Here is a 72,089-nt window from a genome sequence, read left to right on the forward strand (position 1 = left end):
GAACAAAAAATGTCCCTCAATGTTCAGCATCGAAAGAGAGAGAAACCGAGTTAGTGGACGTAATTTTATGGAACTCCTGTAGCCAGCATCAAAATCCAGCCAATATTTCAGAACCTTGATGAAAGGTCACTAACCTGAAACATTGGGCACGATTTAATGGCCACATTGCGCTTGAGCGAGAGCACGACGCGGCTGTTAGATCGCGGGACAGGCCAAAATCGGGAATTGCTCCGGACGCAGATCAGTTGTGATTTAACCGTCCCATCCACGAGAAGCGAATCCCGCCACGGAGTGTGAGACACCAATTAAAACCAATCTCCATACTATTAATAGGAACGACCCCCTATCTAACGGCCTCCCGTGATCTAACCGCCTCCCCAGCAGGTGCCAATTAGTACACCTTTTTAAAAACGTGAAGCTGGAGGAAGGGCTGCTGTGGGGATCCGAGGACATGAGTAGCCATCTTTAATTCCGAGCAGTGAGCCCGGGAGCACCAGGGGCACTGGGGTTACTGCCCCAGCGCTTCGGGGGCGGGGGTTGGTGGACCACCCTGGTGGGTGGGGCTGCCATTGATGGGGGATGGGTGCCCCTGGGCTGGGGGGATGGGTGCCAGTGCCCACAGGTCTGCCATGCCACCCCCTGGATCGTGTGTACCCATAATGGGGCAACTCCAGCTCCTACCTATCTGTCCCACTGACTACCGATAACTCCCATTGACTGAGGCAGCCTCTGGTCACAGGGCTCCATGATATTGCTGATAGGAAATTGGCAATTATGTCCGCATTTCAGAAGGCCAGAGCCTTCACTGGTGCACCGTGTTTTAGCACCCGATGGTGCCACAGTCCCCACCCCCACCCCAGCGCCTCAGACATGCTGCCGAGGCCCTCAGCCATGGCCGCCACTGACTGAGCGATGCCTTGGACACTTCCACTCATACTGCCGATATCGTGCACCAGGCTCGCCACTGCGATCGCCACCGGAGGAGCGTTGGTATTGGTGCCAACTCGGGCCCGATGATGGTTGATGATCTTCTCTGGCACTGGGTGCCCGTCTCCCTGGTGGCACTCCCTGAGCTGATGGCCGCTGCAACTTCCTCCCAGGCATCACTGGCTGCCCTGTGGCTGACTCTGGGGGAACAGGTCATCCCGTCTGGACTCGACCGCGTCCAACATTCTGGCCAGTTCGGCATCCTTGAATCGTGGAGCTGGTCTGCGCTGTGGCATGGCTGACTGCCGTCTGGGGTTTAATCTGCAGGATCGGTTTAAGTGCTGCTCCCCCTCGTTAGCTGGGAGTTGTGGGAGTGGTCACGGTGAATTAGCCAACGGGACAATCATTTGTGGCATGAAGCCCGCGGCGACTCGTCAAGTGAACCAATTAACATTTGTTACCGGTGACGGCCTCATCAGTTTGACCATTGGGAAGCTCACGGCAGTACCCAGGGCGAGCGATAAGGGAACACCCAAGGTGAATTAAAATTAAGTAATCATGCTTAGAAACCTTCTGTTAAATCATACAATCATCGAATTTACAGTGTAGAAGGAGGCCATTTGGCCCATCGAGTCTGCACTCTGGAAAGAGCACACTACACAAGCCCATACCTTCACCCCATCCCAGTAACCCCACCCCACCTTTCTGGACACTAAGGGCAATTTAGCATGGCCAACCCGCTTAACCTGCAAAACTTTGGACTGTGGGAGGAAACCGGAGCAGACACGGGGAGAACGTGCAAACTCTGCGCAGCTAGTGACCCAAGCCTGGAACCGACCCTGGAGCTGTGAAGCAACTGCACTAACCACTGTGCCACTGTGTTGCCCATTAGCTCTGTTTTTCTCTCTCTCTCTGCCGATGCTGCCTGACCTGCTGAATATTTTCAGCATTTCTGTTTTTATTGAAAAGGTCCTCATTTCTTGCTTATCTCATGCTGTGATGAAAGAGGCCATTCAGCCCTCTGTCTCTACCAGCTCTTTAAAAGAGCCATTCAATTAGTCCCGCCGCAATACTCACTTCCCAGAGCCTTGTAGATTTTCCCTTTGCAAATATTTATCCAATTTCCTTTTGAAAATGATAACTGAATTTGCTTCAGCCCATTTTTAGGGCATGAATTCCTGTTTATAACAACTAGCTTGACAAAGAATCTCTGCTCCTCTCCCCTCCCTACTCCCTGATTCTTTCACGAATCACCACTGGCCGATGGCTATGATAGTTAAAGAAGACCATCAGTTTTGAAATTACACAAATGCGACACCCTCACTTGTAGAAGGGTGTTCCTTTTACCCCACAACAGGCTGGAATTGGGTGTCACAGATAGCTGTGGGTGTCTCTCCGCTGCAGGCTTTGAAATCAAAGACCCGGAAGTATCACACTGGGACCGCTTCGCAAGAGAGAGTGAGCAAGGCTCACCGTTTATACCTGACCGGTGACCCTGTCCTTATGCCACACCAGCTATCCTGACCGCCATCTACACCTGTGTGACTCTCTCTCTTGTCGGTGGCAAAAACTACCACCCTGTAAGTGCCTCGCTAGGGCTGCTTCACAAGAGAGAGAAGGAGGAATCCCTGTTTATCCCTAACTAGCTGGTTCCTCCTGGGTGAGCGTTTCGAGGCACCCAGACCCCCTCAAAGATCCTCGACTGCGGAATTATGTCCTGGCACTTGAGTGTGACTTGGCCAGGGCGAGCGATAAGGGAACACCCAAGGTGAATTAAAATTAAGTAATTTATTCAAGAAAAGGGAAGTCCAGTTTATGAAATCCACAGCCCAAATTGAAATCTACATACACACACTTGCAATTATGTCTATGAGAAGTAGGACTAATGGCACAGCGGAAAATCCTTACTTTAAACAGTTTTAGCAATGTTTTACAAGAGGTTATATACCATTCCTTACCACCCTTCCTCAACAAGCCTAGCCTAATTGGGGGTTTCTGTAAGCTGACAAAATATACTCACCACTTCCTAGCTGAATGGATCTGTTTAAAAACACACAAAATCTTCAGGCTCCCCTCTGGCTTCTTGGGTCCTAGTTCGTTACGGTCTGCCTCTGCACCTGGTTCGTGAAGACTTGCTTCTCCTGTTGGGCCAGTAGTTCTACCTTGTGGTGGTCCCTTCATAGGTTTTAGTGTTTTGTCTTCTTAGTTCTCAAATCTCCTCCAGCCCAAACTTCTGTGCAAAACTCCTCAATCGGAACTTCTGAGTAAAATCTACCCAAGATCACCCTCTCACTTGTCTGTGTCCTGTAACTTTAAACGCACATGTTTCAATGGAGCCAGCTGGCTCCTCCCACTAATCGATTTAAAAGACAGAAGGCGTGCTAATCACTCTCAGGAAGGTTAACCTGATCAGTTTCTTCACAATAGCTGATGACGTCTCCGGAGCTTGCCTGATTGCTCGCAAATGGCTCCGAGGAGATACTGGGACAGTTTGAATTAGTTTGCCATTAGTGGAATAGGTTTCTGTCTGGTTTGGGCAGAAACTCATTTCCATAGTCATTATCTTCCTCAGTTCACTCTGAGCCATCCACATACCTGGCATAATTTTTCAGTTGGTCCTGCCCTGGCCCATTGTCCCCTTTGTTCTTCTCTGGGATGATCTTGTGATGTGTATTTCTCTGTCTGGTTGCTTCCAGCCATTTCGTTGCAGGCTTTTTGCAGGAAAGCTTTCTTATTTTAAAATGTCTGTAGGTCCATTTCTGTAGCAATGTTGCCCGAACTGTAAGTCTTGCCATTTCTGTAGCAATGTTGCCCTAACTGGCACAGATGGAGAGTTGCCATAACTTACCCACTTAATGGGGTTTCTTGAATTTATCCTTCCCATCATCTTAGTGGAGGCACAAATACATTTAGCAGACAGGGCAATCTTTACGCAAAATGTTTGTGCGCCACTATCCCATATCTTACCACGGGTGTGTGTATTGATTTTCATTGGATCATTTCTGTAATAAAAGCTGCTCTGCTCAATCAATGTAGACTCAGGCAGCAAGTGGAAAATCAACCCCCAGGGTGTGTCTGGCTACGTTCTCGTAAACACAACGGTGGCTTCAGAAGACGTGAAAATGGAAGTTAATTGAGATTTCAGACCTTTATTTGCTTTTGAAAGCTCTTAAGTTGAGGCAATTCTGATCAGCCTTTCACATTTGAATTCCATCGTACATGATACCTGAGGTCCATCATGAGAATTCAATGGCAGGACAAAACCACAAACAACGAGATCCTCCATCAAGCTGGGCTTAACAGCACGGAGACCACCCTCCGGAATATTCAACTGAGATGGGCAGGACACCTCTCCCACAAGGAGGACCCCAGAATCCCCAAGCCGATCTTCTGAGGGGACCTGTCTCATGATAAATCTCATCAAGGTAGTCAGCACAAGCGATACAATTGAAAAACCCAAAAAGAAAGAGCAGTACAAACTTTGGCATTGCAGACCATCTCTCTTGGGAGAGCACCACAGCAACCGGCCAACATGGAGGCAAGCACTGAAATTTGGTTCAACATCCTTTAAGGACCGTCTACACCAAACTTGTCTCATCTAATATGCCCAGAGGAAGGTCAGAGGTGGCTCAATTGCAGAACTTCTTCCAAGCATCAACGGCAACATGAGGTGTCAGTTCTGTGGAAGCCTGTTCTGACCTTGCATTGGACTCTTCAGTCATGAGGGGAGCTTACAGCTTGGACTCACTTGAATAATGAGGCATCTACCACAACCAACTCGTGAATGCCTTAGAATGGTTCTTCATCCTGTTGTTTACGATAGGTCAACCCATTCAACTCATTACAAATGACAAGAATGATGCATACACAGTAACAATCAAGAATTAGATTAATGCACCAATGAATTGAGTGCATTGTATGCCTTTTACTGAATATCATAAACTGGTCTTCACATGCAATTTCCACAGGGGGCCTTTTATCATCATCAACTGTATTACAAGACATAACATACAATAAGCATTCATTAGCTCATTAGATATTGGATGGAATTACTGCCGCCAAAAGTGCTTTCATTGTTCTGATAGACTTGTTTGATTTGGGGTTACATTCTGCAGGCACCCAGAATTCCTTCAGCCAACCTAAGTATCAATTTTATATTTGGATCATAGAATTTACAATGCAGAAAGAGGCCCTGCACCAGCCCTTGGAAAGAGCACACTACTTCAGCCTACACCTCCACCCTCTCCCCATTACCCCACCTAACCTTTTTGGACACTAAGGACAATTTATCATGGCCAATCCACCTAACCTGCACATCTTTGGACTGAGGGAGGATACCTGAGAGCCCAGAGGAAACCCATGCAGAACGGGGAGAAGGTGCAGACTCTGCACAGAGAGTGTCCCAAGCTAGGAATTGAACCTGGATGGAGGTTGTAAGAGCCATGGGGTCATGCAACCAGGGCTATTCCTGACCTCAGCTGCCAGATCACACCCACGTGTTGTGGGCTCCTGCTATCAGAATGAACAGTCTCGGGAGTGGGACCCTTGACTGGTTTGTTTTGTACTCCTCCTCCCACCCAGCCTTCCCACCAAGGCATGTAACTCAACCTGTGATCAGGGGCGGGATTCTCCGCAATCGGCGCGATGTCTGCCGGCAGGCGCCAGAAACGGCGCGAATCAGTCCGGCATCACACCGCCTCAAAGGTGCGGAAGTCTCCGCATCTTGGGGGGGCCGAGCCCTCACCTTGAGGGGCTAGGCCCGTGCCAGACTGATTTCCGCCCCGCCAGCTGGCGGGAAAGGCCTTTGGTGCCCCACCAGCTGGCGCAGAAATGACTTTGCCGGGCGGCGCATGCGTGGGAGCGTCAGCGGCCGCTCACGGCATCCCTGCACATGCGCAGTGGAGGGGGTCTCTTCCGCCTCCGCCATAGTGGAGACCATGGCGAAGGCGAAAGGAAAAGTGTGCCCCCATGGCACAGGCCCGCCCACGGATCGGTGGGCCCCGATCGCGGGCCAGGCCACCGTGGGGGCACCCCCCGGGGCCAGATCGGACCGTGCCCCCCCCAGGACCCCAGAGCCCGCCCGCGCCACCTTGTCCCGCCGGTAAGAGAGGTGGTTTGATTCTCGCCGGCGGGACAGGCATTCCAGCAGCGGGACTTCGGCCCATCGCGGGCTGGAGAATCGCCGGGGGGGGGGGCCCACCAACCGGCGCAGCACGATTCCCACCCCCGCCAAATATCCGGTGCCAGAGAATTCGGCAACCGGCGGGGGCGAGATTCACACCAGCCCCCGGCGATTCTCCGACCCGGCGGGGGGTCGGAGAATCCCGCCCCTGGGAAGTCAAGAAAAGTCAGGAGACAAAACCAACCTTCCTGACCTCAGCATCTTACAAGGCAATGCATTTATTCAGCCAATGCGGGACAATCATTCTCTTCCATTTTAAACAGAACTCATAACCAATAAAAGAAAGAACTATAAAATGGGGAAATAAAACAGAAGTGATATTTCACAGTACGCTGTCAACTGCAAATTTAAATCTTCCAGTTATTTTTAAGCCACAGTATCAAACTCCTTAAATTGAAATGTGTGACAGTAGCAATGCTGCAAATTCAGTCTGATAGATTAACAGAATGCCATTCAACCACTCCTCACATTGGGAGCTCTTTAGTAAATGGTACTTTTGGTGAGATGGCCAACATCAGAATAGGGGTTGGTGGGTAGTGCGAATCCTTCGACTGATGATGACACAAGGAGCCATTAAAAAAATAACTATCTTTGACTGAAGTGGGTCTGCCAATACACGTGTTTCCAACTAGCCACATATCTGTCACTTCTGCCGTCTCCAACATAAGAATGTTTAAGCAGCGGGGCTTATTTTTAGATCTGCTTTCCAAATTTTTACCAAGTCATGGAGAGTCCACACCAAGTTGCATCAAAGAAATTTAGGATTATTTAGAAGGCTATAATACACAGCTCCTGATAGTTCCCAACCGGGTCTTAACAGGTCGGTGCTGAATTGGCCAACCTTAACAGGGTCCGAAAGGAACACGGAAAGACAATCATTCGCAACCTGGAAGTCCCGCGCAGATTTTGTCACAAATCATCATTAATAAATGTCCCAACTGAAAGATTTACTTGCTGGATATCTGAACAGTTATGGATCATGATGCAACACTGAATATCAACATACTTGTGTCGCAATTGGAAGTGGTCAGTTATATATTTCCCAGATGAGGAAAGGCCAAGAAATAACAGGAAAACGGTGAAATCGTTTATTTGAAGATCAGAGAAGTCGTTTTGCACTGTGCCAAAGATTAAAATTTCAAAAAATAAATCACAAAGTTGAAATGAATGTTACTCAGTTGTGTATGATATTACACAGACATCAATGTCCAACTCATAAAAATACACAGATTTAGCATGATTGGGGTTTGATGGAACCTATTGTTTGGGTTGAATGTTTTAGGTGATTGGTGTTTATTTGGGTAAATGGATAGATATAGCTGACATTACAGGCACTGAGGTTGGTTTATATGTCTTTCAATAAATGAAGGGAGTTTCATGCTGAACACTCCAGAGAGCATTTAACCCATTCATTGTTGCTCTGCATTTCAACTTGCTTGGGTATAAAACCTATCCTTAGGTTAGGATTTTGATGCCACATCAATCGACAATGTACAAATCCTTGTGTGAAAGTGCCTTTATCTTCCATTTTTCCATATTTCTAAGGAGGAAATATTTAATAGAGGGGAGGAAACCCTTGTAATGTAAAGACATGTACTCCGGTCTTTGGGTGACGTTTAGTTGTGAATTGACAACATTGTAAATATTGAAAAGAAATATTTGGCAAGCATTCTGTTAACGAATCATCATTGTTTGTTTAAGATGAAACATTACTGATGATTCCCCAGAATTTGCTCATTAAAATCTATCCCTGGGTGGGGGTGGGGACAGGAATGTTTAAATCTGTTATTTGTAATTAATTGTTCTCAGCTCAATGAATGTGTTTTTAGATTTTTACTCAGTACAGGTAACTGCTTTGAACAAACCGAAAAAATAAAAGACAGTAATGAGATGAATGAAGTTACCATTAGGTAAAGGCTAAATGTGACATTGTTGGCTGGTCAGAATTGCCCAGAAAGCAAAGAAAGCAAGAGCTTGCATTTTTTTAACCCTACCTTTCACAATCTCAGTGTGTCTCAAAAAACTTCACAGTCAATTAATTGTATTTGATGTGCAGTTACTGTACAATATAGAAAGCACATCACCCAAATCCTGCACACCAAGGGCCCACAACAGCAGTGGACTAAGTGATCAAGTAAATTGTTTATAGTGGTGATGCAGTGTTGCCTAGTACACCCTGTCAACTCCACTGCTCTTCTTCCATCAAAGAGTGCCTTGGGATCTTTTAGCCTGCCTGGATTATGTGCTCAAGTCCCTGAAATGGATTATGAACTCAGAGCCTTTTTGAGTTTAAGATGATATTGCTGACTCTGAGCCATGGATGACATATGAGCAACATAGACATATATTAAGATAGGCCAAATTCTTAAGGTAAAATTAAATGATTGTCACCCCAATCAGCTACAGTGGTGGGTCAGGATGCAATTGCTTTGGTTTCAGTAGACTGATGGAACATCCAATTTTCATATGTAAAGTTTGCTTTTTTAAGCTACAGTGCTGGTTTCCTGGGATGATAGGTAAACACTTGAGGAAAAAAAAATGGTTTAGCATTTAATAAGGTTCAGGTAAGTTATATTGGGGTAATCAGGTGATATTGCCATGTGAATAGGTCATGTGAAACAAAACTATTGATGTCCAGTTTCGAAAATTGAATTAAACTTTAGAAGACTATACATATGGAGACAGTTTGGTTTTAGTGTTGGTGACTTTGATGTCCACTCATGGTTCAGTTGGACACCGTGAGGGTCTGATGTGAATTATGTGGACAGTTTCATTCCATGAGCAAAGTTACTAAAGATAGAAATGATCAATGGGGCAATTTGTCACTAGCTATGGGGACAGTTTGTCTTAGCTTCAAGGATAGTGTGAATCTATCAGAGCAGCTTCACACCAATTGTGGGATCAGTTTTATCAACTACAACTTAGCAGCTCAGTTGCAGTTGGTTGAGACAACCGGACCAGTGTGATGAAAGGGCTCATTCATAACATTTATGGAGTAAACTAGTTTTGCCCTATACCCCCAAGTACCCGTTTTGGAGAATTACCTTCAAGCTCAAGATAACAGTGAACTGAATGTGCTATCAGCCTGCTCCTGATGTTCCTCTTCCAACATAATTGCAGTAGGCAGCAAATTTGGGCTGATGAGACCAGGATGTCTTTATCCTTGAGTGCTGGTGGCAGCCAGAGCTGATAACAAGATGCACACCACAAAGCAAAACCCTTATCCCAATGGCGATACCATTCACAGCATTCCCAGCGGGACTGGTGAAGAATCTCAGTTGCGTCAGTGAATTATTTCTGTATTTCGTCAGCTGGGATGCAATTCCTCAGCAGGGTTACCACAAGTGGCTGGAAGGATTAACACTTTGTGGACAGACCATTTGCAGAGAGGAGGAACTGTTATTTCCCTGTCAACGACATGCCACATGTAAGCCACACCTTTAACAACATAAAATGTCCAAAGGTGTTTCAAAAGAGTGGCATCAGACATAAAATTGACGCCAAGCTAAAGATGGAGGATCATCTTTGGAGGTTTAAGATGGAGGATCAAGATGGAGATATTAGGATTGATCATTAAAAACATGGCCTGGGATTTATGGAGAATCAGACAAAGAAGGAAAGGCAGAGAGGTTTAGGGAGGATATCCTGGGGCTTACAGTCTTAGGTGGTTAAAGGTACAGATGCTGATAGTGCGGCAAATAGAATGGAGGTGCGCAGGAGACCTAAGTTTGACGCATGAAGATGCATTAGAACCTTGTGAGATAGGGACGAGTGAGGACATAAGATGGATTTGAACATCAGGATAACAGATTTAAAAGTCAGGCAGTTGTGGATTGGGAACCAATGTAGGCCAACAAAGACATGAGTGGTAGGCGAGTAGAACCGGATGTGAATTAGAATATTGGCATCAGCGAGCTCAACCTTACAGAGGGTAGAAGATGATCAGTTGGCCAGGAGAACATTAGAATATTCAGGCCTTGAGGTGACGAAACCATGGATGTAATGCAGCACCAGAAAAGTTGTGAAAATAATGAAGCTTGCACCATATGGAGCAATGGTTTATTAATTTACTTATTTTAGCAGTCGTCCATTTTTTAAAACCCTCTAATTATTTTTACAGCACTGCAAGGTAAGCGGCCAATAGTACAGCATGGGTTTATTTAGTGGTGGAAGTGATGTGGGATTTTATGACGAATGGCTATGTTTTAATTATCTGCAGTACATACTTACAGATTGCAATGCTGTATCTCATTATTTTTGTCATTCAATCCTTCCACTGGTAAAACATATCAACAGCTCTCCAAATGCAGTAACGAGCTCCTTTGCGTTACCCTGAGCATTCAACACTCTGGGCTTTATTTCCCAGTTTCACTGATCTGGACCTATATACACAAAATGATGTACGCACGTCAAACAAACGTTTCACAGGTCCCAGAATGAAAAAAAGTGCAAACCACCAGAGGCAATTCCTACATTTTTCTCTCAAAGTTCTTACGATAAGAATCTATTAATAAAACACGAAGCACCTTAGCTCAGCCATGAAATGTATGTGGCCACGATGAATGCAGTTTCATTTGTTCTCTTTCCATATCTGCTGTATGTTAAAATGATTTATTTATTATTTCTAAGTGTACAGTTCTGAGCTGATCTACATACAATCAAGTCTATACATTCCAAAGGGAAATTATTTCAGACATACTGGTTTGCCGCTAAGCACTTGATTTATTTTGTATTTCTATAGTATAAAATTGCAAACATTATTTCTATAAAAGGCAATTAGAGTAGAACATTTTAAACCACAGTCTGTATTTACATTTGTGGCACATGGTTTCCATTTGAAAGACTTCAATTCAACACCAGCTACACATTCTTCCTTAATTAGATTCTCCTAATTGTTTTTTTTTTAATACTTGCCCCTTGTCCATTTTGCCCAACTCCTCTCATGAGCAATATACAGGGACGCACTGGAAATATCGGCCCAGATGTTCAAGCTGCCCTGAATGCAGAGTGTGCAGGGGACATGACAGCATATGTATATATGTATATATATACCTGTCCATGTGGTCACAGGGAATGATTCAGCACCATTAACGTGACTCGGGGTGCATCCAGTGCTTCCTGAACCCTTCATCAGTTGTGATAGAGGATGGGAAGTTGGGCTGATGGATACCATTTAAAGGTGACCAGTACATCTTGAAGGGGTACAATACAATACTTCTTGTAACTTTGCTACGGGCAACCAAGGAATTTCGGAAGGCCTCCGTCTTGATTCCAGAGAGTCGCATCAATCCCGGACACTGTTCTCACAACAAGCTGTAAGAGTGCCGAGGTGCAGAACCAGCCAAGTGGCCTTCGTTCCTTGGGGATAGATAGCTGCTGTCCTCGTCAGGCTGACAGCATGGCCATTTCCCTCAACAACCATTCCATCAGTACCCATACTAGCCAGCAAGCTGGACTCTAACCAGTCAACATTGAGATGCTGCAAGTCAACAGCCAGATTCTCAACACCTAGAAGTCACCCACCGTGGTCATTTGAATTTCCCCCAATTGAAGCTCAAAAACATTCCACCTGGCAAGCTGTAATCATTGAGATGCACTTTGATATATCAATAAGATACGTGAGTGAACAAAGACAAGAGGCACTATAGATTGAATAAGTATAATTCTTAAGGATCTTATTATTGTGGAGGGACTCAAAGCCCCCAAGTGTTGAGACCTGGGTTAGTGACATGGCTGGGTTTCTCAGTCTCGAGAAAATAAAGTTCTCCTTAAGAGGGTCAATGCTGGGGTTTACCCGGAGGTGGCAGCCGTTCGTCGACTTTCGCGGGGAAAATTAAAATGTCAGCAGAAGCAGAACTCCAAAGGGCTGGGGGATGGGAGAGCGCCGGACTGTTGTTTTATGATTGGGGTGTGTGAAGATTGTGATGGGGGTGGAAATGGTTATTGTACCATGTTTATGTCGCTGTTATTGTTATTATTATAAAAACTTGCAAATACCCGAATAAAAACATTTTTAAAAAAAATAAGTTAAAAATAAGTTGTAAAAGTAAACAAATAGGTTATACAAATCATCCAGAGGTTAACCACCAGCTTTAATGGGCAAACAAGTATCTGTCCTATATGTAGTGGATGTGCACTTTAAATAGCACTGCTACAGGGCCCTTGTACAAAACCTTCAAAGGGCCTTCCTCGTTTCCTCTTTCAAAAGCCCTTTTCAGGTTAACAAGTAACTTATAAAGCTCCTTATTCTGTTTGCGGGATTTTTTCGGAATTTGATGTGCAGCAAAGATCATGGCCGGAATTCTCCGGCCGTTCACTGACAGTGGGATTCTCTGGTCCCGTCGGCGGCACAAACCCGGATTTCCTGGAGCCGCGGGTCGGTCTCAATGGGAAATCCCATTGACAGCAGCGGGAGAAGAGAATCTCGCTGCCAGTAAATAGCGTGCTGTCTCCCGCTGCTGAAACAATGTGGCTGGGAGGCCTGAGAATCCTGTCCTATGTCGACGATTCCTCATGCTGCAGAGGGACATACTGTGATTCTGGGCACGCAACTCAATGAGGCGAGAAACAAGCCAATTAAGAAAAATCCTGGCAAGAAATTTCCCTGCTGTTGAAATAAGTAATACTCCACGATGATTGTCACCAATGGACCTGCTCTCCTTCTGTTTGTAGAGAATAGTTATGGAGGCATCTTTGTAGTCGTGGGGCACTGTGCCCTGGTTCAACGTTATGCAGATGAGAATAGTGAGTTTCTTAACCATGCAAGTCCCTCTGTACCAGGTGGGATGGAATCAGCTACCAGTGACTTGCCCATAGCTGCTTAATGGCCTTCACGATTTCCACTTGAGAAGGATTGTGAACAAGCTCTTCCAGAATGTGATGCTGTGCAAGTGACTCAGTGGTACCATTGTACACTATGGATTGTTTGTTTAGGAGATTGCTGAAGTGCTCACCCAATATGAGAGAATCTTGTGCCTATTTGTTCAGCTATGGACTGATTGCAGACCTTTGTGTAGAGCCATCAGGTTGTTTTCTTTCAATAGCTTCTTGAAGCTCACCAGCCTTGTTCTTCATCTTGTTTAATTTAGCCTGCAGCATGTATTTCACGCACTGGCGTTTCCTGCTAGTGATCAGTCAGGTGTGTAAGAAATGTGAGCGGCATGTACTTTGCCTGGAAGTTTGCCTATGTCTTAGTCATCATTGTTGAACCAATCTTGATGCTTCCATTTAACGAATCCTAGGAGCTCAGATGCTGTGCTATAAGCAACATCATTTAACTTTCACCAAGAATCTTCAATGTCAGTATTGTCCTTCAGGATAGCAACAGTTCCAATGGCTTATTTGTATTCCAGTCTTGTCTCTGGTGTATCATGGAAGCTTCCTTTACGACATGATTCTGTGCTGAAGTGCCTTAGATTTTATGTTCAAAAACACAAAACCGTTGTCAGACCAGCTTTCTGCACCTTTTAGGGAGTAGATAAAGTGCATGTTCTTGAGATCTCCCTGAATCAGTGTTTAGACCTGAGGTGCATCCATGCTGTTTTTAGTTTGTGTTTATGATGATTACATTAAACTTGCTGCACTCAGAGAGGAGGAGCTGGTCATGGGAGTCTGCTGTGCTAATACCATGGTGTCCTAATGCTCCTCTCCATGTATCACAGTCTGTGCGCACTCAGGCATTGAAATCATCAAGAATAATGAGATTGTCCTGCTGAGGTACTCCTCTAATAATCTTTCTAAAGTCATCAGAGAATGTCTCTTCATCTCATCAGTATGTGTTGGAGCATGGACACTAATGAGTGTTGCATGCTGGTTAGTGGCAAGAATTAAGCAAAGAACCATGAGTCGATCACTGACTCCTGTAGGGAATGAGTCAAGCTTGAGTGCCTGTCCAAATCAAATAGAAAAGCCCACGCCCAATCTTCAAGGCTGGTCCTTCGACTTGCCAATCCAGTATAATGTGGATGCATCAACGTCCTCAAGTTGAGACTCCTCAGTGAATCTTGTTTCACCAAGGGCGGCAATGTCGATTTTGTTCCTGCCAAATATTCTGACTGTGATGGCTGTTCTGCGCTCTGGTCTTGTATCGCTGGCTAGACATCGTCTGAGATTTCATGATCCGAGCTTCATATGATGGCTAATAGTCTTGTTCTTTACATTTTGACATCAGTGACGGGGTAACCAGCCAGAAGCAGTAACCTAGCATGTGCAGGAAAAGCAGTCTGTATTTCGGGTTCCCTTTCTTTCCCTTCCCCAGAGTGGGGAGAGCAGCGCTCTACCTGCGAAGGCCTGGTCTGTCACCTTGGGAGGATATAAACTCCACATCTGCCCCAATTTTTGGAGAGCGACCTTAACTCTTAGGCCCCATGTCTGCAGGATATGACTGAAGACAGCTAACAGCACCCTCAAACTGTCCTCGTTGTCACTTCCCCCTCATTATAGTATTTGATATTTCTGGTGTTTTGGTTGATGATGACTTCATGTTGACCCGCATGTTGAATCTCTTTAAATGAGTGCTGTTTGCACAGAGCGTCTCCGACTTCCTGTCCAAGGCAGCTAATAGCACACTGATGCAATGTGTGTCACAAACATAGCAGCTGAAAGAATGCAGGTTTAATTTTGGAGTTGTCCTTCCAGATGGGCTGCTGAGCAGGCTGAAGAGCTTGATTTACCCTTGACATTGTCATCCAGTCCACTGGCACTAATTGTGGTCTTCCACACTGTCAGCTGGCATCTACCTTTCTAGTTAATGCACAGCTAGGGGTTTTGAAATCAGATTTACTTTCTCCTGGGTAGACAACCAATCAAGGCTGACAAGCCCTACTGACCTGGAGCTGTCTGCTTTATGGAAGTGCCAGACATTCAGCCTCACACCTCTGCCCACAGTTCCAAATAGAGATTGGAAGCCGGGCAGTAGGAATTTGATTAGGAGATACTGTTTGAGTCACTAACAATATGGGACTTTTTGTGGATGAAGAGCATCTTGACTCTCTTCACTTCCCTAACCCTTTGACACCCATCTTTCCAAATTAAGTTGCTAAGTTAGTGAAGGAAAATTAAGGCAATGCAAGAAATTTGTGGCTGAGTTGTGAAGTCCATTTATTCTTGAAATGGAGCACATTGCCCTGAGAGAGTTAGTACTTGCTATCCTCCCCATGTACAAGTTCAATACAGAAGACAACCACATTACTATAATGTGCTTCCATTCGCTTTGGTCATAAGTGCTTTAGAAAACCTCCAAGTAAATACTATAGCAAATATTTTTACAACTAACATTTAGTGTCCACATGTCCACATTGACTCTGAACAATTTTTACAGATGAACCATAGAAATCATCCTACCTGGCTGCATCACAGCCTGGTATGGCAACTGCTTGGCCCAAGACCGTAAGAAACTACAGAGAGTCGCGAACACAGTCCAGTCCACCACGCCAACCTGCCACCCATCCATTGACTCTGCCTATAACTCCGACTGCCTTGGGAAAGTGGGCAGCATTTTCAAACTCCCCTGCCATTGGGGTATTCCCTCTTGCAACTCTTGCTTCAGCATTTTGATCCAGCGACAGTGAAGGATCGGAGCTTCATTTCCAAATTCAGCATTAGATGAGTCAGTCTTGACTTACAGCCAAACAATTGTAATTTGGTCAGTGAGTAAGAATTTAATTGTTGCTGAATCAAGATCCTGGAATGTCCTCCCTATCAGCATTGTGGGTATACATACAGCATAAAGACTGCAGACATTTAAGTAAGCAGCTCACCACCACCTCCTCAAAGACAATTAGGGTTGGGCAACAAATATTGACAAGGCATTTCCACATCCCATGAATGAATAAAAAATAAGATCAGTGAAACTTGCATTTTGGACTGGGCCCTGCCGGAGATCAATATCTGAGCAATGGCAGATTTAGAAACACAGAAACATAGAAAATAGGAGCAGAAGGCGGAAATTTGGCCCTTTGAATCTGTTCCGCCATTCATTATGATGATGGCTGATCATCCAATTCAATAGCCTAATCCCGCTTTCCCCCCGCACATATCTTTTGATCCCCTTTGACCTAATTGCAATATCTAACTGCGTCTTGAAAACATATGTTTGCCCTCAACTACTTCCTGTGGTAATGAATTCCACAGGCTCACAACTCTCTGGGTGAAGACATTTCTCCTCATCTATGTCCTAAATGGTCTACCCCGTATCCTCAGACTCCCCCCAAATTTTCTCCCCAAAAATACACGAGTCATCTTAGGAACTCGACTGCACGAAGCAGCCACCTCGAAACTTTTACAAGCACTGGGACATATGCAACTGGCTGAGGATAACAGGTTTCCTTTCATGATCTCAGAATTTTTAAAACTGAACTTAAGATCACAGTTGAAATTGAACTCACATTTTTTGAATTAGTGGAAACAGGTTGCTGCTTTATTAGTATAGTAACATAATCACACCACCATTTTACTAGGTTATTAGGGAAGACGCCTTCTGGCACACAGAAGGAAGGGTCATGCAGCTCCAATGTAAATTCATGAGTTTCCCAATTGGCGAGCTGAAGCATTCATGATTTTTCCCGCAAACAAAAAGGGATCAAAAAAAATGAAAATAATTGCCACTTTATTAGCAATATTTTCTGAGGTGTTAGTGTGGCAAGTGATAAAAGTCCATATTGTTGCTTTAAGATGCAGTTCTGAAATTGATGTAGCAGTATGTTGGAGGGACATTATCAGGGAGGGGAGAGGCTTGATCCTGCTTTTTTGAAATTGGAATTAGGCCAGGTTATCGCTGGTGCTGTGTGTCGGAGGTGGGAAGGCATCACACTCCCTGGCTGAAATCCCTCACCTCCAATGAGCATCAAAAATCATAAATTGAAAAGAAAACTCAGCATATTTATAATTATATCTTCATAGATGAACTCCATTGCACAAAAGCTCCTTTGTGATTAATTAACTATATGAGGGTTGCACATGCTTTGGAGTGTTCAACATACAGGTTAGTTCTGTTTCATTTAGAGTGATGAATATAACATAGCAATGGAAAACATTCAGTTCTCCTTTGCTCACTCTGGTTATGGACTAACCTGAACTCTTCTTGTGTGGAATGGGCAGAGATTTAGTGCTGCAATCTTCAGAAGGTTGAACAATTTAATTTCCTAAGCTAACATCAAATTACTGAGCAGAAATCAGAGCAGCTAGTTAATGCTGGGAATTAGTATGCAATAGAAAGACAATTTCTGCACACAGCAAAGGAAACATTTTAATAAAGTTAATAGTCCCCTTTGTGTATCTCCGAGCAGATGCTGTTTGCATATTATTCTACGGAGCATAAACCTTGCAGGAGACGGAATGTAAAGAAGGTTAAACTGGTAATGGAGAGCGGCACGTTATTTCACAATTGAATGTTGAGAAATCAGTTATAAAGCAGAACTGAATTCGGACGTCGGATTGTCAAAGACAAATTAATAAGCAGGGGGTGCAGTGAGAGCATTGAAACATCTGACCTGGCTCTGTGCCAATCGTCACTTCGAAATGACTACACATTCTGGGGGCTATCCCAATGTTGCCTCAAACGCAATCTTCCAATGCCAACCGTTCTCTATGTTTTTTTTCCCAAATGAATTTAAAGTGCGGTTGCTTCCTAATGGTAACACATGGCTAGGTTATGATAATTTGTCTAATTATGGGGACCAGCAACTGCCCAATTAGGAATCCAAAAACACACAAGAAATGCTATTTCTTTAGGGTTTTTAATGCTGGCATAATCCTCCCCTCTAGTGGCTGCAAGCTGAAAGCTCCAAGCCAGCAAACACACCGGTCTGGGCACAAAGAGCTGTGCTGAAGTGATTTGCGATGTTATTTATTGGGATAAGACTGCCACTGGGTGAGAGAAATGAAGAACAATTCTCTTAACAGAGCTAACTCAACGTTGAGCTTGTTTTCTTTGCAACAAAGTTTCTGCTGTTCCTGCCAGAGATTAATTTGGCCCAAAAGCTGGCGCAAAGGGAGAAGGTGAATACGCACTTGAGCTACACGGGATCAGTTAGGGTTTGCAACCAACCCAAAGCCATTCGAAAATGTCAATATTTTGAACTGAATCTGGGAGAAAAAATGTAACAAATAATTTTGTAGGAACAACCACCTGATCACTTATGGCAATAATATGAGCAGAATTATGGACTCTTTCACAAAGATTAACCCAATTTTGTTCTGCGCAAGGGTCTTTTGGGTGTGTGGGGGGTGGGGTCAGATGCAAAGAATGGTGCCCTTTGCAAACCAGGGTATGGAGATTTACTGTTCAGATATTAGTGGACGGACACATAACATACTCAGTTCAAATTCCTCTATTTGTCACATAAACAAACGGCGTTTTATTTTTAATGCTTCTGTTCTAATCGTGACCAGGGGTTTGCACGTTCAACTGGCAGCAATGGCAAACCTAAATTATTCAGTACCAGTATATATTGGATTTGTAACTGTTATGGGCGAGGCATTTTCAGAACCCCAAAATGTATCATGGAGTTCAACCAACCTCTCCCTTTAATGGATTTGTTGCTTTTCCAAGCACGCGGCTTTTTCCCTAGGTGTGGAATTAGAATTATGGACATATGGGTTTTTAAACACAAAACACTGTTTATTCCATGAACTCAACTTAACATCTTAAATAAACATTGGATCTCTTAACACCCCTTACTTCAAAGATAACTCAGAAAATATTGCAACAGTAAATACTTCCTTAAAATGTTCCTTCAAACTTCCAAGAGACTTAACACCTTTAAACAGTGTCACATCAGGTTAAAGGATAAATATATTTTCTGTAGAATGACAGAGACTGTCGCAAACTGGCTTTCTACTTTTAAACTGCTCTCAGCAAAACCAGCCAGGCACTTTTTAGCTGCTCTCAGCAAAACCAAACTCCAAAACTTGCAGCTCTCTGGAAACACAGACACTGCTTTTAAAATTGAAACTAAAAACCTGCAAAACACAGACTGCAAAATAGCTGAACTGAGCTGAGCTCCACCCACTCTATGACATCACCGTTTTCTTAAAGGTACATTGTTTAAACATCCAGTTCTTAAAGGCACTCTCGCATGATACCTCCCCCCAAGAAAAAAAAAAAAAACCATCAACTTCAAGATGGTTTCATTTTTCACTTTTGCACCATCCACTAAAAAATGTACCCAGTAAATATACTTTTTCATTTAAAAAAAAAACAACACATGCAAACAGGTATAATAATATAGTCCATTTTTCTTTGTTCTTCTTCCTCCAACCGAAATCCTTCTCGATTGACAGTCTTTTTGAACAAAGTCTCTGCACGATCCATCCATTCCTCTACTCCTTGGCATTTCTCTTTAGAATCAGATACTTTAGTTCAATCTGACCACAGAGTCCCTTGCAATTCTCCAATACAGGGGCATTGGTTACCACAGCTTTCAGGCAGTCAAATGCCTGTTGAAAGTCCGCTGTCCATTGATATTTTTTAGGTTTCTTTAGCAAGTCCATCAGTGAAGTAATCACGCCACAAAACTTTTGCACAACTATTCGATCAAATTCATTCATGTTAAGAGATCGCATTGCCTACCTTCGTCTTGAGGGTATCGGAAACTCCTCAAGGAAAGTGATTCAGGCTTCTCCAAATTTACTTTCAGCTAGGTTCATCACCAAACCCACCGCCTGAAGTCGATCGAAGAACTCCATACGATGTTTTAAATGTTCTTTCCATGTCTGGAAGTTGTAAATAAAAGCAGATTGTCCTAATTTCTCAATGCAATCCTCCAAACGTGGGATAGGAAAGGAGTCCGTTCTTGTAACTGCATCCACCTTTCTATAGTCCACGCACAACCATTGGGTACCATCTGGTTTAGGTACCATCACTATGAGTGAGCTCCATTGGCTGCGACCCACTTCAATTATGCCATTTTTCAGCATACTCTCAATCTCTCTGTTAACCTGTGACCTTGCAACCTTGTTACTACACAATCCGGAAAAATCCCAGGATATTCGTCCTTCAACACTTCAGTTGACTGATTTTCCACTGGCTTATCAACCACAGTAGGCATCACTCCCACCTGCGATCCAGCTATATCATTACCCAAGATAAACTGTATTCCTGGACAAGATAGTTTATCTATTACTCCTAGTACCACTTCACCACTCTTCACTGGACTTTCCAAACTTACCTTATATAATGGAATGCTACTCCTCTCACCCTGAATTCCACATATCACCACTTTTTCTGGCAACATTCTTCCCAAACTACATAATTCCTCATCTCTTACCATTAAAGATTGACTAGCCCCTGTATCTCTTAAAATTGTGACTTGTTTACCTGCTCCTCCTGATACACATGAGTAAACTTTACCCACACAAGTAAATTCTTTAAAGACATCTGGCACCTTCTTAACAATTACTTCTTGAACAGGCTGTACAATCATTTGCACCTCCATCGCTTCTTTTGGGCTTTACTTCACCACTTTAACAAACCCCACTGTCTTATCCTGTTTTACCACATCAGCCTTCCCAGTGCTTTTCCTCAACCACCTGTGACTTTACATGACCTAGTTTATTACAGTGAAAACATCTGAAACTTTTTATTTCTTTTCCACCCTCCTGGATTTCTTTTTTAATCTGAAGTACACTCTCTTTATTGTCTCCCATCAGATCACCTTTACCTTTACCACTTGAGTATTTCGTGCAGACTCCACACAGACAGTGACCCAAGCCGGGAATCGAACCTGGGACCCAGGAGCTGTAAAGCAACCATGCTGCCCACGAAATGCTCTTGTTATTTTCACTTCTTATTCATTGACATCAGTTGAAATTTAAAAGAACCCTTTCCTTAATATGACCACTTCAAATGTCAACTACAATCACACTTTTCACTTATCATGACTTAATGACACACCCAAAATGAAATTTTGCTGCCATGTCTCTTCCTGCTCCTGGCACCACCTCTCTAAGAAGGAACGTTTCCCCCGGGCATTATTCTTAATGAAATCATGAACAAACTGATAAAGAGTAGGCTTACAATGTCATTGTACGTTGGCACAGAGAGGAATCTCGTCAACTGACCAGAGTTACCTCTGTGCAGTTCCTGAAAATGCAGCTCTTTCCAAATCTCTCCAGCACTTTAACTGAAATTACTCATGCTTGGAGTGCTGCCCGAAACATTCAGTTTTTCCTGTTACCATCAATGTATTATCTCCACATTTACAGAAAGACTCCACGATCTCTGTTCACATTACACCAATGCCTGCAATTCATCTGTACATAATTGGCTGTGAAGCACTTTGGGACATCCTAGGGTCATACAAGGTGTTATATTAATCCATTTTGTTTCCATGGTTGGCTTCAGCCGTGTGACTAAGTTTTACATAATTGAATCCTTGTGACTAATTTTGGGTCAGAATGTGAAACACATTTATGAGACACAAATGTGCATTATTAAAATATTAGAACACAGAATTGTTGGGCGAAATTCTTAATTTGGGAGACTAAGGGCAACAAAACTAAATGGCAACAAAGTCCCATAGAGGACATGTTTACTGCGTGTTTCCTGGCGCCTTGGCAGTGCCAATCCGGTACCCTGCCAGATGGCAGTGCCACCTGGGCAGCTTGGCAGTGTCAGACTGGCACTCAGTTGACAGGGTGCCCAGGTGGCACCAGCAGTGCAAGGGTACCACCCTGCAAAGAGGGCATGTACCTAGGTGCCTCCAATACCCTGGGAGATCCAACACTTGCCGTTCTGTCTGGTCCCCTTTTGTGGAGACCATTTCTGAACCACACTCGCCCTATGTCTCCGAGATAAAGGGGATAGCCTCGGGAAACTGCATATTAAAGTTAGACGAACTGTTACACTTTCATATGCAGATTTTCCAAAAATTGATCCTGTCACAATGGGTGGGATTCACATTGCAATATCGCGCGAGACCGTGTTAGATCTCGCGAAACTTTGCGAGCCAGGTAGACCCCGGGAGTGGGGTCTCCTGGCTTCTATTGGCCACGTTACACCGCGTGCTCTGCCTTTCAGGCACAATTTGGCAGTTCGATCGCACCCTCAGTGTTGACACCAGGACTGAATTGCGTGCAGTTCGCGTTCCCGCTGGGGGTGCTATTTGTGGAGCAACTCAGGATATGCTTATAGGCCAGCATTCTGCTGTTCCAACTACTGGGGCCAGAGTTAACGCCAAAGAGCCTGATATCTGGAACTGTTTTTAAGTGCTCCACTTACCACATACTCACTGCAGCCACCAAGATGGCTAAACGAAGACCTGCCCCCCCGAGGTAGGGGGGTCCGAGGTGAACCCACAGCTCCATGCCAGTGAGGAGCGGAGTGGCACTCTCTTCCCCAGTTTGGGCCACAGACTGAAGCCGAAGAGGTAGTGGCAGTCAGCGTCAGTGTCAGTGTCACCAGAACAAGACATCTGGTGACCTGGAGGCGTGAGGATCACTGGCGAGTCCTCTGCCCTGAGAGAGGCAGAGAATGTGGGAGGGTTACAATGGCTATGGAGCAAATGTCCTCTGGTTGGAGTGAGCTCTGCTTCCTCTGCAATAGGGCAGTGCTTCTGAGGAGTGCCGAAACCTGGTGGGCTCCTGATTGAGCTTGGCCCATGATGATACAGCTGGGGTATGAGAGTGTCCAGAGGGGCGGTTCGTTGGGCTCCCAGATGACCAGAGGCCTTTTAGCATTTAAAGGACACAGACAGCACTCAGCAGTGTGAGCAGCCAGGAGCATGTAGGTAGCACCAAAGGGGTGCGTTTAAAAGACAGGCGGTCTGAGCCAGGCCATCCCGTTACTGAAGGGGACACCCCAAGTCAACAGACCTGGTGCCAACTCACGACCTGCTAACACCACCGACCTCGGCAGCCACCTTCTTGCAAGTCCAACAGTTTTCAATAGTTTTTCAGTGTTTCTGTAGCCTCCCACTCCCCCTCCATAGCCAAAGCATAATCCATAATGTAAATACATGTAGTAATTCGCGCCCATGAGACGTTCGCCTGACAGCAGTGGAGCATTGCAAAGAGGCAGAGCACACTCCAATCTGCTAATCACGAACCTCATTGTCATCACCAGGACTGGAGCATAGCGCCCAAATTGGCGGCAGGCGCAGACCTGGATTTTGCCCAGATGCCTGAATCTCCGCCTGATCGAGATTCACGTTTGCGACATCGCGGGATGGAGACTCTCGCCTGACAACCACCAGAGAGGACATGGTCAAGTCAAATATGAGCCTGCTCGATGAGGCTTGATAGGTTAGGATCTATTCTCAGCGATGGAATGAGATAGAAGTAATTCAATAGCTACAGTTAATGCCAGTACTAAGACTCGGCTTATTCAAAACTAAGGTGCAGATTTGAAACCAGTGTGGTGGGAAGCACGGTAGCATAGTGGATAGCACAGTTTCTTCACAACTCCAGGATCCCAGGTTCGATTCCAAGCTTGGGTCACTGTCTGTGCGGAGTCTGTACGTTCTCCCTGTGTCTGCGTGGGTTTCCTCCGGGTGCTCCAGTTTCCTCCCACACTCCAAAGATGTGTGGGTCGGGTGGATTGGTCATACTAAATTCCCCTTAGTGTCCAAAAAAGTTAAGTGTGGTTATGGGGATAGGGAAGAGACGTGGGCTTGTGTAGGGTGCTCTTTGTAAGGGTCGGTGCAGACTCGAGGCCGAATGGCCTCCTTCTGCTCTGTAAATTCTATGATTCTATGACCAATTGATTGATAAAAAGTCATCCAGGCTTGAAACATTAGATCCCTATTCTCTCCATGGATGCTGTCAGAACTGCTGAGATTGTAAGAACATAAGAACTAGGAACAGGAGTAGGCCATCTGGCCCCTCGAGCCTGCTCCGCCATTCAATGAGATCATGGCTGATCTTTGTGGACTCAGCTCCCCTCTCCGGCCCATACACCATATCCCCGAATCCCTTTATTCTTTAGAAAGGTATCTATCTTTTTCTTAAAAACGTTTAAAGAAGGAGCCTCAACAGCTTCACTGGGAAAGGAATTCCAGAGATTCACAACCCTTTGGGTGAAGAGGTTCCTCCTAAACTCGGTCCTAAATCTACTTCCCCTTATTTTGAGGCTATGCCCCCTAGTTCTGCTTTCCCCGACCAGTGGAAACAACCTGCCCAGAAGAATGAGGAGATCTAATTGAGGTACATCAGATGCTGAAGGAGATTGACAAGACTGACTTAGTAGAGTGGATGTTTCTCTTGTTGGTCATTCTGGAAAGGGAGACAATAGTTTTAGGCTTAAAGAGTGGTTAATAGGGTGGCAGATTTCAAACACAAATGAGGAGGAATTACTTCACTCAAAGAGTTGTGAATCTGTGGAATTCTCGGTCCCAGGGTGCAGAACACTGAACAAATTTAAGGAAGAGGTAGATGGTTTTTAATTAGTAGCAGGATGAAGGGTTATGAGGAGCATGGAGGAAGGTGGAGATGAGGCCGAGATGAGATCAGCCATGATCGTATTGAATGGCGGTGCAGGCTCGAGGGGCTGAATTACCCACTTGTTATTATGTTCTTGTAACCCTTGTAATTCAAGGGTTGTTCTCTACCATCAGAAAGGTCTTTAAGTCTTGTGATACTGTCCATCATTAGTTATGTCCCAACATAGTACATGGGAAATTCGAATCTTGGACATCTATTTTTCTGGCGTAGGCATTGAATCTCCAGTTCTCATGCTGTAGACCTGACCTGTTAGCTTGGACTCAGAGTCGGGACTGACCAATTTCCCTTCCTCCCATTTGATGCCCAGAGCTCTCTGACAGTAGTCAGCCGAGGCCTGATGCTGAATTTAGCTGCAGTCCCTGGTCAGCATGGACCAATGATCCAACGAGTCACTCTGCTTTTGGGTGATAGTTGCATTTTTCAGCATTGTATTGTTAAATGGCTGACCCAGTCTTCACTTGGTGGGTGCAGTATTGATGCAGCCGGTATCTTTGTCGAAAATCTGTGCTAAACTGAAGCAAGTATCACGAGCAAATGGCAACCTTTAAGACCAGATAACCCAATACGCTCAAGCTGAATCAGGGATATTTACCATCAAACCACAACTGTCCCCAGAAAATATGATGTTACTCTTGGCAGTCCAAAAGGAAATAAAGAGATGCTAATGTCAGGAAGGAACTGCTGGGCACATGCTGGGAGAGGTATTTAAAAACAAAAAATTGTGTTCCTCATTGAATTCTTCGCATGAAACATCACTTAATGTAGTTTAATTCAAATGAATGTGTGCAGGGAATCTTTTAATCTAATCAAACTGAATCAGACCAAATACAGGCTAGTTTGCAAATTTGTGATAGTTGTAATTTAGTTCACTTAACAGTCCAGATATTCATTCACATTATCTGGTTTCCAAAGCTAAACATTATTTAGTTGCAGCATTTTGAAAGAAAACCCACATTACTCGAGTTATGGGCATCCCAGACAAGGTTAGCTTCAATGGCCTATCCCAACTTGCCTTTGAAGAGACAGTGATGGGTCTTCTTGAACGGTGACATGCATGTGGTGAAAGTGCTCGCACAGCACTCTTAGGTCACGAATTCCAGAATTTTGACTCAGTGACACTGAAGGAATGGTGACGTATGGTTTAAGTCAGGATGGTGTGTGACTCGCAGGTGGTGGTGTTCCCATGCACCTGCTCCTCTTCTCCTTTTAGGGGATAGGGACCGCAGATTTGGAGTGTGGTCTCAAAGAAGCCAATGGATGCATTAAAAATAATAATAATCTTTATTAGTATTAGCTTACGTTAACACTGCAATGAAATTACTGTGAAAATCCCCGAGTCGCCACACTACGGCGCCTGTGCGGGTACACCGAGGGAGAATTCAGAATGTCCAATTCATTAACAACACGTCTTTCGGGACTTGTGGGAGGAAACCGGAGCACCCGGAGGAAACCTACACATACACGGGGAGAATGTGCAGACTCCGCACAGACAGTGACCCAATCAGAGAATCGAACCCGGGTCCTTGGTACTGTGAAGCAACAGTGCTAACCACTGTGCTATCAGTGTTAGGCCCCTGAAACATGCATATTGCGGGGCTTCAGCTGTTTGAGTGACTCACATCGAAATGTCATATATGGTCCACTCAGCATTCTTCAGAGACAACTGCGGGTTGCAAAGATAGGGGACATTTTCCTGTGGATCTGGGAGGAGCAGGTATGCTCCCCAAGCCCTGTTAGACCCATGATCACCGCCACACCACCATCTCCACTCCTTAGAAAAGGAAGAGACTAGAAGTCAATGAAGTAACTAATTAACAGTCCCTTAAAGGGGAAACTGACTCTCTTTATACCCCTTAGTAGAATCAAATGAGCAATCAGGCAAATTAACGAAAGAACTACCCTTAAAGGAACACTGTAAATAAAGCAAAACTATGATGGAAATGAATACATCTTTTATATGTGCATAAGCAATTATCCAATGAGTTTCCCTCATCTTAGCAGGTCAGAGATTAGGAATCCCTGATGCGACCATCAATTCACTTGAAGACACGTGGAGAAGTAAACCGTGGTTTTAATCAGCTTAGAACTGAGCCTGCCTGTGACCGGTACAACACTGAAGGCGGCCCCGAAGTCAGCAGCTCTTATACTTCCTGTAAAGGGGGTGGAGCCATGGGCGGAGCCCGTACATGCCCCAACATAGTCCCTGTGGGTGAAGCCACACCTTGGCCCATAGGTAGAGCCCACAGGGTTAATAACATTACACAGTGCACTGGTGAATTATCAGTAATTATACATTCACCACAATCCCACAGCAAGAAATTCACCTCCTGACTCTCCAAAGTCTGTCCACCTTTGACAAGGCACAATCAGGAATGTGATGGAATTTTCCGTACTTATCTGAATTAGTAAGGAGTGTTACAACACCAGGTTAAAGTCCAAACAGGTTTGTTTTGAATCACGATCTTTCGGAGCACAGCTCCTTCACCTGATGAAAAGAAATAGCACACGCGCCCCACGCCGTTGGGAACTCGGCCGATCGGGGGGAGTGCCTCAGGTACGCTGTTTTGGAGGGGGCAGAGCTTTGCAAAAGCGGCGCCGCCCCCAATTTCGACGCCAATGGGGATTCTCCGGCTGATCGGCAAACGCGATTTAGGCGTCGGAGACCGGAGAATCCAGCCCATGGTGTTTCCCAATGAAACATACACCATTGTGATTAGACAGACGTATACATTTCCATAGAATCTCAGGTCTTCTGTCCCTAATTGCATTGAGGATAGAAGCTTCTGTGGTTAGCATTGCTGCCTCACGGCGCCGATGTCCCAAGTTCGATCCCAGCTCTGGGTCACTTTCCATGTAGAGTTTTCACATTTTCCCCGCGTGTGTGTGGGTCTCACCCCCACAACCCAAAACTGTGCAGGGGAGGTGAATTGGCCACGCTAAATTGCCCCTCAATTGGAAAAAATGAATTGAGTACTCTAAAAATTTTTTTTAAAAATTAGCTGCCAAATAAAGGTGTATTATATCTTTTCGTACATACAGATGCTCGCAGGCAGATGTCAGCTGTGCCTCAGTTGGTGGCACTCTGGGTCAGAAAATTATGGATCCAAGTCCGACTCTCGAGACTTGAGCACAAAATCTGGGCTGACATTCCCATACCGTGCTGAGGGAGTGGTGCATTGTAGATGATGTCTTCTTTTAGGTGAGGTGTTCAACTCCCGTGCAGACATAAAAGATCGCATAGCAGTGTTTGAGTAAGAGCAAGGGAATACTCAGTGCCCTGGCTAATATTAGTCCCTTAACCAGTATCAATAAAAAGCAGATTATTTGGTCAGCACCACATGGCGTTCTGGAAACGTGCTGTGCAAAATTAGCTGCAGTATTTACTCCCATTTCAAAAGTACTTAATTAGTTGTAAAGTGCTTTGGGATGGTCATAGAAGGTCGTAAATAAATAATTGGAATGGCAGATGATCACATTGCCTGCAACCTGAACTCTTGCCATTGGCGTACCATTTTTCCCTTCGGTATTCCTGTGGGAAAGCATTTTATTGTCAGTATTACTGCACTATTACAGTAAGACTGGTTACAACAATCGACAGAAAACGACAATGAGAACCCGACTGTTGGCAAGAAAAGAAAAGAGGTTAAGAAATAAGCAATTGCAATAAAGTCAGCACCACTGGGCCTTGTCCATGACCTTTACCTAGCATTTCCTAACAACCTCAGATATCCATTTTACATGGGCTCGGTTACAAATGGACAGCCGACATTCTCAACCTTTCCTGTGATGAAATAGTTTCATTCCCTCCAATAGCAGCTTGTTGGACAGTAAAACGTTCTTTGTTTCTGGATGTAATGGTGGTCAAAGGACCGTTAAACCAGCTGAACTTGATAAGAGATGAAGAGATGAGAGCAGGTTGCCCGTACTGTGCAAAGTTAGGACTGAAGAAGTACCACACGAATAGATGGTTCTCAGATCTTTATGTCTTTTTATTCAATGCCAAACGCATAACCTGTTGTTGCTTCCATGCTCTGTATCAACCCAGAAACTTTACACATTAATGCCAATTTCTAAGATGTTATAATCTGGAACATTACATTTGGATGCAGAAGAGGAAACTCAATGCCAACAATAACTTATTTGACAGCTGATGCAAGCTTAAGGTTATGGGAAATGTTAACCTATTCATTCACTCCAGAGTACAGATTTTTTCAACTCTTCCCTGTGCTCTCAAGTGAGTGGTGTCAAATTCCTAATGCATCTGACCTTGTTATAGTTTCCATTGGTTGGACTTTGTAATTTTTGCGACATGATGTTACCAAACTGTGAGGGAAGATCCTTGGAGACTGAGGGAATCAAGGAATATATGGATAAGGCAGGCAAATGGAGTTGATGTAGAAATTCGGACATGATCTTGTTGGACATAAGGTTCAAGGCGTACAGCTATTTCTTATGTTTGTATGCATATACATTGGTTGAGAGGGGGCCGGTTTAGCTCAGTTGGCTGGACAGCTGGTTTGTGATGTAGACCAAGGCCCACAGCATAGGTTCAATCCACGCACTGGCTGAGTTTATTCATGAAGGCTCACCTTCTCAACCTTGCCCCTTGCCTGAGGTGTAGTGATCCTCAGGTTACGTCATCACCAGTCAGCTATCCCTCTCAAAGGGAAAGCATCCTATGGTCATCTGGGACTATGGTGACTACTTTTTACATTGATCTGGTAAGGTTATATATTCACATCTACCAATTTGCACATTGAGTGCTTGACCTTTATCACGTTTTGAGAACTTGAGGCAACAGGGAGAACCGAGAAATATAAGTCTGAAAGTGTAAAATCTGTGTAAGCTTGATAACGTAACTTTGATAATTAGATTGAAATACCGCATTGGTAAATTGATTCATATGTGGGAACTGATGAAACAGTGGACATAGTGTGGACCTTTTATGGTTTCGGAGTAGGTAATACCCGAGTGGACAACTTTGAAAGGGCAAGGGAATGGGAGAATCCTTGGAAAAATTAATGGAGGTAATGCTGAAGAAAAGCTCAGTCAAGAAGAAATGGAGCATACCTTTCAAGAGAGCTTCACTGGTCATGTACTGTAACTATGTGTCAAGGACAAGTGAACCTGGAATGAATAAATCACATGTGATCCTAAATAAATAGGTCATTGTGAAGTAAAATTATTAGGGAAAAAAATAAAGTCTACAAAACCAGTATCTGAAATGGTGTGAAACTATTGGGAGTCTCCAAACCTTGATGGTCAGGAAGGCTACAAAGGAACGAGAAAGGACTATTGCAGTTGAAGTCAGAAAAACTAGTAAGATATTCTACTACTTTTGTAACAGCAAGAGAGTTATCAAAGGGATCATTGAGATGCATTAAAGCTTTGTAAACTTAGGTTTTTAACGAAAGAATGGGTTGAAGTTTCTCCCTCATCTGTAGTTTGTGCTCAAAGTAAAATAATGACAAAGTGGGATAAAGAAAGAAGCAACGTTAGGTGAAATGGTGGAAAAATACCGAAAGATATTAATGAGAAAGAGAACGGTCTGAACTTCACTGTGTATTTCTGCTCCAGATCATCAATTAGAAAACCAATTAAAATAGAATGAAAATCAAACGTTATCAGTATTTTGACCAAAGCTAAATGGTATATCATAAGGAATTGGTGAACGCTCTCTACAAGCCAACTAACCCATTCCAATACTCTGCACAGATGAAAATGTCTTAATTCTTTATCCCAGTTCAGAACTTTGACGGTGTAGAAAGAGAGGAATCATTTGTAAACAAAACCTGTAAAATATGATAGATTTTCAGCTTACCAACAAGAAGCAAAGCTAAGGCAGATGATCGGAAATCTAGGGGTGATTTAATGGCCTCGTCGTGCCTGGCTTGGTGTCAGGATGAGGGCTTTGAATCTTGTGAGAGGTTCAAGGTTTCAACCGAATGTTATGAGATGTCACAATCTGGATTTGCTCTCGCTAGGCGAGATCCAGATCAGTGTATTTAAATGAGCCATTGGGTTCAGTTAAATATGTATGTGCTGGATTCTTCCGGTATCCGGGACCGAACAGCCCCACCTGGGGGAATTCGACAGGATGACGTTTGGTACTGGTACACACAAATGTGGACCAGTCGTAACAGCACCTGGGGGGGGGGGGGTCTCCCAGGTCATTGGAGTTCCCCGGTCATCGGGGAATGGGCAGGGTGGCACTGTGGCACTCCCGCTGGCACCCTGGAACCTTGACACTGCCAGCCTGGAATCCGTGCAGTGGCACCTGGTCATCCTGGCAATGCCATCCTGGCAGATGGCACTACCAGGCTGGTAGGGGCATTGCCACGGCACCAGGCTGGCTGTGTCAAGGTGCCCAGGTGCCAGTTTCTCATGCCAAGGGTAGGGGCTGGGGGTGCCTTACCCACTGGTGAGGCTCGAGGATCCTGTAAATTGCATGGTGGTGGGGGGGAGGGGTGCTGGAGGCCAGGGTGGATCACTGAGGGGGTCAAAATATCAGGGGCAGGGAACTCCGGGCCTCCACGCCGATCGGAGAATGGGCAATGACGCCGTGAATCGCGCGGTCTATGAGGAGTGGGTAGGGGGCCATTCACAGAGGACCCCCCGCAATTCTCCGATGAAAACTGACCAAGTTCCCGACGGTGTGGTTCTAACCTGTCGGGAACGGTCAGTGGCAGCTGCAGAGTCAGTCCGCGGGGGGGATCCTTCACCAGGGGGATCCTCAGGGGTGGCCAGGCTAGCGATCAGGGGCCACTGATCCACGGGCGCGCGCAATCTCGGGGGGGCCTATATTTTCAGGGCCGCTTCGCGGTGCGAGTCAGCCATGTCGCATGGGGCGGCCGCCGAGCGTATTTGCGGACTCCCGACCAGAAGTGCATTCCACCATATCTGCAGTCAGAACTGCGAGGACTACTCCGGGGCCCTACTAGCCCCCTTCAGGTCGGAGAATCACACTTGACTTTCTTCAGGAAAGTCCAGAGTGAAACGCCCCCATTTTGATGCTGGAGTGGGGACATAGCCCCATTATTGGAGAATCCCGCCGCCGGGCTGCCTTTAAAAATGGCACCCCCATCCACGAATAGTCCTCCTGCATGGCAAGCAGTGCAGGAAATGACTAAAGTGAGCCTCGATGGGGCGCTCCTTGCCAAGACCAAAAACCCCCGACAAAGTGCTGTTGAATAGCGAAGTCTTTCTGGGCACTGCAGGCGCTGAAGGAAACCCCGCTAAACATGGCCAAAACCAGACATAGACTTTTTTTCATTGAATCGCGCACCTAATTTTATGTGTTCGTTGAAATAATTGGGAATGAATATTGATGGTCTCTATACAGGGTGGATGATCTTTATTACCAGCTTTATTCCTGAGCTCTTTCTCAGGCAATCTTTTTGTCTCTGATGTGATTCCCCATTGTGAACTGTGCTGATGTGCCATTATCTCTTCACAGGCCAACATCCAGACTGAACATCCTGAGAATTGCCATGAACCAGTTGCTGATAATTGGACAGATTGTAGTGTCAAAGTTGTAAACGTTGAATAATGCAGATGGTAATGTTTGAATTGGCGATGGGATTAAGTAAATAATGCAGATGGTAATGTTTGAATTGGTGATGGGATTAAGTAAATTGACTGTAATCCATGTTTATTTTTGATCTTTAATTCTGCCCAACTGACTTCCTTGAGCTCTTTTCCTCTCAACTCTCTCACTCTAACTTTGCGTTGTTGTGTAAAATTAAAACGCGTGGGATTGGAGGTAATGTTTTGAGATGGATAGAAAACTGGTTGGCAGACTGGAAACAAAGAGTCGGAATAAATGGGTCTTTTTCCAAATGGCAGGTAGTGAGTCGTGGGATACCACAGTGATCAGTGTTAGAACCCCAACTATTCACATTATAATGGGTGACACTGTGGCACAGTGGTTAGCCCTGTTGCTTCACAGCTCTTGGATCCCAGGTTTGATTCCGGCGTGGGTCTCTGCCTGTGTGCAGTCTGCACATTCGCCCTGTGTCTGTGTGGGTTTCCTCCGGGTGCTCCGGTTTCCTCCCACATGGCCGAAAGACATGTTGTTAGGTAATTTGGACATCCTGAATTCTCCCTCAGTGTACCCGATCAGATGACGGCATCTGGCGACTAGAGGCTATTCATAGTAACTTCATTGCAGTGTTAATGTAAGCCTACTTGTGGCAATAAAGATTATTATTATTATAGGGAACATAAAATCCCTACAGTATAGAAGGAGGCCATTTGGCCCCTTGAGCCTGCACTGACCCTCTGACAGAGTACTCTAACTAGGCCCATTCTCCTGCCCTATTCCCATAACCCCGTGCATGGCCAATCCACTTAACTTCATAGATCATAGAATTTACAGTGCAGAAGGAGGCCATTCGGCCCATCGAGTCTGCACCGGCTCTTGGAAAGAGCACCCTACCCAAGGTCAACACCTCCACCCTATCCCCACAACCCAGTAACCCCACCCAACACTAAGGGCAATTTTGGACACTAAGGGCAATTTAGAATGGCCAATCCACCTAACCTGCACATCTTTGGATTGTGGGAGGAAACCGGAGCATCCGGAGGAAACCCACGCACACACGGGGAGGATGTGCAGACTCCACACAGACAGTGACCCAAGCCGGAATCGAACCCGGGACCCTGGAGCTGTGAAGCAATTGTGCTATCCACAATGCTACCGTGCTGCCCCCACTTGTACATCTTTGGATACTAAAAGGCAATTTAACATGGCTAGCCCACCTAACCTGAACCAGTGGGAGGAAACCGGAGCACCCAGAGGAAACCCACGCAGACACGGGGAGAACGTGCAAGCTGCACACAATCAACGTAAACAGCGAAACAGTAAAACAAGAAGGCCATAAACAAACCTGGGTCCCAAGGACTGTGAGGCTGCAGTGCTAACCACTGTGCCACCGTGTCACCCTTAATCTAATGATTTAGATGAGGGAACTAAATGTAATATCTCCAAATTTTCAGATGACACAAAGGGTGGCAGGGTGAGCTGTGAGGAGGATGCAGAGATGCTTCAGTGTGATTTGGACAAGTTGAGGGAGTGGGCAAATGAATGGCAGATCCAGTATAATTTCAATAAGTGTGAAGTTTTTTCCATTTGGTGGAAGTCAGGGGCGTCATTCTCCGACCCCCCGCCGGGTCGGAGAATGGCCGTTGGCCGCCGTGAATCCCGCCCCCGCCCCCGCCGAAGTCTCCGAAGGGAGAAAAGTCGGCGGGGCGTTAATGGCGCCGCTGCCGCGGAGAATGTCACGGGCCTGCGCAAGGCAGCCGATTTTCGGCCTGCCGATATTCTCCCTTCCGGATGGGCCGAAGTCCCGTCGACGTGATGACCGTTCACGTCGACGTCAATCAAACCTCCTTTTCATCGGCGTGACCCGGTGCTCCAGGCTCACGCCGACCAGCGAGGAGGTGAGTGACGGCCTGGGGGGTTGGCTCTGGGCAGGAAATGGCGTGGCCGCAGACTGATTGCCTGAGAAGAGGTGTGTCTCGGCTTGTGTGTGTGTGCGGCGGGGGGGGGGGGGGGTGGTTAGAGTAGGCTGGGCTCCGGGGGAGTGCCGGGAGGGGGTCCGTGCCGGGGTGGAGGTTGTGGAGGGGGTCCGTGCCGGGGTGGAGGTTGGGGGTTGTGGAGGGGGTCCGTGCCGGGGTGGAGGTTGGGGGGGGGGGGTCCGTGCTGGGGTGGAGGTTGGGGGTTGGGGAGGGGGTCCGTGCCGGGGTGGAGGTTGGGGGTTGTGGAGGGGGTCCGTGCCGGGGTGGAGGTTGGGGGTTGTGGAGGGGGTCCGTGCCGGGGTGGAGGTTGGGGGTTGTGGAGGGGGTCCGTGCCGGGGTGGAGGTTGGGGGGGGGGGGTCCGTGCTGGGGTGGAGGTTGGGGGTTGTGGAGGGGGTCCGTGCCGGGGTGGAGGTTGTGGAGGGGGTCCGTGCCGGGGTGGAGGTTGGGGGTTGTGGAGGGGGTCCGTGCCGGGGTGGAGGTTGGGGGTTGTGGAGGGGGTCCGTGCCGGGGTGGAGGTTGGGGGTTGTGGAGGGGGTCCGTGCCGGGGTGGAGGTTGGGGGGGGGGGGTCCGTGCTGGGGTGGAGGTTGGGGGTTGTGGAGGGGGTCCGTGCCGGGGTGGAGGTTGTGGAGGGGGTCCGTGCCGGGGTGGAGGTTGGGGGTTGTGGAGGGGGTCCGTGCCGGGGTGGAGGTTGGGGGGGGGGGGTCCGTGCTGGGGTGGAGGTTGGGGGTTGTGGAGGGGGTCCGTGCCGGGGTGGAGGTTGGGGGTTGTGGAGGGGGTCCGTGCCGGGGTGGAGGTTGGGGGTTGTGGAGGGGGTCCGTGCCGGGGTGGAGGTTGGGGGTTGTGGAGGGGGTCCGTGCCGGGGTGGAGGTTGGGGGGGGGGGGTCCGTGCTGGGGTGGAGGTTGGGGGTTGTGGAGGGGGTCCGTGCCGGGGTGGAGGTTGTGGAGGGGGTCCGTGCCGGGGTGGAGGTTGGGGGTTGTGGAGGGGGTCCGTGCCGGGGTGGAGGTTGGGGGTTGTGGAGGGGGTCCGTGCCGGGGTGGAGGTTGGGGGGGGGGGGTCCGTGCTGGGGTGGAGGTTGGGGGTTGTGGAGGGGGTCCGTGCCGGGGTGGAGGTTGGGGGTTGTGGAGGGGGTCCGTGCCGGGGTGGAGGTTGGGGGTTGTGGAGGGGGTCCGTGCCGGGGTGGAGGTTGGGGGTTGTGGAGGGGGTCCGTGCCGGGGTGGAGGTTGGGGGGGGGGGTCCGTGCCGGGGTGGAGGTTGGGGGTTGTGGAGGGGGTCCGTGCCGGGGTGGAGGTTGGGGGGGGGGGGTCCGTGCCGGGGTGGAGGTTGGGGGTTGTGGAGGGGGTCCGTGCCGGGGTGGAGGTTGGGGGGGGGGGGTCCGTGCTGGGGTGGAGGTTGGGGGTTGTGGAGGGGGTCCGTGCCGGGGTGGAGGTTGTGGAGGGGGTCCGTGCCGGGGTGGAGGTTGGGGGTTGGGGAGGGGGTCCGTGCCGGGGTGGAGGTTGGGGGGGGGTCCGTGCTGGGGTGGAGGTTGGGGCGGGGGGGGGTCCGTGCCGGGGTGGGTGATGGGAGGGCAAATGAGTTGGTCCACCTGGCCAGGTGCCAGCCTCCAACAGTTGGACCCATGCGGTCCATGCCACCTGGCTGGGGGGAGGAGGGGATATGGGCAATGATGACATGTCGTCGTTCCCCTCCCCCCCACCAGGTCGTCATGTTTTCAGATCATCCAGCGATGTTGGCCGCCGTGGTGGCAGCCGCTCATGTCTATGTTGCCCTGGATGAGGAGGAGGAGGAGGAGGAGGAGGAGGAGGAGCGTGCCAGAGAGGCGGCGCAGGCTGCCGCAGAGGGGCAGGCGGCAGCCGCCCAGGCTGGAGGGACACCTGACCGACAGGACGAGGAGGGGGAGGAGGACGTCGCGGCCCCACGGCAACGGAGGCACCCGAGGGCGCCCCGTGTGTACCGGCCCCGGCAGTCATACCAGGACCTCACGGACCGGGAATGCAGGAGGAGACTCCGGATGAGCCGGGAAACCGTGGCACACATCTGCCACCTGCTGGCACACCTGTCACCGCGTGGCACTGGCGGGGGACACCCTCTCCCCGTGTCCGTCAAGGTTACGGTGGCCCTGAACTTTTATGCAACGGGGTCATTCCAGGCACCGAGTGGGGACCTGTCCGGCATATCGCAGACATCGGTGCATCGGTGCATCCGGGCAGTGACAGATGCCCTTTATGCCATGGCGCACCGCTACATCCGCTTCCCCGTGGACCGGGCCAGCCAAGATGCCCGGGCCGTGGGCTTCTCTGCCATTGCCGGGTTCCCCATGGTCCAGGGCGCGATCGATGGGATGCACGTCGCCGTGCGGCCACCTGCAGATAACAGGGCCGTGTTCACTAATAGGAAGGGGACCTATTCGATGAACGTACAGGTGGTCTGCGACCACCGCATGATGATCCTGCACGTCTGCGCCCGTTACCCAGGCAGTGTACACGACTCATTCGTGTTGTCGCGGTCATCCATCCCCGGCATGTACGAGGGACGCCATCCCCGGCTGAGGGGCTGGTTGCTGGGCGACAGGGGCTACCCATTGCGATCGTGGCTGATGACGCCTATACGGAGGCCACGCAATGAGGCGGAGAACCGCTACAATGATGCCCATGTAGCGACAAGGGGAGTGATCGAGAGGTGCTTTGGCGTGCTGAAGATGCGTTTCAGGTGCCTGGACCTCTCTGGGGGCGCCCTCCAGTATCGGTCAGATAGGGTCGGCCGCATCATTGTGGTGTGCTGCGTCCTGCACAACATAGCCCAGCAGAGGGGCGATGTGCCGCAGGCAGAGGAGGGCGGAGTGGAGGAGCAGCAGGAAGAGGCCCAGTCCTCCCCAGATGAGGGGGATGGGGGCAATGGTCAGGGCAGACGGGGTAGACACAGACGGGTGGCTGTCCACCGTTACCGGCTGGCCCAGCGGGCACGGGACAGACTGATAGACGCCCGCTTCACTGACTAGATGGGCGTGGGAATCGGGTAGTATGGCCACAGACCGCACACCATGACAACAGCCGACCACCCACACCCCCCACCCATCCATCCACCCAGCACCATCACCCCCCTCCCCAACCCCACACACCCCACCCGCATGCACACCACCCCCCCACTCCCAATTGCCGATCCACCGGCGGCACAACGGGCCGGGCTCACCCAGTTGCGGGTGGACGCGTGTCTATCGCAGGCCATGGAGAATGATGACAGCCCGCCTCCGATGAGCTCCTGGCTCTACATCGTTGGACTATGTCTGACCCATGGCCACAGTACCACCATCCACCCGGACCATCCCTGCATGCGGCTGTGATACTGCAGCGCACGGTCCCGTCCTCTGCCCGGGGGATGTTGATGGCGGCCCAGGGGGAAGGGGGCAGACTCACCTGGGGCTGAGGTAAGACCACCCCTCACACACACACTTGCGCTCAACGTACATGACACCCCCGCACACTTTGGACAGAGCATAAAGGCAGCTTCGGTAGGTGTAACATTGACTTTAATAACCAAAGGAGTTCATGCACGTGCCCTAGCGCCTAAAACTCATCTGTGCCCTGCACCCGTGCCAACTTACTCAGTGTCTAATTGTTTGGCCTTACGGGCCCTTTGACTACGTCTACGTGGTTCCCCAGACGGTACAGCAGAACTGGAGGTGGACTCCTGTGATTCCTGCCCTCTGACACTGGATCCCTTTGGCGGCCGTTTCCTGGGGCGTCCTGGCCTAGATGGGCCAGGCTGCGGCCCGGGCGACTGGGATGGCGAGCTGCCAGCCTGTCCTGCCCGTTGCCCACCCGATGCACCTGGGACGGAAGGGGGGGAGTCCGAGGTGTCGCGGTGTACCGGGACCTCCCCTACAGAGGGAGCCGGGATGGACCACACCACCTCCTCCTCCCTCGGGGTGCCCGATGGCCCCCAGGCCTCTACATGGGTGGGGGATGCGAACGGACTGGCCATCCGACGCGCCCCCGACATCTGGCGCTGCCAGTCCTGGAGGCCCGTGCTGGTATCGACAGGGGTCTGCAGGTTTGCAGCCATGGAGCCCAGGGGGTTGTCGAACCCTGTCTGCGACAGTGCGACGCCAGCTCGCACATGGCCACTGGCGCCGATGCCCTCAGCGATGGCCTGCTGAGACTGGGCCATGGCCTGCAGAGACTGGGCCATGGCCTGCAGAGACTGGGCTATGGCCTGCTGAGACTGGGCCATGGCCTGCTGAGACTGGGCTATGGCGTTGAGCGCCTCTGCCATCTGGCGCTGGCACTGGCTCATGGCCTCCTGTGAGAGGGCAGCCATTTCCTGGGCCACAGACGCCGCCTGCACGGAAGGCCCCAGGCCTCGCAAACCGTTCCCCATGTCTGACACCGTCGCACCCATTGCCTCCACCGCGGACGCCACCCGTGCGGTGTCAGCCTGGGTGGCACGCATGACCGGGACCACTCCCAGCTCCTGGACGCGGGTGGACTCCTCCACCTGCGACCGCAGCCGCCGCAAGCCACCCGTCACCCTATTCGCTCGTCTCCGTGTCGGTGGTTGCATCGGATCTATGTGTGGGTGTGGTAACTGCAGGAACCCGGGATCCATCTGGGCGGCAGATGTTCGCTTGGCCTGGGCTGCCCTCCGACCGCCCGGTCCCTCTGCTGCTCCTACCTCCACCTGCTGTACCGGGACGGCTGTGTTGTGCGCACCAGTGAGTGTACCAGACGCCTCATCACTAAAGTGCCCAACCGTGGTGAGTGTTTCTGCGATGGTGGAGGGTGTTGGTGACAGCAGTGGCGTTGTGTCGTGCTCTTCGTCCCACTCTGAGTCCATGGCACTTTGGGGTGGGGGTTCGTCTCCACCCATCCACTCTGAGTCACTGTCCGGTATTTCGTCTTCCCGGGTAGGGGTGTCCTGGGTAGTGCTGTCCCGGGTAGTGCTGTCCCGGGTAGGGGTGTCCTGGGTAGTGGTGTCCCGGGTAGGGGTGTCCTGGATAGTGGTGTCCTGGGTAGTGGTGTCCTGGCTCGGATGTGACGGGGGCCTGTGGCTGCCCCCCTCATCGCTGGGTGGTCGCTCCCGCACGTGACGGGGGTGTCGTCTCCCTGTTGCTCCAGGTCTCTCCGTCTCCCGTGGTCTCCGAGGGGCATCCTGCGGGCGTCGCATGCTGGAGGGTTCGGGTCTCTCCGTCTCCCGTGGTCTCCGAGGGGCATCCTGCGGGCGTCGCATGCTGGAGGGTTCGGGTCTCTCCGTCTCCCGTGGTCTCCGAGGGGCATCCTGCGGGCGTCGCATGCTGGAGGGTTCGGGTCTCTCCGTCTCCCGTGGTCTCCGAGGGGCATCCTGCGGGCGTCGCATGCTGGAGGGTTCGGGTCTCTCCGTCTCCCGTGGTCTCCGAGGGGCATCCTGCGGGCGTCGCATGCTGGAGGGTTCGGGTCTCTCCGTCTCCCGTGGTCTCCGAGGGGCATCCTGCGGGCGGTCTGCATCTGCGGGGATGGGTGCCTGGACGTTTGGTCCTGCGATACACAATGAAGCATGCATGGTTAGACATCAGGCAGTGATCAGGTGATACGGGAGAGGGGGATATAGGGGAGGGGGGATATGGGGACGGGCTGTTGGTGGCTCACTTGCTCGTGGGGCCCCGACCTCTGCATCAGCAACCTCCCGGTCGTCAGGTCCGCCAGCCAGTTCCAGGGCCCTTTCCTCGTGTACGGTCAGTGGCCTCTCATCAGCGGGCCCTCCTCCAGTCCTCACATGCTCCCTATTGTTGTGTGCGCGCTTCTCCTGGGGGGGGGGGGGGGGGGTGGTGGCAGGGGTAAAAGGCAACAGTGTTAGGCAGGTATATGAATGCACGCCATCGGTTGCGCGTGCATTGCAGAGGTTAAGGTTAGGGCTGGATTCACTTGGGGATATGGGGGATATGGGGGAGGGGGGATATGGGGGAGGGGGGATATGGGGGATATGGGGGAGGGGGGATATGGGGGATATGGGGGAGGGGGGATATGGGGGATATGGGGGAGGGGGGATATGGGGGAGGGGGGAATATGGGGGATATGTGGGAGGGGGGATATGGGGGAGGGGGGATATGGGGGAGGGGGGGATATGGGGGAGGGGGGATATGGGGGATATGGGGGAGGGGGGATATGGGGGAGGGTGGATATGTGGGAGGGGGGGATATGGGGGAGGGGGGATATGGGGGATATGGGGGAGGGGGGATATGGGGGAGGGGGGATATGGGGGATATGGGGGAGGGGGGATATGGGGGATATGGGGGAGGGGGGATATGGGGGATATGGGGGAGGGGGGATATGGGGGAGGGGGGAATATGGGGGATATGTGGGAGGGGGGATATGGGGGAGGGGGGATATGGGGGAGGGGGGGATATGGGGGAGGGGGGATATGGGGGATATGGGGGAGGGGGGATATGGGGGATATGGGGGAGGGGGGATATGGGGGAGGGGGGAATATGGGGGATATGTGGGAGGGGGGATATGGGGGAGGGGGGATATGGGGGAGGGGGGGATATGGGGGAGGGGGGATATGGGGGATATGGGGGAGGGGGGATATGGGGGAGGGTGGATATGTGGGAGGGGGGGATATGGGGGAGGGGGGATATGGGGGATATGGGGGAGGGGGGATATGGGGGAGGGGGGATATGGGGGATATGGGGGAGGGGGGATATGGGGGATATGGGGGAGGGGGGATATGGGGGATATGGGGGAGGGGGGATATGGGGGAGGGGGGAATATGGGGGATATGTGGGAGGGGGGATATGGGGGAGGGGGGATATGGGGGAGGGGGGGATATGGGGGAGGGGGGATATGGGGGATATGGGGGAGGGGGGATATGGGGGAGGGTGGATATGTGGGAGGGGGGGATATGGGGGAGGGGGGATATGGGGGAGGGGGGATATGGGGATATGGGGGAGGGGGGAATATGGGGGATATGGGGGAGGGGGGGATATGGGGGAGGGGGGAATATGGGGGATATGGGGGAGGGGGGATATGGGGGATATGGGGGAGGGGGGGATTTGGGGGAGAGGGGATATGGGGGATATGGGGGACGCTCACCCTGCCTGCTCTGACGAGGTCGTTCACCTTCTTGTGGCACTGGGTGCCTGTCCGTGGTGTCAGGGCCACAGCGGTGACGGCCTCTGCCACCTCCCTCCACAGACGCCGGCTGTGGCGTGGGGCAACTCTGCGGCCGTGCCCGGGATACAGGGCGTCCCTCCTCTGCTCCACCGCATCCAGGAGCGCCTCCACATCGCGTGACTCGAACCTCGGGGCTGAGCGACGGCCAGCCATCAAGTCGGGTGTTGCGGTCGGCTGTTCCGGTCGGGTGGGGGGGGAGCTGCGCGGCCTTATGAGCCGTCACGCCGTGCAGCGCGTATGACGCTGCACGGCGTGAACCACTGCGCAAGCGCGGATCCCGTTACGTCGCTGCTAGCCCATTTCGGGCCGCAGACTATCGGCCCATTTTTATGACGTGACGCAAGTGGGATTTGCGCCGTTTTTTGCGCCGATCGGCGGAGTTTCCGCCGATAACGGAGAATTTCGCCCCAGATTATTATCTGAATGGCTACAGATTGAGAGAAGGGAATGTGAAACGAGACCTTGGTGTCCTTGGTTACCAGTCGCTGAAAGTAAGCATGAGATACAGCAGTGGTAAAGAAGGCAAATGGTATGTTGGCCTCACTGCGATAGGATTCGAGGGCAGGAGGAGAGATGCGTTACTGCAATTACACAGGGCCTTGGTGAGACCACACCTGGAACACTGCAGTTTCATCTCCTTATCTGGGGAAGAATGTTTTTGCTATTGAGGGATTGCAGCAAAGGTTTAGCAGGCTGATTCCTGGAATGGTGGGACTGATATGAGGAGAAATTGAGTCAGTTAAGATTATGTTAGCGAGAGTTTAGAATAATGATCGGGGGATCTCATAGAAACTGATAAAATTCTTACAGGACTAGACAGGGTAGACAGGAGGCATGTTCCCGATGGCGGAGAGTCTAGAACCAGGGGCGAAATTCTCCCCAAACGGCGCGATGTCCGCCGACTGGCACCCAAAACGGCGCCAATCAGACGGGCATCGCGCCGCCCCAAAGGTGTCTTTGGGGGCCGAGCCCCAACATTGAGGGGCTAGGCCGGCGCCGGAGGGATGTCCGGCCCGCCAGCTGGCGGAAACGGCCTTTGTTGCCCGCCAGCTGGTGCGGCTGCTGACAGTTTCCCGCGCGTGCGCAGTGGGGAGAGTCTCTTCCGCCCTCCGCCATGGTGGAGACCATGGCAGAGGCGGAAGGGAAAGAGTGCCCCCAAGGCACAGGCCCGCCCGCGGATCGGTGGGCCCCAATCGTGGGCCAGGCCACCATGGGGGCACCCCCCGGGGTCAGATCGCCCCGTGCCCCCCCCAGGACCCCGGAGGCCGCCCAAGCCGCCTTGTCCCGCCGGTAAATAGGTACTCTAATTTACACCGGCGGGACAGGCAATTTATCGGCGGGACTTCGGCCCATCCGGGCCGGAGAATCCAGCGGGGGGGCCCGCCAACCGGCGCGGCCCGATTCCTGCCCCCGCCGAATATCCGGTACCAGAGGCTTCGGCAACCGGTGGGGGCGGGATTCACGGCGGCCAACGGCCATTCTCCGACCCGCTGGGGGGTCGGAGAATGACGCCCCTGTTATCCAACACATTGTTATGTAGTCATTTCAACACTAACCACTTCCTGAAATCACTGAAGGTGAATATAAATCTAACAGTCCTGTGCAGAGAGTTCCTCAATATTCATAATGAAACAACCTTATGCCATCAAACTACACAATCTGCTCTTGGAGTTACTAACTTTGAATTCCAAAATCAGTATCAGATTTGTGTTAAACAACTGATCCAGTATCCTGTGCACAAGACACATTTAGGAACTGTCATTTCACTTATGGAATCTGAGCATTAAGGATCACACCAAATAAAACCATAAATCTTACACTTCTGCTGGCTTTTTCCTAGAAAATGTTCCATGAAAAAGTGCCAAAAGTATCACTACCTGATAGGAAGGATTGACAAGAGAAGAGGAATTTCCAATCAATGGTTTCAGAGAACAAAATGAGGTTTGCCTATACTTATAATTAACTTTATTTGAATTAAATCACTTATCCAAGCTGCCAAATTATACAATTACAGATAAATATTATTGGGAAATTGCCGCAAATATATTATATTAAAAAAAAATATTTTCTTAATTTTTATTAAATATTAATTTTTTCTCTTGTTTTGAGCAATTAAATTTCAAACCACAATTGACCTTCATTAACGGTTAAAAAAAAATTTAAGGTTCACTGTAATGGGAAAGAAATACATAGAAAAATATTTGAACACAGTCTTAATGGTTAATATTGCTATGTTGCAATGAATCCCCAATCATCCTGAAGTAAATGGAGGTAACCAATGTGCTCAACGTGTTTGCGTCAACTCGAAAGATAAATGACTTGGAGCATGTACTGTTTCTGGGTTTAAATTAAAATGTGCACGGGGCAGAGTCAGAGAATCAGACCTGGCTACACTTTACTCACTTTGCGAAATCGTATTAGAAGGGTCATTAGGACTCGGGTGAACTAATAAATCACCAACAACAGTTAGTGTTCTTCTGCGAGAGAGAACGATATTTACTTGCTTCTGTAGACACTAATCGTTTCAGATCTACGCGGGCACGAAAACTCATCAAAACACATTCAAATCATTTCTGTTCTATTGTCTATAATTGCAGTGAATTGACATACCCTGGATAATTAACCTTTGACAAAAGAACTTAAACTCCTGTGATGACAGGAAATGCATTTACCATCTTTATAGGAATGTCGCCTTCTCCAACTAGTTACAAAGAGACAGAGATTGTAAAATAATTGCTGTTAATTAAAACAAACTGCATTTCTGACAAAATGCCTCAAAAGATTAGTTCAAAAAATTTGACACTGTAATTTTTCTATAATTTTGTCCTCTTTGCACATCATTAAAGCAATTAAACTTGACATAGTTGTTTCTCTTTATGGTGTTCATTAGCGTTTTTTCTTCATCAGGTTTCAAATATATCCAGTTTAGGGCAGATCTCTAGAGATATAGCAAAGTTCTGGTTGCTTTAAAATAATAATCCACATATTCTACAGCCAAGGAGCCGTGTACAGAATAAATATAGCAATCTTTTGCTGCTTTTTGTATGGTTAATATAGTAATTAGCATGATGTTTCTCATCATAAAACTCTAAATTGGCCACCTTCTGCTTCAAGTTCTTGACATCATAGAAGCGAGGAATGTTCCAGAAGTTTCAACAGACTTATCTATGCATGTAAGATTCCATGAAATATTCAGCTCCGGTGCTAATTGCCAGGTTCAGGAACGTTCCTGGTTTCATTTACCACTTCCTTAAATGAAATGAAATGAAAATTGCTTATTGTCACAAGTAGGCTTCAAATGAAGTTACTGTGAAAAGCCCCTAGTCGCCACATTCTGGCGCCTGTTCGGGGAGGCTGTTACAGGAATCGAACCGTGCTGCTGGCCTGCCTTGGTCTGCTTTCAAAGCTAGCGATTTAGCCCTGTGCTAAACAGCCCCTTAAGTAAACTTCAGACTGAAAATTAGTTTCAAAAATTAACGTTTGGATTACAAAGCAAGACACCATAAGGAATTCAGAATAGAATTATTTGTCTGTCACACAATTATGCTGTAATATCTGGTCAACTATGAAGTACTATGAAGACATACAACAAATGGATTGGTGTTTGGGAAGGTGGGAATTATAACCATTAATTTTCTGCCTGTGGGTTCATGTGTGTATGTAGTGTAAATTATTGAACGTGATTAGATATCTGCATCTACATGCTTAATCGTGGTATGTTCTGGAAATTAATGAATTTTATTTCAACAAATAAAGGAAATGTTAAACATTAAAGGAGTTTAAGGTAAATGGTTAAGAGGGGCCTCCAGCATGAGAAATCTAGCTACTGGCATAGAAGATAGGCATGTTAACTTAGGAAACAACTAAACATACCAGTCTACTTATAGCCATCATAATCCCATATCAGTTGGCATAGGAGAAGTTTACTTTCTGTGCTGCAGTCTGCAGCCGTAAAGCCATTGCTATCATTGGCAGTCTGAAAGAAAATGAACAGATTCTTCTGTTCAAAAAGTACGCAGAAAGCTTTCTGCTGGTGATGTGGTAATTCCCCAATGTGCCATCAGTAGGTAATTAGAATGTGTGGGGGCAAACTGAACATCAGCATGGGCTTGTTTATTCTCATTATTTTATAATTTTAAAAACCCTCTAGGTGATATGACAGAGCAGTATAGAACATAATTCAGATTATTAGCATACTAATTGGACACAAATATAGGCCCAGTACAAGGGATCCAACTGAATAATTTCATATCAACCTAATTCCACGATGAACAGTTCAATATTAATTGGGAAGAATCAAATTCATTATTAAATGTCACACTCTTAAAAAAAATTCTGCTACCTTACCATATTTTATCACTTCATATTTTACAGGGGTTCAGTGATTCAATTCAATATTTCTGGGAAATGACGCATTATTATATTTACAAATATGTTGAATTTATCATTTTTACATGTATATATACACGTACACAAAAGTTGATACTTTTATGTTATATTTGTAAGTATCTTAAGAAATTCATTAACCATTTAAAAATATATTGCATATTTTATAACTCTGTACTCTCGATGGATGGTAACGAACACTGTTTAAAATATTCAGAGAGCTGTGTCACTAGAAAAAATACACAAAATCCTCTGGCAAGTAAATGTTTCAATGTGTTAATTATATGTACATATTTTTGAGAAAATATTTTTAGGTGTAATTTACTTCATCCATTGACCGTAGTTTAAGCTGCAACTGATAGAGATACATAAAAGGAACCGTATGTGGAAAAAAATGTGGTTTAGAATCACAGATGGAGTCTATTCAGTCCATCATGTCTGTGCTCTGTAAAAACCTAGCCACTTTGACCCAAGCCCCATCACTTTTTTAATTTTTAAAAATGTTTTACCATTTTCCTTTTAAAAGCTACCATGGATTCTGCTTCCGAGCACTGGTGGGACATTCCATATCCTAACAAACCTCTGTGTTTACAAAGGTCAAACATCCCCCTTGATCCTTTTAGTGACAAATATTTACTCAGTGTTACCAATGTGGGGTAAAATTAGACATTAAAACTTTTCTTTAATAGGTACTAATGCAGCAACTTCCTTGAAGTTAAAGACATTATCATGCTGCTTGGTTTTGATCAGTCATATTTTTATACTATAGTAGATCAGCTGTGAAAGTTGATTGTTTTTCAAGCACTGCCAATTAAAAATGTTATACGGTTTGTTCATTTAGATTTTTGGCTACAACATTTATTAAAGACAGATTTTCCTTGCACTGACCCAATGCTATTAATTGAAGTAGATGGTTGCCTGGTTGATTTTAATAAATGACTTTTTTATTGTTGATGAGGAAGCCTTTTCTGGCATGTTAGAATTTAACTGCTCTTTGATTCTTCCATACTGTTGTTCGAACTCTGGTGCCCATTAGTGCAGGCTTTCATTCAATGACTGATTCAGCTTCCAATCACCCAGTGCTAAATAAAGTGAATCTAATCATTAAAACATAATTGTGATGATTTCATGACCATTTTTCAGTTTCCTACTTTTTTGACTATTTTTAATTTACTTATACAACTTCCAGTTTTTAAATTATTGTTTTCACTTTTTTGGAATTAATAATTTGATAACCTTTGTTCATCCAGCTGTTACTGGAAGTTATCATTCTTTTTATTTCGCCTTTATGAAAAATATGCGATTTCTGTCATGCTTTCTTAGTGTCTAATGTTTCGCCTTCACTGTAAAAAAATCTAATATTCTAATTTGCAGTAACCCTTTATAAACGGTCAAATATTTGTCTTAATTTGCAAGCATTGATACGCCTACCATTGAGTGAAATGTCTTTTGTTTGAAGGTAAGCCAAGGGAAAAATAATTCTGAATCCAGCTTCCCTTTGTACCACTTCACAGAGCAGATCTCCTACACTGACAGGATGTCCACTTTGTATTGTTTGGCTCAGCTCCAGTGTCCTCTATATAAAAGGAATCTCCTGATTTACATATCAAAGAGCGAAATAATAAAATGGTTCTAATGGTCTCAGAGGAGAGCCAAAAATATGAGAGTACAGAAATAATGCCAGCCTTTTAAACAAAAAAAAAATCATTGTAGGGAATTGTATGAATATATAAGCATTTGTAAATAACGGAACACAATTAATTGTTTTTTTTAAATGAACTAAATGGCATGTAATTATTAACTGCAGAATGAGGGGAAAAAAGTTCTAATCTTCCTTAAATGTATTACAGTATAATGCCTTTGATGAGAAAAGAAACAAACATAAAATGGACTGGATCCCTTGGAGAATAGGTTTCTCTGATACGTGCTTTGAACTATGAGCTGCCTAGAAATGTTTGACTTGTGATGAAGGCTATCCATTATTAAAGCTCAGCCATACCGAGAGAAAGCCAACCTCTTTGCACAGAACCAAAGTGCAAGCGCAACTTTACTGTCATGATCAAGGGGCAAGGGTGGAGCTAGGTTATGTGTGTAAAGAGTTCACTTTTTGTAAAATTATTTGTTCTGGTCAGTAATATGAATACATTCAAAAAGAATGTATTTAAGATCGCTGGAAGGCCTGGCAAATAGAATATTTCCTCTTGCTCCATTTCAGTCCAAAGAATAAATTGTTATTGGTTAGTTTAATCGAGAACTGCTCATCAAAAAAACACACAAACACCAATACCATATTTATCCTTACTGGTTACAAATAAATGTATGTTTAAATGTTTAACTTCAACCAATGCAAACATCAAATTAAATCCATGAGTATTCTTCTCAGTTGGGCAAAAGACATGTTCAAATTCTACAACAGAATGAGCACAAACTCATTCTATCAGGATTTCTACCCAACCAACTCACTCTTCTGAGAAATTGCTCAACCACAGGCAAGAATGGGAAACTGAGAAGTTACCTCAGGCTGTCCATGATGCTCAAGAAAGTTTCCGACAATATTTCAGCTCACGTTATTCACATTGTTCATGACTCATCCATGGTAATAGCAGGACAGAAACCATCCTATGCTGTCGGGAGTTCAGTGTATTCATCACTTTATTTTATTGAGTAATTCTTAATCGTACATTTGAATGGTTTGGGCAACTCTTTTTAAAAGGGCTGATGGATGCAAGTAAATAAACCCACCAGAACCACTCCTCTTAGCTCTTCAAATACTTGGATCATGTCCCCTTTGCAACTTTTCTTTTTCCATTAAAAAGAGAAGTTTGATGATCCTCTTATCAGAACTTGAAGCTCCAACTCCCAGTGATATGCCTGTTAGTTCTCTTTTTCTGAATATTTATCAGTATACTGAAAATAGAACTCAAGAACCACAAACTTTCTGATATCTTGACTTATAATCAAATGTACTTAAAAACAGGATTTGCTGTTTTTTCAGAACGTTTATTCATTGAATATCTCTGTAATCCACTCTGAGTTGGGAAACCTTGTCTTGGGAGACAGTCGGACTACTATAAATGATTTTAGCATAACAGGGCTAGAGCTTTGAAAATCAGGTTCTCATTCCTGTCCGCCATTTCCTGCTTAAAGCTTGCATGGGTTTAGATCTTCAGTGAGCGCAAGAGATAATGGTCATTTCGGACAAGGTACAGGATGGGAACTTTACTGAGCAAGGTGTCAGGAGAGGAAGAGAAAGGGCGAGAAAATGGACAATTATACTTGGGATAAAACAGGATGAGTGCTGGAAGCACTCATAATGTCTGGGAGTAGCTGTGAAGAGGGAATTGAGTTAATGGGCTGAATCTTGTGGGGGCAATGGAGGTCTTGTTCGCTGGCTGCAGAGTTGATGATAACCCCATGTTGCCTTGATTCAAGAAGGTCTGCCACACCCTCTGCCCCACAAACACTGAACAGGCCAGCAGCATGCCTTTCCCTAGGATCAAGGACTTTGGGAACCGACGACCTAACCGGTGGGAGTGGTCAGCTAACCTGAGGCAGTAACGCTCTGTGCTCATAAGTGCAACTGGGGGAGGCTGTAGCTGCTGCTGGTACTACACTCACCTGAGGCCTCAGATTGAGAAGGGACCCAGGCACAGGTGACTGATAGCGAAAGGGGATGGTGTGGTGAGGATTGCCCGAGAGGAGGGGAGGACGTCAGCCGCAAGGGCAGGGCTTACTCTACCTCATCCTGATGCCAGGTATCTCGATCAGGCACTGCTTGTCTTTGAATGAGGGACCCTCCTGGAAGCCTGGAAGCAAACATGTCACGGTTTGATTTGCCTACTTCCAACATGATGGACAATTCCCCTACTTCCCACAGCCTTAATACCAGTAGAATCATGATGAGGCCTTAAGTGGGCAATATTTGGATTTGGATTTGTTTATTGTCACATGTACCAAGGCACAGTGAAAAGCATTGTTCTGCGTACAGTCCAGACAGACCATTCCATACATGGAAGAAAACATAAGGCGTACATAAATACACAATAAATACATAGACACAGGCATCGGGTGAAGCAGTGTAGTACTACTCAGTAGAGGAGATGTATGAAGCGATCAGATCAGTCCATAAGAGGGTCATTTAATAATCTGGTAACAGGGGATGAAGAAGCTGTTTTTGAATCTGTTAGTGCGTGTCCTAAGACTTTTGTATCTCCTGCCCAATGGAAGAAGTTGGAAGAGTGAGTAAGCCGGGTGGGAGGGGTCTTTGATTGAGCTGCCCGCTTTCCCTGTAGACAGAGTCAGTGGATGGGAAGCCAGTTCGTGTGATGGACTGGGTTGTCTCCACAACTCTCTGTAGTTTTTTACAGTCTTGGGCCGAGCATTTGCCATACCAGGTTGTCATGCAGCCAGATAGGATGCTTTCTATGGTGTATATGTAAACGTTGGTAAGAGTCAATATGGACAAGCCAAATTTCCTCAGTTTCCTGAGAAAGTATAGGCGCTGTTGTGCTTTCTTGGTCGTTGCATCGATGGATGGACCAGGACAGATTGTTGGTGATGTGCACACCTAGGAACTTGAAGCTGTCAACCATCTTTACCTCGGCCCCATTGATGCTGACAGGGGAATGCACACTTCCCTGCCAGTACTTTGCTTCCTGAAGTCAATGACTTTAGTTTTGCTGGCATTGAGGGAGAGATTGTTGTCGCTGCACCACTCCACTAGGTTCTCTATCTCCGGCCTGTACTTTGTGATGGAGTTGGAAGGCCATCCATGACCGTTCGCACCACAGAGAAGGGAGAGTGGTGGGGTCCCCTCCTGCTACCATCCTGCCCGATTAAATGCACCCTGCCACCAAACTTGCCACGGGCGAGGGCACAAGATTCCATCCAGCATTTCAGGGCAATGGCCTTGCTTCAGAACAGAAACAAATTGGCTTTGAGCAGGTGAAATGGCAGGGGCAAGAGGAAGACTAAATGGAAAGGTTCGTAATAGATTGGAGGGCAGGAGAGATTAACTGAGAAAAGGCTTCAAGGTACAGAAGGCAGCTGGAGTGGCAATGGTTACACTTGGGACAAATGACTGAACCTTCTTGATAATAAGGTCACATTGGCTGGAACTTTCAAAGACCAGCTGTGTTTCAAATGAAGATCTGCTCGCTCTCTGTGTCTCCTTCATTAAATCTGGAACAACAGCTCCCAATTATGTGGTATCCTGTTCTATTGAGTCCCAGCCGCAGAAGAACCAGCTCTTCCTGAGTGGTGATCTGCTTACCGAATGTCTTGATGGAGTCCCTAGGATCTATTGCCCGATGTTGTTTTCCAATCAAGAGGACTTAATAAATGGAAAGCAGATAGAAGCTGAAGTGGTTCCCATTGTCTCTGGTATGCTCGAAGCACAATTCAACAAACTGTTTCATCGAGCTTTCCTACAAATCCTCCAGGATTTCTGTCCTGTGAATTTATTCTTCTTCTTTGGTAGTCCTTCTGGATTGAGGATGACTTGCAATTCAACTCCGGTTCAATGGGATCTGAAATGGCTGATAAGTCCAATGTGCAATCTACAGGTTCTGCCAAGGGTAGATGGTGCTTGGAGGGTCCGGTAGGTCGATTGAGGAGGTTTGCATTCTCCCTCTAACAGATCAACTTTGCCTCAGCGTGTTCCAGATGAAGTCTCTCGATGTGTTCAGTGCTTTACCAATAACCTTCTCCAGTTTGGCTAGTCATAAGCCAGGACCTCCCATGAGTCATTGGGGCTATTTGACCTCTTCAGGAATGCTTTGAGGACATCCCTAAAGCATTTCCATTGTCATCCTGGGAGTCTCCTTCTCCTTGCGTTCTGAATAGAGCAGTTGCTTCGGAAGTCTGGTGCCAGACATAGGAACAAAATGTCCTGCCCAGCAGAACTGGTTTTGAGAGATTAGCGCCTCAATGGTGAGCATGTTGGTTGGATAGAGGATGCTGGTGCTGTCACAGGATTTCAGGGATCCTAACAATGCACCACATGTTGTACTTCTCCAATGCTTTGAAGTGCCTCCTGTAGTGTATAAGATCTTAGTCTTGGGTTTGAAATACTGGGCCTCAAATATTAATTTTCTCAGTTGGCATATTGGAGGCAATGATGGATTCCATTGTCTCGGCCTAACTTCGTTGAGAGGAAGCTTCTCAAAGAGGAAAATGATCCACATTTTCCAGGCTCTTGTCAGTGATCTAAATTGACGGGGTGACGATGGTGGGGGAGGTGTTTAGCTGTGGGATCTGGTTGGAAGAGGGCTTCAGTTTTCCATTTTCTGCTATGTTTCAGAGAAGGAGTCGACAATGACCTGGAGCTCAGATTCTGAGTGAGCGCACACCCAAGTATACTGTTACCACTGGTCCTCAGGTAAGGTTCCCCAAATTTGCTAACTCGGGAGAGATCCTGCAATTTGTTACCATCCAGCTGGGATACCTCAGGTGAGGAGGGATGAACTGGCTCCCTATCTTTATTCAGCCCCCTCTGCTGGTCGCCCCAAGATTAATATGGAAAAGATCCAGCCTTAATGTATATTTTAAAAGGAGCCATTTTAACCAGGCTTTCTTGAGTTAAAGATGGAGTGAGTTTATTAACTACTAAAGGAAAGAAAATGGAAAGTATGTTGTGATGACATGCATAAAGCTAGTTTGTGCATAATATTATGCTGTCCTCTGACCACTAGAACAAAAGAACAAAGAACAAAGAAATGTACAGCACAGGAACAGGCCCTTCGGCCCTCCAAGCCCGTGCCGACCATGCTGCCCGACTAAACTACAATCTTCTACACTTCCTGGGTCCGTATCCCTCTATTCCCATCCTATTCATGTATTTGCCAAGATGCCCCTTAAATGTCACTATCGTCCCTGCTTCCACCACCTCCTCCGGTAGCGAGTTCCAGGCACCCACTACCCTCTGCGTAAAAGACTTGCCTCGTACATCTACTCTAAACCTTGCCCCTCTCACCTTAAACCTATGCCCCCTAGTAATTGACCCCTCTACCCTGGGGAAAAGCCTCTGACTATCCACTGTCTATGCCCCTCATAATTTTGTAGACCTCTATCAGGTCTCCCCTCAACCTCCTTCGTTCCAGTGAGAACAAACCGAGTTTATTCAACCGCCCTCCATACCAGGCAACATTCTGGTAAATCTCTTCTGCACCCTCTCTAAAGCCTCCACATCCTTCTGGTAGTGTGGCGACCAGAATTGAACACTATACTCCAAGTGTGGCCTAACTAAGGTTCTATACAGCTGCAACATGACTTGCCAATTCTTATACTCAATGCCCCGGCCAATGAAGGCAAGCATGCCATATGCCTTCTTGACTACCTTCTCCACCTGTGTTGCCCCTTTCAATGACCTGTGGACCTGTACTCCTAGATCTATTTGACTTTCAATACTCTTGAGGGTTCTACCATTCACTGTATATTCCCTACCTGCATTAGACCTTCCAAAATGCATTACCTCACATTTGTCCGGATTAAACTCCATCTGCCATCTCTCCGCCCAAGTCTCCAAACAATCTAAATCCTGCTGTATCCTCTGACAGTCCTCATCGCTATCCGCAATTCCACCAACCTTTGTGTCGTCTGCAAACTTACTAATCAGTTTACACTGCCACTAGGTGGCAGTGTAAACCCACCACGTGACCATGTAGACTGAAGAGTTGGGAGTAGGTCGTGCTGGAGGATAGACGTAATTTGCAGTAGTTTCACAATAGTTAATTAGTGTTAGTAGGTTACCCATTAAAGGTAACTTTGAAGGATAAGGAAGAAAATGTATCTTTGCTGCTAATCTTGAAAGCCACTGGCATCTGGTGCTCAATGTCTGGTAAAACCTTGAAGCCTGGGATGGAAGGCTTCAAGGCACATCAACAGCTTCGGATTACCGATAATGTAGACAAGAATTGGAGGGTGTTTAAGCAACAGTTTAAACTCTATGTTGGAGTCCTTGGTCCCAGCCCGATAAGAAGGGGATTGTGTTGCTGCCCACCAGGTCTCCAAGCAATTGAAATATTCAATACTTTTCTATTTGAAAACGAGACTGACAACAAATACTTTGAGCCTAAGCAATTCGATCGACATTGTTCCCCTTAAAAAAATGAAACCTTTGAGCGCTATATATTCTGTACGAACACCCAGAACATGGCAGAGGCATTCGATAGCTTCCTCACTGTCTTATGATTGAAGGCACTGTCGTGCAACTTCAGCACACTCCAGTCTTCAATGATACAAGATCAGATAGTTTCGGAATCTCCAATGATAAAGTGCGAGAGCAGCTTCTGCGGGAAGCAGACCTGCAACTTGAAAGTGCAATTTAAATATATCACTAGTGAGCTTGCTGCAAAGCAGCTCAACAAGTTGAATCTCTGTCATTTTAGTGCAAAGGTAGAAGACGCCATTAGTGTGGTGACGCAGCTTTATAAGAAACGTGCTCCCAGTTGCATTTGGTGGAATTCTCAGTTTTTGAGACTAAGTGCACTGGTAGGTGCTTCTGGCGGCACCTTTCCCGCTGGCCAGAACGGCAGGATCCCGTGGCCAGATTCTGCATGATAACACAGTGGTTAGCCCTGTTGCTTCACAGCGCCAGGGACCTGGGTTCGATTCCCCCCTTGGGTCATTGACTATGCGGAGTCTGCACGTTCTTCCTGTGTCTCCATGGGTTTCCTCCGGGTGCTCCGGTTTCCTCCCACAGTCCTAAGAAGTGCAGGTTAGGTGGATTGGCCATGCTAAATTGCCACAGAGTGTCCAAATGTTAGGTGGGGTTGCTGGGTTACGGGGTTGGGTGGAGATGTGGACTTAGGTAGGGTGCTCTTTCAGGGGCTGGTGTAGACCCAATGTGCCGAATGGCCTCCTTCTGCATTGTAAATTCTATGGTTCTATGAAAATGATTAATTGTGCCCAGGTGAGCTCCCATCTGACTGTTTTGGCACGTGGGCAGATAACTAATCTGCTTGTTGTCAGCTGACGTGTTTGAAGGTCCCGGCGCCATATTTAAATACCAGTCCAACACACTCTTATCGCTCTCTCCAACCCACCTGTCTTCACCAGACTGTGCAGATTGTCAGCAACCCAGAGGGAAAAAGGTTAGCAGCTTCACGAAGAATCATGTTCCTCAATTCAATCACCTTCCCCCTGATCCCATCACCTGCCAGGAAGTCATGTGGGAGGTGAGGGGATAGTCGGGGGTGGGGCGCGGGGGGGGGAGGGGTTGCAGTTGAGGTGGTAGTCGGGGGTCTGGGAGCAGGTCAGGTGTCAGTATCATAGCTACCCAGGAATTAGAAGTTGCTTTAATCCTTGCAACCTTTCCAGAATAACTACTTTGCGAAGAGAGTCAGAATGTGATTTTATGACGGCAGAGATTGCCGCTAGATTCTCTGATCCCACTGCCCACAACCCCACTAGGGGCGGGTTAGGAGAATTGTGCTCCGTATCTCAGTATATCGCTCACCAACAATTCAGCCAGTGACTGATTTTGCAACCTCAGCAATCTTTGGCTTGCGTGTTCATTTACAAAAACTCACATTTGATATTTCCGGACGTAATTCTGTGTTTTTCCTTCCGTATTATGAGAATTGTGAAGTTCAATGACTGAAGTTGGAGTGATTTTGGTTTTGGATTGAAGGTGGAATCGGTTGACCAGTTTCCCCAGCTGTTCTATAGATTATCTCAATGCCTGTGGATAGTTGGCTGGAGGGGAGGTACAGCCACGAGGAGAAGAATTGATGCAATGACACAGCCATGTTTGGCTCCAGGATTTACTGAGATTCTCCACTGTGCCGGTAGCGCACCAAGTAGCGCATCAACACCCGCAGGTTTCCCTGCGATGTGGGGTGGCCACAATGGGAAATCCCATTGGCAGGTGGCGGGAACGGAGAATCCCGTTGTCGGCGAGGAAGTGCAGCTAAGGAACATGTGGCTGGCGGATCAGAGAATCCTACCCAGCGTGCCTGGCGGCTCGGTTGTTGAGAATCACAGCTTGCATCTCATGGCGGTGTAGATGATGAGTGACAAATTTCAGAAGGCAGCCAAATTTGAGGGTACCCTCCTCAAATTTTGAAGGTACTATGTATGCTTTTATGATTGACAGAGTCAAAGCTCTTTGTGAAGTTAGAAAGAACAATCAGTGCAGAAGGAGGCCATTTGGCCCATCAATTCTGCACTGAGCCTCTGAAAGAGTATCCTAACTCGGCCGGCTCCCCCACCTTATCTCCCTAACCCGATCTAACTTGCATATCTTTAGATAATAAATGGCAATTTATCATGGCCAATTCACCTAATCTGCACATCTTTGGATCGTGGGAGGAAACCAGAGCACCCGGGGGAAACCCACACAGACATGGGGCGAATGTGCAAACTCCACACAGTCACCCAAGGACAAATTGAACCCGGGTCCCTGCCGCTGTGTGGCAGCAGGGCAAACCACCTTGCCACTGTGCCGCCTCTTGATAAAGGCCATGTACCACGGTTGGTGCTGTTTCTTGCACCTTTCTTGGATTTGCTGCATTGTATAGATCATGATTGTGATGCCTCTCATGGATGAAAACTGCACCACAATTCTGTAAGAAGCATTTCAACCGCTGGGAAGAGGCGATTGAGGAGAATCCTGGCAATGATCTTCCCTATGGCAGACAGCAGGGAGAGTGCAAACGTATTTGCCCCCCCTTCTTGAATATAGTCACAATCAAAGTGTCCCTGACATCCCCCAGCATGCACTCCTCTTCCTGTGTGAGCTTAACCCCTTTTGAGCTGAAGCTATCTGAATAGCAATGCTTTGATATAAATCACAGTAAGATCCTTGCATGGTGAAACAGTCAGAAATCCCAAAGCGTGACACTTGCACTCGCAGCAAAGAACTGTGCTTGACGGGAGCATAAATCAGAGAATTGACATTGCGCTGTTGTAGTCCTACCTCTGACCTGTGCTTCATTTGAATGTGTCGACTTGCTAAATTTGCACTGTAATGCATATTCAGTGGAACTTGTAGCAGCTCTCTATATAGAGTAGGTGTAATGTTAGCAAGAAAGCACTTTATACAGGACAATCTTTTCTCTCACATCAGGAAACGGAGAAAAATCCACCAATCAGCTTGTTCTAATAGGGGCAGGGTTTGACTTGATTTTGTCAGTGTTGATTTTGAGTGTATTATATATATTACATACATGTATATATATGTACATACATCATTCAACTCATCAATGTAGTTGCTTTTGAATGCTCAGTTCATCAAAAGAACTTTTCTCGTGAATGAATAATTCATAACTAGTCGAGTAGCTTGAACTTTGGAAGCCGTGAGCATATAACAGATGGGAACTGCCTCTCTGTGTGTTATCAATTCAAGCTACTCCTACAGTAGCTGAAAACTTCAGGCATTAATCAAAGAGATGTGACTTCATGCAACCTGCATCGACTGAATTCTCCATCTTTCAACCTCAAGTAGCCATTGTGGGAATTTCAAATAACTATTAGCTAATCGGACACCCTAATCTGTAATTGCGCCGATGTAACCAGTGAATGATTTGCTTCACGTATTTCTGCTTGAGCTTCCTGAGCCATCAGTACCAAATATTTCAATGAATCATTCTCAATATTCTGTATCACAATTGCCATATATCATTCCTGATGTAATGGATCTGTCAACATCTTATGCTGCTAATACTTACTGGTTGAGGTGTTGTATCCAAATCTCCATATTAAGTGCAATGATTATTTATTTCTCTGATCATTTTCGCTCTTCAGTATGGGAGAGCAGATATTTATTTTGTTTCTGTAATTGTAATAAATACCTAACTTCTATTTACTTCTCAGGTCATGGAAGAACTTGCAAAAGATAGACCAAATTCAACAGGTTAACTAATTCTCTCGCCTGTCGGAATGACTTAGCACTGTGTCCCATGATTATTGAATGCATTTAAGCCCATTAACGCAAGAGGAAAGATGAAGTTAGCTCATTTGCCTGAATAAGGTTGCCTGAATTAAATGGCATAGTAGCACAGTCATTAGCACTGTTGCTTCCCAGCACCAGGGTCCCGGGTTAAATTCCCGCTTGGGGCGCTGTCTGCGCGTTTGCACGTTCTCCACGTGTCTGCGTGGTTTTCCTCCGGGTACTCCGATTTCCTCCCACAGTTCAAAGATGTGCAGGTTAGATGGATTGGCCATGCTAAATTGCCCGTTAGTGTCCAAAAGGTTAGGTGTGGTTACGGGGATAGGGTGGAGGCGTAAGTAGGATGCTTTTTTTCAAGGGCTGGTGCAGACGCGATGGGCCGAATGACCTCCTTCTGCACTGTAAATTCTATGATTCAATGACTTAGAAAGCTATCAGCTGTCAGTTTGTTATAGTTTTGCATTTGGAGGGAACCAAAGACGATCTGAAGGATCTCCTGAAGGGTTTCCTCTGGGTGCTCCGGTTTCCTCCCACAGTCCAAAGATGTGCAGGTTAGGTGGATTGGCCATGATAAATTGCCCTTAGTGCCCAAAATTGGCCTTAGTGTTGGGTGGGGTTGCTGGGTTGTGGGGATAGGGTGGAGGTGTTGACCTTGGGCAGGGTGCTCTTTCCAAGAGCCGGTGCAGACTTGATGGGCCAAATGGCCTCCTTCTGCACTGTAAATTCTATGAAAGGAAAGAGATGTTTGGCATGAATGAAGCAACACTTTCAGAGGCTAAGACCCAAAGGAAATGTCAGAAATTGTGGGAATCCTATGGAGCCCCTCAGTATTTTTAGGGCGTCTTCCAATGTGCCTACACTTGCAGGGGAGTGCACAGGATTGTGTCAGTTTTTGAAGTGGTTCCGAGTGGGTATATTATTTGCAGGGACACTTCAGGGGAGGGGGCATTCAGTGCATTGGTATTTCCAGGAGGCTCTTGGGGAGTGTGTCAGTATATGCAGTGGGTTCCCAGGAGTACATCAGTATTTGTAGGGTGTCCCCCAATTGAATGTCAACATTTGCGTGAGGTTTTGTTTTTGTTTTTAGTTCACTCATGGGATATGGGTGTCGCTTCTATTTATTGCCCGTCCTTAATTACCTTTGAGATGGGAGTGGGGAGCAGCATTCCTGAACTGCTACAGCCTGTGTGGTGAAGGTACACCCACAGTGCTGTTATAAGGAGTCCCAAGATTTCGACCCAGTGACAATGAAGGAGAAGTATATGTTTACAGTCAGGATTGCGTGTGGATTGGAGGGAAATTTGGGGCTGATGGCGTTTCCTTGTGCCCGCTGCTCTTGTCCTTATAAATGGCAGAGGTTGCAGGTTTGGAAATTGCTACTGAAGGATTCTCGACGAGTTGCTCAAGTGAATCTTGTCGGGGCACACGTTTGGCACTGGTGGCTCAATATTTAAGTTAGGCTGTTTTGTCCTGAATCGTGCTGAGCTTAAGAACATAATAACATGAGTGCATGATAAATAGGAGCAGAGGTAGACCATGTGGCCCCTTGAGCCTGTTGCCTTTTCTTTTACTCTGTCCTTTCTGTGGCTCTGTTCCAATTATGGCAATCAATAAGTTTGCCTTTCTTTCTATGTTATCTATGTCTTAATGCTTAGAGTCGCCAGGTATCAAATGATACCACCACAAGTTTCAACCAGCTATCAATCAAAGAGCCAAACACCAGTTAGTTAGTTCAAGGTCAAGGGTACTTTATTTACACACAATTAGTCATGCAACATAAACACTACTAGTTAACTACACCTATCAGCTAAGACAACCTGTACTTAACTTCAGGCACCCGGCTTAGGTCAGAAAACAGTGGACGCTGTTCAATTCTGGATCACTCGGGTTTGAAGGAGTAATTGCTGCTCAGCTATGCTCATCCGTCGTAGTGGGCATTGAACTTGGACTCGCTTCTGGTGTTGCTGCAATTGGCGATGGCCGTGACCGGGGTACCAAGGCCAAGAGGGCGCCAAGAGAGAGCGAACATATGGCAAACTCTTCTTCTTATACTCGGGGGGGGGGTTTGCGCTCTTTGGGCGGTCCTTCGATTTGGGCCTTACTAATTGGGTGATCCCTGATCACTCCGTTCGATTCCTTAGCCAATAGATTGGCGGGGATCTGAATGGCTGGGTGTGTCCCAAGCGGTCATTGACTACGTTGTTTGCATTTTCCTTGAACAGGGAGTGGCGCCGAAATGTCTGGGACTGTCCCGGTTGCTCGAGTACCAGTCCTTTGTTTTGGGGAAGGTGGGCCATCAAATACTAATCAGGCCCATTAAAATGCTAATTGGACGGAGTTTCGATGCCATCTGGATTTCTCGCTTATGAATATGCATGTCAGGCTCTGAGCCTTGGCTTGTCCATTTTACCCGCTAGGCTTTGCGAGATTCTCTGTACCTAGTTGGAATTGGCCATCCCAGATGGCTACACTCCGTCCTCTTGATCCTCAACGCGAAGCGTGAAGGATCACAATACTGGGTTTTCTTTGCTCTCTGTAATGCCGGGTACCCTTAACCAAGGACAGGTTCTACTCTACTCTATCCTCTGGGTCCAAAACATTTACCTAATTTTCCCTAAACAACACATGTCTAAGAATTTCTAGGGGGCCATTTAACATTCAGTAAAAGGGGAACCTCTAACTGTCTCTAACTAGACTACTCTCATGCTGCTATTTAACAATCAAAGAACTTATCTTACAATACAAAACAAATCCGATAGCAGCATCACATTTCTTCGTATCACTAACATTCACATACAGAGAAGTAACTTTACTAACAAAACAACGACCGCAGAATTTATTAAGGAGAAACGTTCAGAAAGAGTGTGGGGTTTGCTGGAGTCCGAGGAAGGGGGCTCTAAATGTGTATACTGGAGGGCGGGAGGCTCTCCTTCTCCATTTTTGCAATCTAATTGTCTGAATGATACTGTGCAATATGGCTATCACTAGTAAGGCTTCCACTGTGTAGGACAGTGAATACAACTTGACGAGGTTCTCATGCCTTGTGGGGGTATCGGTGGATGGGTGTGTGTGTGGTGTAGTGTCCGGACTGGGGGTGTTGTGTTGGGTAGTCGTAATTGGGGCTTGTATGGTGAGGGGGGTAGAGGTGGGTAACGCGTGTTCCAGCGACGATCATGATGCCGATCATCAGGGTCGTCTTCATCTTATTCGGGCTTTCCTTCACCGTCGAGTATCTTCGTATCTTCCTGGGGGAACAAGCATAGTATCTGTTATAATTGTTTTGTTTAACATCTCGTATGTCTGTCTGTTTCTTCTTGACTTCAATTTCCCATTATAATCGTCACCATATGTGACTCCCTCATTTTTTTTTTGAAACAACCATTTGCGGAGACAAGAAATCCGAAAGAAAATTCTGTTTCACAGTGCGAGCACTCTCGCAGCCTGTGGTCGATGGGCTGAGTGGGCGGACAATTTCTCTGTCCTCTGCAAACTTGTTTTTCCAACCAAGTGTTTCTGACATGTAAATAGTATAGCAACGGAAAGGTTGCCGGAAAGGGCAAAAGTTGTGGCAAAAAGCATTCTTTAAACCCCAGGACTAGAAAAGAACAGCAAAAGAGTTTCGAAAACAAGTATCCGAATGGGGTGGTGCGTATGATCCGTGGCAGGGCAAGAATGGGTGGGATCCCTGGGTAGGGCAGTGACCAGTGCCGTTGCTCCACTACCTGAGCTTGGCTGACCAAATGTATAGGGGGTCCCCAGGCAGGGCGGGGATAAGTGCCGTTAATCCACTGCCTGAGTGACCTTCCAAGAGCCGGGAGAATTTGTAACTAAATGGGCTCCAGACAAACGTGTTTCACTAACTGCCATGTGGCGTCGGAAGAGTAATTATGACTGCATCAAGAAATTTGATGTGAGACCAAAAGAATAAACTGTATCAAGAAAGTATCCATGAGGCTGACACACAAAATCGTACAAGAGAGAACGAACAACATTTAAAAACAAACTAAACATCAAAGTGGGCAGGTTCCATCATAGTACAGGACACCGTAAATCTCAATCGGTTCCTGACTCTCATCAAATGGACACCTCAAGGTTCCATTCCAAAAAGATTTTCAAAGGCGTTACCATGGTGGGAGTCAGACTCGGAGTTGTCACCATCTCCCGGGTGCCAAACTCGTTCATGGAGTTTGCGTGTGTGCCGATGTGGGGTCCATTTCATCATTCCTCGTCAGGCAACAGGAATTGTCAAGGTGCCAGTGCTTCATGTTCCGTAGGGAGGTTGCAAGGGGGCCGTCGCTATCGTCGGGTGGCGGGTCAGGTTCCGGTGTGGGCAAATAAATCGTCTCAAAGAGGCTGAGCGTATCGTGGTCGGGGTCTCTGCGCCTGTAGTGCCTGGGGCCTGGTTCGTGGGATCTTCGTTCGGGTCTCTCAGGGGCTTCAGTAGTGCTGTCGCTGTCGCTATCAGCCGAATCAAGCGTCAGGGTGAAATTTAATTCTGGAGGCATGGTCAAGGTCGTGTCTGTGGACGTGCTGCTGCTGCTGGGGGAGGGGGAAATTAGGTTGTCAGTGGGCGCGTCCTCGTTGTCTGCCATCGCCAGTGAGAGGTGGTGCGGTGGCTGCACTGCGTTCCATAAACCTGAAGCTGATTTCCATGGAACCATCCTGATTTTCCGTTTGGATACGTGATTTTATAAACTGAAGGGCTTACTTTGTCCGAGATTGAATAGGGTCCTGCAAATATAGGGGAGAGGAATGAGCTAGGGTTGTATAAGGTGATCATTACTTGCTGTCCGACTGTATACTCTGTCAGGTGTACTGTTTTATCAAAGTAGGCCTTACTCTGCTTTCGTTTAGTGCCTAGACGAACAGCTGCAGCGGGCTGTGCTGCTTTAATATTTTCCACCATGTGCTGGACTGCTTTCTCACGGGTCAGGGCAGTGACTGCGGGGCTGGCTAAATCAAGTCTGAATAAGTATTCGGTACCCTTCATGGATCGTCTGGCCATGAGGGTATGGGGGGTATATCCTGTTGAGCTCGACATTGTGTTTCTAATAAACATCAGTGCGAATGGGAGCACTGTGTCCCATGTTGTGTTGTGCTGCTGCATCATTTTTCAAGTGTGGCCTTTAGGGTCCGATTCTTGCGCTCCACAATGCCGCTGGACTGCGGGTGATAGGCAATGTGGAACTTTTGCCTGATACCAAATATCGTCATCACATTTTTCATGACCTTTCCCGTAAAGTGGGAACCTTGGTCCGACTCAATACTGCGGGGGAGTCCCCCTCTAGTAAAAATTTGCTCTGTTGAGATCTTCGCCGTGGACTTGGCTGTGTTTGTTCTCGAGGGAAACGCTTCGACCCATTTCGTAAATGTGTCTATCACCGCTAACACATACTTGTATCCATTTATGCAGGGGGGGTGGGGACCAATATAATCCAATTGAAGGTTTGTCCACGAACCATTTACAGGGCGGGTGTGGCGTAGCTGAGCTTTTTTCGCATACCTGTCGGGGTTGTTTTGAGCACAAATTAAACAGTTTTCGATGTAATGGGACAGGTCGGTTTTCAAATCAGGCTACCAGCAGAGGGGTCTGAGGTGGGCAAGGGTGGATTCAATCCCTTGGTGTCCATGTCCGTCATGGAACTTACAAATTATCTCATTCCTGGCCTGGGTGGGGACTACATAAATTTCATCTTTTAAAACGATTCCCTCATGGACCGTCAAAGAATGCCTACACTTTTCACAGGGAGCTGGTAAGTTCTCTTTTGAAATGTCCTTTAACGCTTCGTCTACTTTCTGTGCCTGGACTAGGTCTTGGATGTTGGTTTGTGAGACCTGAACTGCGTGCACTGGGGCACTCTCGGGGGTTGCCAAAAGTGGCCAATTCGTGAGCCTGACTTCGCTAGACTGTCAGCTTTCACATTACCGGGTGGGAGGAACGATGGTGACTTCTTACTTTGACAATGCCATATTTCCTGCCTTTAGCTGTCTGGAGGATATGTTTGGACAGTGGGGCTGAGGGTAGAGGTTTTCCGTCGGTGGAAATAAATCCTCTCGATTCCCACAGGGGTAGGAATTCCATTAGGCTGTTGCAGACGTACAAACTGTCCAAATATATGTCTGCAGAGGTCGGGAATGAATCGGGGTGCTGGACAATGTAAGCAATGGCCGCTAACTCGGCTGCCTGCGAACCTAAGTGTCCAGACAACTTTAAAGCTATCTCTTCTAAAGCACGTCCCTGCGCATCCTCTACATAAATACCACAGCCTGTTATCCTGTTTCCCTCAAGGACTGTGGAGGAGCCATCTACATAAATTCTCAGTGCTTTGTCTGTGGGCTGGGGTCCAATACCTGTCTTTCTTGGTACCGACTTGGGAACAAAGGGGCCTGTGCTGGGCATTGGGGCTATGATCTCGCACTCATGTGGGGTTCCTGCATAATGCAAATTATCGTCCAGAAACGTGTGCTTTTTTGTCTGTTTTACAGTGATGTCACGTCCCTGTAGGAGCGGGGTCCATCGCGCTACTCGAATTTGGCTTACTGTGCCGTCTTTTAGTCTGCCGTCCAATAAAAGCTGTGTCGGGGTGTGCTCAGTCAAAATGGTTGAGTCCGTACGAGAAGTACTGTACCGCCCAGAAAACTGCTAACAGGTGCCTCTCGCAGGCTGAAAATCCTTGTTCCACCGGATCTAAGACTCGTGAGGCAGCTACGGGTCCGAAACGAGCGTGCCTTTCCTGCAGGAGTACGGCTGAAAGGGTTCGGTCTGTGGTCGCTACCTCTATTGAATATGGGGAGTGGGGATCTGGAGCTTGCAAAGAGGGAGCTGTGCTCAGGGCACGTTTCAATGCGTCCATGGCATCCGTATGCTGTGGAAGCCATTTCTATGGGGCCTGTTTCTTTAGTAGCTCGGAAAGTGGGGCTGCTTTTGTGGCGAATCTGTCTATATGGTTCCAACAATATCCAACCAGTCCTAAAAATGACCAGAGTTCTGTAACGTTTTGGGGAAAGGGCAAATTTACAATGGAATCAACGCGTTTGAGTTCTATTTCACGCTTCCCATGTGTGATGACCATACCTAAATATGTGACTTTTTCCTGAAGGATTTGGGATTTCTTGGGGTTAATTTTGCATCCAATCGTTGTAAGGAGTTCTAGTAATTCAGAAAGAAGCGAGATGTGCTCTTCCTTGGTGTCAGTCTGTGGGAGCAAGTCGTCCACATACTGAACAAGGCATTCAGGGCGGGAAAATTTTGATAATCCGTTTGCCAATTGTCTGTGAAAAATGGAGGGGGAGTTGTGGAAGCCTTGTGGAAGTAAGTCCACGTGTACTGCTGTCCCTGGAAGGTGAACGCAAATTTATACTGGCATGCTTTGTCCAGTATAGACCAAAAGCCATTACTGATACCTAATACCGAAAAATTTTTTTGACTGGAGTCCCTGTCTCAACATAGTCTTGGGACTTGTGGCAACGGTGGGGGCTGCTAGGGGAGTCACTTTGTTCAATTCTCTGTAGTCGATGGTCAGTCGCCATGATCCATCGGGTTTTCTTACTGGCCAAATCGGGGCATTATTTGTCGATGCAACGGGTCGAATCACGCCTTGATTCAATAAACTTTGAATTACCTCGGCTATCTCTCCCTCAGCTTTCTGGGGGAAGCCGTACTGTTTCTGGGGCTTTGGATCGGGACCTGTAATGTTTACTGCACCTGGGATTTTGCCGCAGTCGTGCTTGTGCTGGGCGAATGCTGTTTTATGTCTTTTCAAGACCTCTCTAACCGCTTTGTCTATGGTAATGGTTTGTGGATCAAACCAGTACTCTCCTACTGAGCTGATTCTATGGGCATAATGAAATGAATGAAAATTGCTTCTTGTCACAAGTAGGCTTCAAATGAAGTTACTGTGAAAAGCCCCTAGCCACCACATTCCGGCTTTTGTTCGGGGAGGCTGGTACGGAAGGCTGGTACGGGCATAATCTCCTACTGTGAGCGTGGCAGGGGCTCGCGCTGCTCTAGCCATTTTCCATATGCATCGGTTGACTGGGTCGAATGAAAGGTTGTGTGCGCTCATGAAATCGATGCCTAGGATGTGTTCTGCTGCCTGGGGCAAGTCTATTAAAACAACCAAATGTTTTGTCCTAATATTACCGAGCTGTACGTCCACAGGGGCTGTGATGTGTCCCTGCTGGAGGTGACCTGTAAAGCCACTAAGGGTAATGGTATCCGTAGTGAGCCATATCTCTTTCTGGTACATGGTGGAGGAGTTTAACATGGTTCGAGACCCTCTTGTGTCCCAAAGGAACTCTACGGGGTGTCCCCGGACTGTGCCTGCAACGACCGGTCTTCCGGACTTATCCCAAAGGGTATCGCAGACCCAAGTTGGGGAGCCCGAACACCGTCAATCGGTGCCACTCTTGGCCGAGTTATCTGGTCGGGCGCTAACGCTGTGAATGGGTCAGGTATTGGTTCTGAGGGGGTGGTTTGGGTGCTGATTTCTTTGCTGCTTCGGGGGGGGCTTGACATTCTCGGGCGTAATGTCCTTCCTTAGGGTCTGCTTTAGCTCATTGGGCTAAATCGCTGGTTTTTAAAGCAGACCAAGGCAGGCCAGCAGCACGGTTCAATTCCCATACCAGCCTCCCCGAATAGGCGCCGGAATGTGGTGACTAGGGGCTTTTCACAGTAACTTCATTGAAGCCTACTCGTGACAATAAGCGATTTTCATTTCATTCTGTCCGCAATTACAGCATTCCTGTGTCTTGGGGTGCTGTGCTGTACCTCTGCCTTCATTTACCCATGCGGGGTCTTGTGCCCTTAGTGGATTCATTGTGGCGTCTACTCTCTCATGCTCTGTCTTTTTCTGTACAGACTGTTCCCAAGCTCTGGACAATCGTTTTAGAACCCACACTTCATTGTGTGCTGGGTCTGAGGGGTCGTAACTGGCACATACATGCCTTCTGTCCTGCCTCTGTGGCATGGGATACTAGCGTACGGGTCCATTTGGCTGTATTATCTGCTGATAAATGGATGCGGGCTAACTCACCAAATACAATGGTAAAATGGATCCAAAGGCATCCAACTAACGCTGTTGGATGCTCTCCCTTTTTCTGCCTGCACCGGTTGAGTCCGTCCACCTCTGTTATACCCTATGGCATCTAAAATGGCCGTTTTCATTTCTTGGAGGCTACCTCCTCCTACATTTTGTGGGTTGGGAAGGGCTGAACTAACTGAGGGGTCTAAGCACATTACTATGAGCTTAACCTGTTCCGGCTCGTCTAAACCATACATGAGGGTTTGTTGTTTCACTAATTCGAAAAAGTGATGTGGGTCCGATGTGGGGTGGAAGGTATCAATCTTCTCGCAGGGATCTCGTAACTGGGTGATGGTTAATGGGGTGGTGTACACAAAATCAGGATGGTCTTCTGTGGTAACCCTGCGCTGTGTGGTAATGGGGTTCATTGGGTTGGGTGCTTCCTGTGCAGTCTGTGGTACGAGTGCTTTTCTTTTCGGGGCCTGGGGGTGTCTATTTTGATTCTCGGTCTCGCTTACGTATCTTTGGGCCGTTTCACTGAGTTCCTGCCAATCGGGGCCGTCTTCTTGGTCTAGCTGTGGGCCAAAGGTGTCTCCAAACCCATTTTGAACTGATAGCAGGGATTGCAGCTTTGCAATTTGCTGCCTGCATTTGGCATGATCCACCGAACGCTGCCTCTGTTCCGTGGTGGAACTGTGGAGTTCTCGGAGGGCTGCTTTTAGATCATCGCACTGTTTCTTTAACTGCTGTACCTGATTCTCTGTTTCTTCTCTTACCATTACAGCACGCTGTGTGTCCTAGTAGGCCTAATCGTATTGGATTTGGAAGCTGCTAATGTGGGTGAGAGAGGATTGATGTGCCCTCTTGACATCATCCGTTTCCTTGTCCTTCGCTGCTAACTGCTCCCGGAGCTGTACATTTAACCTCTCGCTTTCACTTAAATCTCCCTCTCTACTCCTCTCCTTCTCCTCAAGCTGCTTGCGGAGCGTCCGCATGACCTCCTCTGTGCCTCGCAATTGTGCCAAGCAGGACACGATTGCCATCGGCTTACGAACCTTTCATGGATCTTGGTCAGGCTGTCCACCAATTCTGTCCTATGCTGCCAGGATCTATCTCTTCATTTGCGTAAAACTCAGACCATCGGGGCCATCCTTTCCTCTTTAGGTGTCTCCTAAGCTCTTCTTCCCACACGGGACACTGTTCTGATCTATTGGTCGCTGCGACCTCAGGCTCTTGTGGATGCATAAGGCGTTCCATTGCCTTCATGGGCATTCCTACAAATACTTCTGACTCCCAGAAATTTGGGACAAGGGGAATAAAGCGCTGGTGCAAACACGGGTACGGTTCAAGCTATTTTCCGGTTTGCGCAACTCCCGAAAGTTTCACGCAACAAAATCTATCGAGTTTACCTTATATCCCTTTGTTAGTCCGCATGCAAATTACACACTTCCGAATTCTGGAGGTTTGATCGATACTGGTTTCGCTTGTGGTTTCTTTTACTTTGCCAATTTGGATTCTAATTCAAATACTTTTGTGGCTTCTCTCGGAGTGACACAGTCACTTCTGGGTCGAGTCCCGTCAGATGTCGCCAATAACTGTTGCCTTTTCTTTTACTCTGTCCTTTCTGTGGCTCTGTTCCAATTATGTTCAATTCTGGATCTCTCGGGTTCGAAGGAGTAATTGCTGCTCAGCTGGGCTCATCCATCTGGTAGCGAGCGTTGAACTTGGACTCGCTTCTGGTGTTGCTGCAATTGGCGATGGCCGTGACCGGGGTACCAAGGCCAAGAGGGCGCCAAGAGAGAGCGAACATATGGCGAACTTTTCTTCTTATACTCGGGGGGTTTTCACGCTCTTTGGGCGGTCCTTCGATTTGGGCCTTACTAATTGGGTGATCCCTGATCACTCCGTTCGATTCCTTAGCCAATAAGTGGGCGGGGATCTGGATGGCTGGGCATGTCCCAAGCGGTCACTGACCCCGTTGTTTGCGTTTCCCTTGAACAGGGAGAGGCGCCAAAATATCTGGGACTGTCCCGGTTACTTGAATACCAGTACTTTGTTTTGGTGAAGATGGGCCATCAAATGCTAATCGGCCCCATTAAAATGCTAATTGACGGAGTTTTGATACCGTCTGGATTTCTTGTTTACGAATATGCATTTCAGGCTCTGAGCTTGCCTGAGTCTTGGCTTGTCCATTTTACCCACCAGGCTTTGCGGGTTTCTCTGTACCTAGTTGAAGTGGCCATCCCAGATGGCTATAAGCCTGCTTCACCATTCAGTACAATTCGCCTTTGATCCAATTCCCTGCCCGTTCCCCAATGCCATTCAGTCTCTGAGGGACCAAATATCTATCAATCTCAGCCTCGAATTTTGATTGAAGAAGCATCCCCAACCATCTGGATGAGTCAATTACAAAGATTCGTAACCCTCTGAGGGAAAAGATTTCTCCTAATCTCAGTCCTAAAGGATCCACCCCTTATCACGCGACCAGGCCTCAGCATTCTGGATTCCCTAACCAGTGTCTCAGTACCTACATTGTCAAACCCCATCAGAATCATGTATGTTTCAATGAGATCACCCTCACATTATTCTACACTCCAGAGTGTACAGGCACATCAGCTTCCCGTCAGAGGATAACTTTCCCATTCCCAAGGACCAAACTAGCGAATCGTCACTCCACTGACTCCAATAGTATCTTTCCTTAAATATAGAGACAAAATATCGATACTGCATCCTCTAGAGTCAGCCCTAAAAAAAAGCCAAAGTTAAAATTTGTGTAACTTCTGGGCAATCAGTCTAAATTGAAGGGCCTGGGGAAAGAGGGAGAGTGGAAGGGAACCATCAGCTTGGGCCCCTGCAGCGCACTTGAAGGTGAACCACAGAACCCGTATTTCCGCTTCCCACAAGTCACAGTACAGTTGTGACCCACAATAGCGATGAACTTCTCGGTGTTCGCCATTATCGAGGAAGGAAAATCTGGACCATGCTCTTCAATGCTCCCCATCCAAGAGAAACTATGCAACGCCTATTTCAAAGGTCAGTGGCTTGGATTTGGCAGAGGGCTGAGGGTACTTTGTGTCAGGACCTAATAGGCGTCCCAAACCCGCAACTTGCTGGGAGTGACACCAGCAGAGTAACTTTCCTGGAGACAACCTCCTAATTGTCCATCTCTGTGCTGTCCTATTGAGGGTGTTTGGCAGGTTCCCAAAACTGCCAGCCCAATCATCAGGAGAGGTGGGTGCTGCTGAGGCAGGCCGGAGACCGAGAAGGTGCCACAGCACGGAAGCACCTGCAATGGCATGATTTTAAACGGAAAATTTGGAGGAGCCAGGCCAGTAGACAGTATAGTCTGACCTTTCATGCTGATTGACCCCTTTGGGACATGGAGCCTCCAACTCAAGTATTATAACTGCTATAGGGAGGCAGCCTTCATGGAGTTGACTGTCTCCATACAACAGCAGAAAAACATCAACGAGGCTGCATCATCATCCTGAGTCAGGGCCTTAAGTACATAAGTTTTGCAGTGGGCAGCGAATCTGTTTCACAGTCTCCTAGGAAATACATTCAGTCGCTCCCTTCTATTTTCCCTGTGCCTTCTGTTTTCAGGCCTGCTACCATAGGAACATAACTCCAGGAGAAAGATAGATCTTCTGACACCTAACCTTGTTCTAGCTTGCACATATGTGCACACATTTTGCTGTCCCCAAATTAACTAATTCAAATAATCTGTCCATATGTGCACAGCCTAGTCCTGAAATTATTTAAAAATACTGCATCTAGTGGATGGGACTTTCCATTACACACCCCTCCCTTGATTTCTTTGTGCTGGTGGATGTGCCCCGCCATTGGCTGGCGGTGGGATCTTCTTGGCCTGCCGCTGTCAACAGGGAACCTACGGTTGAGGTTCGCCGTGGGAACAACCAGAAAAATTCAGCCTATGTTTTCTGTCTTAAAAAGATCCAGTTCCATGAATCTATTATCTAGCTCCTGCTATTTGAAGTATCATGATTGTGCATACTATTCGAGATGAAGTCAAAACGTCTTGTAAAAGGACAAGTTGGTGCCCTTTGCTTTGTATTGTTCTAGCCACTAACCTCTGAGCACTAAAACCCTTTCGAGACTCATACACGAGAACACAAAGATCTCGTTCCCTTTTAGCATATTTAATTCAGACCCCAGCATAAACCCTGTGCTGGTTTAGCATAGTGGGCTAAACAGCTGGCTTGTAATCCAGAACAAGACCAGAAGTGCGGGTTCAATTCCCGTACCGGCCTCTCCTAACAGGCGCCGGAATGTGGCGACTAGGGGCTTTTCACAGTAACTTCATTGAAGCCTGCTAGTGACAATAAGCTATTATTATTATAATTGTTATGGAGGCGTGTTGATGTCAAACATTACATTTCAGTTGAATCTGGTGGTCTCACATATGGACCTTTAAAAAAAAAAGATAATTTCAATTGTTAAAACAACAATAATGACTTAAGATGGCTGCCACAACTTACCTGATGTTTGGGACTGTTGGCCAAGATTATGGAAAATTCTAAAAGTGGATTACAATGAACATGCCTGGATGATATTCCTGTGGAATGGCGCACCTGCCTTTTTCAGGACTTACCCCCAAACTGTCTCAGCTTTTCTTTCAACAGGACTACCTGATAACATAGGCAAATTTACAGACCAGATTATGCCCAAAGAAGTGCTGTATTGTATGTCCGATGTTTTGAACATGGAGGTGAAAACCCCTTAATTAACGTGAATAAACTATTGATTAATTTCTATCGTGTATCAATGATCAGTTGTCAAATGATTGAAACACTTTGATATTTGAGAGTTTTTATGAAAAATGCTGCTGTCTTTAAGGCAGCCTGCAGAAGGAATATCTGAATGCAGCAAAAAGCTGTTTGCCTCTCTTTCTCTTTCAACTAAAGTAAACCCAGCTTATTTAGACTGTTGACAGCAGCCAGAGAAATTTTAAAGAAGACTGGCCCTAAACATAAATGAAGGGGTCATAATCAGCCGTTAACATGAGTGTGCGTGTGTATGTGTGTGCATGTACGTGCCTGTGTGAATGGGTGCATGTGTGTGTTGCAGTGGGTGAGACATATTGCCATTTTAAAAATATGTTTTAATATTTTAACCTAGCTGAGTTCTGAACACAATAGACAAACCCCTTACTTGTTTAATTATTTTAAAAAAAATTTAATGTAGCCAATTTCTTTTTCCAATTAAGGGGAAATTTAGCGTGGCCAATCCACCTATCCTGCACACCTTTGGGTTGTGGGGGCGAGACCCATTCATACACAGGGAATGTGCAAACTCCACACGGACAGTGACCCAGGGCTGGGATCGAACCCAGGTCCTCGGCGCCGTGAGGCAGCAGTGCTAACCCCTTACTTGTTTAAACTCAAGAAAGACTGAATTATTTGCCACCAACACATAAATAGTAAAGTATATACATTGAATCGGCACACATCATTAAAATTTTAATTAAAAATCTTGTGATGATCAACCATTGAGTGGAGAAAAAGAGAGGAGCCTTGCACCCATGGCTGTAACAATATATACATTTTGCATTAGCCTTA

Source organism: Scyliorhinus torazame, chromosome 5 (genome assembly GCF_047496885.1).
Source record: "Scyliorhinus torazame isolate Kashiwa2021f chromosome 5, sScyTor2.1, whole genome shotgun sequence".
Taxonomy (NCBI): domain Eukaryota; kingdom Metazoa; phylum Chordata; class Chondrichthyes; order Carcharhiniformes; family Scyliorhinidae; genus Scyliorhinus; species Scyliorhinus torazame.